This window comes from Astyanax mexicanus, chromosome 8 (assembly GCF_023375975.1).
Source record: "Astyanax mexicanus isolate ESR-SI-001 chromosome 8, AstMex3_surface, whole genome shotgun sequence".
NCBI lineage: Eukaryota > Metazoa > Chordata > Actinopteri > Characiformes > Acestrorhamphidae > Astyanax > Astyanax mexicanus.
The window spans coordinates 51,362,140-51,418,331 of record NC_064415.1 but is presented as its reverse complement, the minus strand read 5'-3'; the positions used below and the strand labels follow the sequence as shown (position 1 = coordinate 51,418,331).

At 37.4% G+C, this 56,192-nt stretch overlaps 1 protein-coding gene across 1 annotated transcript; it reads left to right on the top strand.

Annotated features, from left to right (window-relative positions):
* Positions 1-4,354: 4,354 nt before the first annotated feature.
* Positions 4,355-55,411, top strand: slc7a8b (solute carrier family 7 member 8b). Its single transcript, XM_007258054.4, has 11 exons — positions 4,355-5,288; positions 16,095-16,299; positions 17,372-17,523; positions 36,102-36,227; positions 37,177-37,330; positions 39,484-39,607; positions 39,861-39,964; positions 42,411-42,507; positions 42,604-42,753; positions 49,735-49,912; positions 53,003-55,411. Exons 1-11 carry the CDS (start codon positions 5,159-5,161, stop codon positions 53,113-53,115), a joined length of 1,533 nt encoding a protein of 510 aa, XP_007258116.3. The 5' UTR covers positions 4,355-5,158; the 3' UTR covers positions 53,116-55,411.
* The last annotated feature ends 781 nt before the right edge of the window (positions 55,412-56,192 follow it).

Genomic DNA, 56,192 nt, shown 5'->3' with positions numbered 1-56,192 from the left:
ATTGTGAAGATGATTTTATTGTGAGGATGATTTTGAGTGTCATTAAAATGTATTAAAATGTAAAAAAAAAAAAGTTAATTTCCCAGTACTTCGTGTACACAACATGTACACGTCTTGTCTTGTAATCGGTAATTTATTAGTGGGTTTGGTTTGCACACTATGTGACTATTCAGCAGCATTAGGTTACAAATTTCACAATCTTTCACCAGGAGGAATCTGCATCATGTCAGTGTGTGCATGTCTGTTAGAAAGAAGTGATGTATATTAGCTGATTTGCAGCAAAAACAGAAGAAAATGTTTAAAAATGTAGATGAAAATTTGACAAATGACATGCTGATGTTGATGTTGAGACGTGTCCCTGTACCTACCAAAAATGCTCTACGAAAAGAACCTGTTGGCACCATCTAGAATGATGGAGCTCCATCCATTACTTGGATGGTGGTGATAATCCATCAGCCTCATTAAACTAATTCTCTTGTTATACTCTTACAGTTGCCTCAACAAAATCTGAATAAACTCTTTTAATAGCTTTGATTTTAGCATAAATAGTGAACAAGCACGTGTCCCAATATTTTTCATTTTTACAAACGGACAACTGCCATTTTGAAATGACAAAAAAATGGAGATAGAAGGTTTTTGTGATTGCATATTTCTTCTAGAATCAGAGTATTCCTGCTGTAAGTTATATTTAGGCAACTGCACTTATAAGCACATGCTGAGGGAGATATTGACAAAGCAGCAATACCTAAACAAAGCCAACGGAAGGGCAAGGCCAACAAAGAGGAGTAGAGTATATACACTAAACATAAACAAGAAACACCTGGGGGCAATGACAAGAGGGCGTGGCTTCAGCCTGCACACAGGAAAGGACAAAACTGTAAATTTGGGACAAGAGTACAGTAAAAACTAAACCAAACACAGGAGCATATATAGAGTACTTTATCCTGCTTGGTTGAAAAGGCACTCTAAAGTACCCTCTACAATGGCAAAAAAGAGCCAAGTGGTATATATCATAGCTGTCCAATGAAAAACAAGTATCTCCATTTTTGTCGATTTCTAGATTACTACATAATTTCAACAAACCAACTGTCCCTTATACTGTGTCAAATGTTTTTGATGAATTTCATTGAAATTTAAGAAGGTTTTATCTCTCTTCTGCTGTTTTGGAGATACTTGTTTTTCATTGGACAGCAATGATATTCTAATCTTCACCATCATGTCTGACTGTCTCTTAGGTTGTTCTCTAGAGCAAGTTAATTTGAGAATGTTTTGCAATGAGTGGAATTATTAGTCTGATGCTCCACAAATTTGGCTTTTATGGAAAAGTGGCAAGAAAAAAAAACATTTTTAAAAGCAAGCCATGAGAAATCCATCCACAGCAGACATGGGGTAGAAGTTTACTGTGGTCAGTTGAGAAAAGTTGATCTTTTTGGTCTAAATGCAAAACGTTAAGCATGGCAGAAAACTAACACTTCACATCAGCAGGAATACACCACCAACCTACTGTGAAACATGGTGGTGGAAGCATCATGCTGTGTGGGGATGCATTCTGCAAAATGTCTGGTCATTATTGTAGAGGAGATGGATGGAGCTAAATAAGGGCAATCCTGAAGGATTCATTGCATACAATTTTGATTAAATCCCTTTTTTTGGTTTGTTGGTTTAACGAAACATTTAAGAGGTATAAATGATTTTAAGACACTCTAAATGACTATAGCTTTGCAAACTGATTTGTCTAAAACATCCTCCACAGAATAGCCCCATGGACACAGAAGACACTTTGGGAAATGTAAACAAGAAGAACACACACGAGGGTAAAACTGGGCTGAATATTACAGATGGCGAGACATGGCAGTATGTATTATCCATAAGGTAAAGCTGTGAACCCTCTGCCTGCATCACAAACAGTGCGTAATCTGGCCTTGATGGTTATGGATTTTTAAACAGTTTGATGTACAGCTTTTAATGTATATTTAATGCTTTTTAATTACGACGTCTGAAGTTGGAATAAATTTAACAGAGAGACCCATTCCTCTCAAAACAGCCCAAGACAGAAATGCAAAGCAGATTAGATAATAGAAGTATTAAAAGGCACAACTTGTCTTAAATGTCTTTAAATGTTCCCCTAAGATTCACTATAGAGTTGTTTGTGTCCTGTCAGTTTTTACAATACAATTTAGCATTCAATTTATATTAAAATGATCCAGGCACTTCTTTTGCATAATGTGGGCCAATTAAATAAAGTTGGCCTGCTTTAGTTACATTAAAACCTGTTTATACTTAATGTAATGCCTTCTGAACAATTTGGCATATAGTTATGCTGAAGCAGATACAGGTTCATTAAAAATCTATAGAATATCATTGAAAAGTTACTTTATTTTAGTAATTCAACAGTTCAAAATGTGAAACTCGTATTTTACATAGATATGGTATGATGGCTTAGAGCTAATAAAAACACATCAATCAGTATCTCAGACAATTAAAGTATTATGAGTGAATAGAATTTAAGAGAATATAAGTGTTTTAGTGTTATTGACCCCTTTTTGCACACACACACACATACACACACACTTTGTTGACGATATTTTGGCCTAATTATTGAAAACTCTGACTCAAAATAGTGTATGTAAGGGTTCTTTTTTTGTTGTTGGACCATGACGGTGACTTTACATAGCAGTGGCAGTGCCTTCCAGCTCTTCTTGAGGTTGTATTGTTAATAGCTAGAAACCAAAGTCACAGGAAGATATTTAGAGTGTTTTTTTTTTTTTTTATAACCCTGGCCCTGGAGACACCCTGATCTGCACAATTAGTGGATTTCTGCTGCTACTAAAGGCTTTGTTAATTACTTTAATCAGGTGTATTGTAAGCAGGACAAGGTGACAATAGGATCTAATTGGAGAAACACTGGTGAAAATTAGTCTCAGCTTCCTCCCAGCAAGCAATTTTTGGTTGGTAGATTGTGAACGTTCTTAAAATGTTTCATCTGTCAAGTTTTATGGATGTTCTTAGAACATTTTTATGTAATGTTTTTAAACTTTCTGGTAACATCGATGCAACATCACTTGTGTCAGTTTTTGCATTTTTAGTTTTGGGAATGTTACCTTTTATGTAATTAAATTTATTTCCATTTTTTCCCCGCCAATTTACAAGACCAATTACCCAGCCCACTGATTAGGACTCCCCCATCACTAGTAATGCTCCAACACCAGGAAGATGAAGACTAGTACATGCCTCCTCTCATACATGTGAAGTCAGCCACCATCTCTTTTTAAATTGATGCTGATGCAGCATTACTGAGTAGCATCCAGTAGCATGCCTACTCGGAGGAAAGCGCAGTTCCGATACATCAGCAGCTGGTGGCAATGTTAGTATTCACCTATCTTGGAACGCTATTTGATAAACATTCTAATAATGCTGTAATGCAAGAAAACCATTATTTTGTCATTTTTACGTCATTATTAAATCTGTACACTGTTCTAAACTACACTGATTTGCGTGTTTGAAACTGGGAAAAAAGAAGATCTAAATGTTTGGCTGAGTTCTGTGGGTGATGTTTTGGGTTGTGCCTCTTTAGAGATAAGACTGGTGACAGTCCAAGCTCAGTGTTAGACTAATCTGTGTGGATCTTCTGTTCTAAACTAAAAATGACTTGTCAAACATATGGAACTCAACTGACTAAATTTGATATATGCACTTATTTTACTATACATTATTGCTTTTATTTAGTGCTTATTTTTTTCTCCAGTAGTTTTTTCGTAAATATTTGTACCAATAATTACTTCAGAAAGTTATTTCAGTTACTTTGGATTAAGTGTTTTACAAAGTGTTTTTTCATTATTATTACAAATAATTTAAATATTTATTTTAAAATAAAATATGTGTTTGTTTAATCATACATTGTTTTTGTTATTGTTTATTCAGTATTAATAAATATTTCAGATAATTAATGAGGGTTTAATTACAATCAATCTTGTGTTCTACATGTTTTAATTTGTTTAACAAATCCTGCTTTGAGCATTAATTTGCTCATTAATGTGTCAAATATGCTAAAAATAAATGACAATAATTATTATTAGTAGTAAATACAATAATTATTAAAACATTAAACTATTGATCAGATAGTCAAATAAACACTTCAGTGTTAAACAATTCGAACATTTTTGGGGGGAATTATTAAATGCTTTAGGCTTTTAAAATGTTTTTTTAAAGATAATTATTTATATAGGTCGTCTCGTATAATTTACTCTTTTTTTAACCCCCGCCCTCCTACGCTACGATTGGTTCACACACGAGGCGGAGGCGGGCCAATACCTGTTGACTGGTTCTGCCTTTGATAAAAGCGCGAGAGCCTGACAGTTTGTCAGTCTGCTTCTCAGAGCGGGCGGAGTCCAGCCACAGTCAGCCCGGCTACTGATCACTAAACCATCGATTACAGGGGGATAGAGCGGAGAGAGGAGGATGATTTTAAGGGTGTGAACTCTAGGGTAGAGGTGGGTAATCACTGTAGTGTTACTTTAATGATATTTAAGCAAAATTAAGTGTAAAACTAGTTAAAGAAGTCGGTGTTTAACTGGCTTTAGTGACTTTTTTTCTGAATAGCTAACCTATGATCCTATGAGGCTAGTTAGGTTAAACCTATTTATTTAGCTAGGTTAAATTAGTGTGTTTGTGTTTATTTTAACATTACTTTAACATTTTTAAAAGTAACTCAGACAGTAAAAAAAGGAAAAGTACTTAAAAATATAGGTGAATCTAAATATTTTACAATTTTACCAACATAATATAATTTAATTTGGCATTCATATAAGGTAATTTATCTACCTCAGCTCTATCCAACTGTAACAGTACCTTAGGCTATACTTAGGCGTTTAAAAACGTATAAAAATGCTAATTCCCCAGAAAAACGTTGTACATTAGCTATTCATGTAGCTATCTACTGTTTTTCTGGCCAAACCACAATGTCGTGTGTAAATGTAAGCCCCTCAAAAAATGCTGCTAGTTGGTGTGGCCCACTGTTTCCCAGGTCTGTTAAAGAGCACTCCTGGGTGAGGGGATAAAGGGGATAAAACGCTGGGCACATTTTTCTGCACTATTTTTTTTTTAGTAAAGCCCACAGTTTCAGTTTTAAAAGCAGTTTTGTAGCTTCTGTTTTTGAGAGATGGATGATGGACCTCGGCAGAGAGGTTCCTCAGGATCCAGCACTGCAACTAACAGCAAACAGCCTGAGAGCTCAGGAGTAGCCCTGAAGAAGGAGATTGGGCTGCTCAGCGCCTGTGGTATTATTGTGGGTGAGTTGGAGTAACTTTAATTTAGTTTATATCTACCAGTCTAAAGGTTGGACACACCTCTTCTCATTCAATATTTTTTCTTCTTTATTACTTTTACATTGTAAATTAAGTATTAAGGATTTTATTAAAGCTATACAGTAGGGGTGTGCCATATCATATCGTACGCGATAATATCGCCATCATTTTTGAATATCGTGAATGATATTATACTCTAAAAATATCGTGCAATATCACATACCCCCACTTATTACATCAAGGTACTACTTTTTCACACTGTTTTCATTTTCCATTATATATCTACTAGAGACAGATTATGTCTGTCCAGTATTATTATTTTACTTTAATCCTGGTTACATGGAGATATTTAGAGTGCATTAAAAGTCATCATGATATTCTGGATCAATGACTTCTGTTACAAATCTGATCAAATTCTTGTATTTTTTTATATCTCAGGTAGGGGTATGACATAAATCGAATGCAATAATAAAATTACATTTTCATTTTTTTGCAGTAGTGTATTCTTGAAAAAAAAAAAGGATATCGCCAAGAGTATAGTTATCGCGATAATACCATAAAATATCGTGATAAAATTTTAGTGCCATATCTCCCACCCCTACTATACAGGAACACAAGCAGAATTATTCTTAAACTAACCGGAATATGTTTTATACATTCGATTCTTCTAAGTAGCACATTTATCTTTAAGAACAGATCTGCACCTTTCTGATATTTTAATCTCAGTGTCTTCATGAGGTAGCCTTAAAGGAGTTTCTGGAGGTGCTGAACTATCTCAGTTGGAATTTCATCGTTGAATCAAAGTAGATGTTTTGGTTGAACCAACATTGGATTTGGTGTTGATTTTGAAAATTGTTGATATGGCAACAATGTTTCATCGTTATATGTTCAACCTTTAAAAAAACATAGCTCACTAAAATTAGAAAATTCTATGGTTAACAGAGTTTTAAAGTAGCTGAGTATAAAGAATGTTTCCCACCACTGCCAATCTGATTCAACATCTGATCTCAAAAACACAACAGTAAAACAAATAGAACATGAACATTCCCCCAGGTATGGTGAAGAATTGGTGCCAAATTAAAAAGCAGTTACTGCAAATGGAATAAAACCACTTTTTAATCCCTCCATCCAACCATATTTTGAAATCGCATGATGATGAAATGTAAAATGCTATTTCAAAAGGCAGAAGGTTGAGGACATTATGTTGATTCAACTTTAATTTTTTTAACGTTTGCACAACCATTTAAAATTAAATGTTGTTTTAACGTTGTTTTAATGTGAAACAACAACAAACATTCCTTCAATCATATTTCAACTACATTTCAACATTGAAGGTCGGCTGTTTTGCCATAATTTGGGATTATTGAAAATATTAATTGTAATTGTAAAATATTTAACAAAATTGAAATCTGCCAATTGTCAAAAAATACGAATAAATGAATAAAATAATGAATACAAATCAGACACTTGACAATTTCCTGAACTTTATTTTAAAAGTCAATATTTTCTCAGTACATATCAAACATTTCATGTCCTCCAAACCTTTAGTTTCATTGCAGTTGTTTAGTTTTTATGTCTATTTTTAAACATGCAGAATGTGGGGTTGATTCCTGTTACTAATCTAAAATCTAATCTGGTTATCTGGTATTTAATAGTGAAGTAGAAAACAAACGGGCAGCTTCTCTTAGTGTACTGTAGAACTTCAAAAGTTTTCAGAAAGTAAAATTACTTATTTTACTGCAGAGACAAGGAGTTTTGTATCAACTACACTTTTAGCCCATACACGAGTCAAGGCCTGTTAAAGGGTTCATTTAGTTTATCTGTACCAGTCAAAAATTTTGGACACACCTGTTCTCCTTCAATGTGTTTTATATTTACTTCATTATTTTTTAATTGTACATTAAATATTGAAGACTATATTAAAGCTATACAGGAACACTTGCAGGATTATTCTTAAATTAACCAGAATTTGTTTTATACCTTAGATTCTTTTAAGTAGCACATTTATCTTTGAGGACAGATCTGCACACGTTAGTATATTAATCTCAGTGTCTTCATGAGGGAGAGTCACCTAAAATAGTTTTCTCAGCGTCTTGAAGGAGTTCCTGGAGGTGCTGAACAAAAGAGGTGCTGAACAATAGTTGCTGCTTTTCCTTCATGATGTGAAGCTCCAGCTCATCCCAATTAAATCACCTCAAATCATCATCTCAGTTCATCAGGTTTAGATCAGAGGATTGTGGAGGAAGAACACTTTTTTACTCTTTACTACATAATTCCATATGTGTCCCTTAAATGTTTTAATGTCTTTACAATTAATCTACAATGTAGAAAATAAAAATTAAATAGAGAAATAAAGTAAGAATTACATGAGAAGGTGTGTCCAAACTTTTGACCTCGATTAATCCTACTTTTTACTTCTTTCAAAGACTAAGTTTTAAATTATGGTTACAGTTATTTAAATGTAAATAAATGTAAAGGTCAGGATAAAATTGAATTGTATTTCTATTAACGGTGTCATAAATTAAATTGTATTAATCAAAACAATATTTTATGATAAATCATGCTTCAAATCTTAATTAAAAATGTAAATGCTGGTATTTGCCTGTATTTTTGTGATGTAAACAAAATTGTGTAGTGTGCTTAAAGCCTGGCAGACTAGAGCTTTTTTTTTACTTTATTATAGGGGTGTGCAATATCATATCGTACCGAATAATAACATTTTTGAATATCGTGAACGTTATTATACCATCAAATATCGTCATATTACCTACCCCTACTTATCATACTGTGCTCATTCCCTATTATATTATCTATATCTAGAGACTATATCTGTAAAGTATCATTTATTTTACTTTAATACTGGATATATAGAGAAATTTGAAGTATATTATTAGGATCATTAGTGACATGACATTCTGAATCTTGAATTCTGTAATAAATCATCTATAAAATGATTGTATTTTTAATGTCTATATATGCAATAATAGAATTTAATTTTAATTTAGTTGTAGTTAGGGCTGCCACGATTAGTCGACTAGTCACGATTATGTCGACTATTAAAATAGTCGACGACTAATTTAATAGTCGATTAGTCGTTTTTTTTTTTTCTTTTCTTTGTTTTTCTCTCCAAACTGCTGCGACTGCCTTTCTGTCCTGGACGCACATGCGCAGTAGTGGAAACCGGGGTAGGTAGTGGACGACATCTCAGGACATTATACAGACAGGCTCTGGTTTCATGGCTACCCCGCTACAGAACTCAAAAGTGTGGGATCACCAAGAAAATAAAAGTGAAACGCGTGCAATGCAATATCTGCAATGAAGAACTTGCCTTCCTCGGCAGCACAACCGCGATGCACGAGCACCTGAAAAGGAGGCATGTTGTGGCTGATTAAATGACGAAGAAGCTAAATTGCTATTTAGCTGCTAAAATTAGCGTAAACAGAGCGTTAACTTAGTACTTAACTTACTCATCTTGATAGCTTTAAAACAGAGGTCACTAATAGGCGGACCGCGATCCGGATCCGGACCCAGACGTTGTCACAAATGCCGTCCCAAACCGATAAACTACAGAGAAGGATTTCATTCTGACAGTGGCTTCTGTTTTCAGTGCTTTTCGGTGCAGTAAACTCACAGATCAGTCATGTGTGGTGTAAAATCACCAAACGCTCTCCTCTGCCAATCAGATCTGTGCAGACCGCTGCCCTGTGTACGGTAATGTACACAATATCTGGACAGAGAGGCATTTTTTATTAATAGTTCAAACAACCTCACGGTTGAGATTTTTCATAAATGCCAGTGCCTTATCCTTATTTTACACAGTTGTTTACACTTTATGCTAAACAGTAAAATAATTGTCTGTTACAACAAGCTGCATATTTCATTAAAGGTTTAATGAACTATGATTTTAATTGTTTTTATTTTTAGATAGCATATAGCTGAAATCTAATGTTGGTTGTATAATAGCAGCTGCATTCTATTGTGATAAACTGTGTTTTATATTCAATTAACGTATGATCCGATTAGTCGACTAATCATAAAAAATAATCGGTGATTAGTCGACTATAAAAATAATCGTTTGTGGCAGCCCTAGTTGTAGTAGTATATTCTGAAAATATATTTTTTTTATTCAGTGTTTTGTCATATCGCCAAGAGTATCGTTATCGCGAAAATACCATGAATTTTTCAGTGTAATTCTGCTACCTTTGTAAATGATTATACTTAAGGACGAGTATAAGGACGAGTATACTTAAATGAACGCTAGTGTAACTGCATGTTTCACATTCCACAAATTGAATAGAGAAAACTACTGCCACACTCTACATGGGGTAAAAAGGCCCATGCATGAAGTGCTGTAAGATTTTGTGGAAAAACACTGCACTGACTTTAGGCTTGATAAAACAACACAGTGGACCAACACCAGCAGATTGAAGAAACTTCACACTAGTAGGCCTGTCACAATAACAACATTACCGACTTCTCGTTCAATAAATGGACATGACCTCAATCGTTTTAATAATCGTGATATCGTCCATTTTGTTTGTACTTACAAAATGCACGTACATATATTGTGACTGTGGGTGTGGCTGCAGTGGTCCTGTAAGCACAGAGAGACACATACACAGGGAGCGAATTCACTTAAAATGTACCTTTATTAGGAAAAGTGCCATCCATCAACACCCAAAACAACTTAAAGAAACATAGTAACGGCCCAGTGCGGCTCTAGTGACTTAAATTTTGAGTCTTAGGTTCATGTTGCCTCCCAACACAGCCTTCCATTTACAGGGTCTTTATTCTGGTTTAACGCGTGTCAGCTGGGACAGACCAGGGCTGCACGTCATGGTGTGGGGCAGACCCATGGTTTTCCTGCCTCCAAACTTCGTAATGTGTATATATACACTGAAGAACCTACTATAACCTACTGTAGTTCAAGCTAGGAACTTTTCAGATTCCAAAATTAGGTGTGTGAACAGGAATGGAAAGTTATTTTTATCTTTAAAAAGGTCAATCCCTTTGATATGATAGTTATTTTATTAGTGGCAAATTAGTGGTCTAAAAATGTCAACAATATCATGTATCGCAATAATTTCTGTGAAAAAAATATTGTTCTCAAAAAATTGTTATCGTGACAGGCCTACACACTAGACCTCAAGCAGTTTGGAACGTGTGTCTCTCCACTCTTCCTCCAGACTCTGCTCCCTTGATTTACAAATAAAATGCTAAATTTACTGATGATCAGTGATGGTTTGGAGAGCCATGTCATCTGCTGGTATATGTGCAGAAATATTGCTGATAGAATGGGACTTTCTGAAACAGATAACATGAACATATTAACTCCATGTGTTACAAATGCCAGGCGTGAGCCCCCAAGCACTGACCTGTGGAGCAGTAAAACTGTGACTAGAATGCAATCCAATCCTCACAGCACCAGCCAGAATTTAGTAGAAAGCCTTTCCTGGACAGTTACTCCAACAAAAGCAGGATAAACTCTTTTTTAATACCCTTGATTTTGGATATTCACATATATACACACATACTAAAGATAAATATTTATGTTTCCTGCCTGCTAATCTCTACTCATACACCTATAATGACAGTGCTGATGGAAATGGATGGAAATTAATTTCCTGTGATATGCTTTTCACAGTGACATAGATTTATCATAGCCACTATTCTGGGTTCCAGACCTACAGCAGAGTCGGTACGGATTATGAGGCATAGGTGGATTTGCCGGATGGAAAGGATAGAGAGGGAGTCAGGCCAGCTGTAATACGGTAACGACAGCAAATACACTGCACACAAAGTAGGTCACCAAACAAGAACTGTGGGGCTTAGATCCAAGAGGCATATCTTCTCCACTTTATACAGCTTCTGATGCTCTCTCTCTCTCTCTCTCTCTCTCTCTCTCTCTCTCACACACACACACACACACCTAAACAAAACCAAAGTAGACCTCAGTGCAGCTCAACGCCAGACAATATGAGCATCTCCACACCCACGTCCAGACCTTAAAACAGAAACGAGACACTCATTAAAAGGATTAACGACATCGTAGTTCTAATGGAGATCCAGGATTAGTGCGTTAATCCCTCCGACAGCTTGCACTCGCTCTTCCCTGTGACTGTGTGTAGTATACAGCCATGCAAACATTTAGGTCCCCCTATATTAATGGCAAGTATTGGTCATTCTATACCTGAACTGCAGTGCACAAACTTTTACAAATGGTTCTACGTTGAATTCCAGTTTATTATGTAAACTTCTCCATTCGCTCCACCATTGGCTACCTTTGGACACCTACTCTAAAGGTGACTGTAGTGTAGTAGTAAAGCATTTCATTGGCAACCTGTGACGCTCTGGTAAACTGCATGCCCAGGAGAGTTAAGGCAGTTCTGGAAAATAATGTTGACACTTCTGGAACATTCACTAAGGGGTGTACTCACTTTTGTTGCTGGTGATTTGGACATTAATGGCTGTATATTGAGTTATTTTGAGGGAAGAATACATTTACACTGTTATATAAGTTGCACACAGACTTTTCTTTTACATTTCATTGTGTCAAAGTGTCATTTTTTCAGTGTTGTCCCATAAAAAGATGCTTTTAAATATCTGCAAAAATGTGATGGTGAACTCACGTTTGTGATTCACTGTAAATAGCAACAGAGCTTGAGATTACATCTGTGCCCTGATGGGCGTTGTGCTCAGGAAATGAGTAGGGCTGGCCCGAATAGCGTTTTTTGAGCTCCGGATATTCTGCACTGATTCGAAGCGAATATTCGAATATTCGTTTTTAAAAAAAGAAGTAAAAAAATAAAATAAAAAAAAGCAAATCACGGCCCCTTTAATCCACTGAAAAATGTTCAATTTGCTCTGACCGACGAGACATATTCACCCCGGATTTTTGGTGTTTTTATCCCCCATATTTTTGTGTTTTCACCCCATATTTTTTCTGTGTTTTTAGCCCAGATTTCTTTGTGTTTTCATCCCGGAATTTCTGCTGCGAACGTTCAAGTAGCTGCACCCCTGAAATAGCAATCCTTCAAAATCAGATGTATCTGGTTCTTAAAGGGAATGGGAAGTAACACACTGATTGCGCCCTCAAATATGGGTATTTTTAATTTAAACGTGCAGTACGCTCTCTAACCTTCCTAAGACTTACTAAAGTTGGGTGATTCTCACGAAATCAGACTAATGAGGTGGCATTAAGGAGTGTGATGAACAGGTAAATGCTATCAATTTGGGAAACACTGGTTTATAAACATCTCATCAAAGGCTATATTGGAAGTGATTAAAAGTAGACATTGTGATATTTTAAATTATGTATTTTTTATAATTTAGTGTGAAATTCTCAGTACCGCAACGCGTCCATTGCTGAATCTCGGCTCTTCAATTACACAATTTTAATATTTAAAATAAATAAATAATAAAAAACTTAAATGTATCTCATAAAGTAAATTGTTACAGTCAATAAAAATGTATTACTTGGAATTCATTGGTAAAAGAAAAGAAAATATTTAGAAAAATAACTTTGGTCAGAACCAATGTTCTCAGCCTCCGCAACAATTTTCAAGCACCATTTAAGACCACAAGGAACAGAAAAAAAACAGCCATTTTGAGAGGGGGGACACCTTTTAGTATGACACCCAAGATGGCTACCAGGTAAGCACCTAATTTTATACCTCTCCAGATAAATGTTAAAAACTTGGTTGTCAGCGAGCATACACAACTTTTTGTTTCTCATTACCGAAACAGCTAGTTTTTAATGTTTAAAAAAATGAAAATGTTATTGTGTTTTGGGAATTTTTAAGGTTTTTAAAGTCTAAATACAAAAAGCTAGCAAAAGTTTAGCCAGGCATCATGGTGGCCCCACAGAGATCAAAGAAGGTTAAGGTCCCTCATACTCCGCAACAGCCTTCTCATACACCGCAACAATTTAAGGCCTGTTGCGGTAGAGAGATTCACTGTTGCGGTAAAGAGAAATTAATGTTTTAAGTGACATGAACTTATATATATATATATATATATATATATATATTGTTTTATAAAAAAGCCTTTATTTACTTATAATAAACAATATATAAAACAATACATGATGCAATTTCAGATAAAAAACAGATTTATGTAGCAGGGCAGTGACACCCATATAACTTCCGCATAAGATATAAAAATAATATATAAAAATAATAATAATAATATATATATATATATATATAATATATATAATTTCATGAAACAACTTTTATTGTTATAAACTGTTAATAAAGGTTGTTTCATGAAATTTATTTTTATAAACTTTTATTGTTATAAACTGTTTATATGTATATATATATATATATATGAATATATATATATATATATATATATATGAATATATATGAAATTTATATATATACACACATATATACATTTCATTAAACAACTTTCTTTAATTTTATCTTTAATTTTAATTTAGTTGCACATTGATGTTTACATTTTTCATGAGATTAATGCTTAATACAAAGATGTTTAATGAGATGTTGAATTGCTTGTTTCATACTTAAATATTTAATTTCAATTTAGTTGTACATTGATGTTTATATCTGTCATGAAATTAATACTTAATAAAAAAGTTGTTTTATGAGATGTTGAATTACTTATTTTGTATTTAAACATTCCATTTCAATTTAGTTATACAGTGATGTTTAAAGTTTTAAGGAATTTATGTCTAATGAGGTATGTTGAAATTTGTTTTATTAAAATACACAGTTCAAAATAGGATATTTTCACAGCTTGAGTCTTACTGAGAATAATTTTCAACAGCAAATACCACATTTTGTTCAATATTACTACTCCATACAAAACTCAAGAAGTACATCATTAGAATTTGTTATTTATTCACAGCATTCACACTCTGTGTTTGTTGTGTAAAGTGTTATTGTTAATTAAGTAGGAATCCTTGTAATGACTCTCTTTACCGAAACATTGACTCTCTTTACCGAAACACCATTCTCTTTACCGCAACACATATTTATTTACTAATTATTTTACTGTTATAAAACAAATTCTAGTTTATAATGGTATTTGGATAAATTGTATTTCTTCATAGGTCATCTGTACTAAATAAGAAATTATACATGTAATTTTTCAGTTAAATATCCTGAAAAGACAGGACATGAATCATGAAATCTGTTGCGGTAATGAGACAAATCATAAAATTAAAAAAAATGGGAAACTTATAAATATAATATTTTCTGGGTTATATACACATATGAGCACAACTGTTAATAATATCTATTTAAAAAGTAACAAATGTGTAACTTTTAAACCATATCTGTTCTGTGTTATCATGTTGCGGTACTGAGAATGTGTGTGCTCTGACTGACTAAAATGGTGCAAAATATACAGAAAAAAATTATAAAATTAAAAAAAAAAAGTATTTCTAAAAAGTTCAGACCCTAGTCTTGCATAACAAAAAGAAATTTTATATTTAAATGCCTTTTGAAATTTTTCAAGTGTGAACCCTTTTAAATCTGTTTTTCGTGAGAATCACCCAGTTACTGCTTCATTACGGTACTCCACATGGTGGCAAAAATTACATGAATAGGGTAAACCATCAATGAAGAATATTGGTTGTGAAATTCTGCGAAACTAACACCAATGTTTTGGATGAATTGGAGTGTCACTGCTTCTCATCCAACATCAGTACCTGATTTTATGTATTCACTATTTTTATTGTGGCTTAAAAGCAATTCAATGTCTCAAATTTAGTTTGAAGCCTTTCCCGAGAAGAATAGAGTTTGTTAGTTAATGTACCAAAGCGGTTCAGGATTTTGTAATAACTAAAATAAAGCAACATTAATGGCCATATTTGTAAACTTGTGAAGTATGGAAAAAAGCTTTATTGCAACTAGGGGTGGGCGATATAACCCTAAAATCATATCACAATATTTCATGGTATTTTTGCCATAACGATACTCTTGGCGACATGACAAAACATTTTTTAAATATTTCAAAAATACACTACTGCAACAAAATGAAAATTGCATTTTATTATTGCATACAATATGATATGGCACACCCATAACTGAGATATTAAAAGATACAAAAATGTTATCAGATTTGTAATAGAAGTCAACGACCCAGAATGTCATGATACTAATAATGCACTCTAAATATCTCCATGTATCCAGGACTGAAGTAAAATAAATGATACTTGAAAGATATGATCTGTTTTTAGTAGATATATAATAGGATAAATAAATGAGAACAGTGTGAATTGTTTTTTTTTGTTGCTAAAAACAGCAAAACGTAGTACCCTAATGTGATAATCAGAGGTGGGTGATATAGCACGATATTTCAGGGTATAATATTGTTCCTGATATTCAGAAATGTTAGGCCATATTATAGTGTACGATATGATATGGCACACCCCTAATGCTTTTTTTTTTTTTTTTTTACTGCAACTCACAGTCGCCAGTAAGCATCAGTGCTGATCTTGGTAAAAGATCTGGACAATCATAGATAATCAATGATATATTTGTGTGAGAGGGTGGAGGTTAAATAATGATATGGAACATGCAGAAAAGAAAAGAGGGTGTTTCTTATTTTTACTTAGACTTTTTTTGATTGCAGACAGTATGAACCCAAGCTGTTTTATCTGTTTAACTTCATTTAATGTATTAATATAGTACATTTATTCCTGCATTTCAGAAAATAACTGAATATTATTTAGTTTCTAAGCACAGGGCTACTGTTAGCTGAATGAATTCTTATTTTAGTCCTTGCACTGGCGTGTTTTGTTCTGTCCCCTTCTCCCAGGTAACATCATTGGATCTGGGATCTTTGTAAGTCCAAAGGGAGTCCTGGAGAATGCCAGTTCAGTGGGCCTGGCTTTGATTATATGGATATCTACGGGGGTCATCACTGCCATCGGAGCGCTGTGCTATGCCGAGCTGGGAGTCACCATCCCCAAGTCAGGGGGAGACTACTCTTACGTTAAGGACATCTTTGGGGGCTTAGCTGGGTAATGTTTATTGTTTCTTTATCTAGCAGTAAATCTAAAGTTAGTGTCTGTATTTTATTGTTGTAGTCGATTTATCTCGAGGTTAGACATGTTCATTGCATTTTACTGCTGCCAAACATATGGATAATTGGATAAGTATATAAATTGTATGATAAGACTGCTAACATGGGCTGGGGTGACACAGATGATTGATTTGAAATCCCGGATTATGCTACTTCACCATCAGCAGCCAGAGTCAGAGAGAGAGCCTACACAGGTAATTTGCCAGTGTTAAATCAACACTGTTAGTGTTAAATCAACACTTATTAGTGTTAAACTTTACACTCTCAGTGTTAATTTAACACTAATAGTGTTGATTTAACACTAACAGTGTTGATTTAACACTGGCAAATGTCCTGTGTAATCAGCCATGCCTTCTCTGGGTGGATAGATGGCGTTCTCTCCCCTTATGACTTCTAGTTTTATGCTAACTGGCACCGGCATCTGCTGGCTTTTAACATTTTCTCAGTCAACTTCATGAGGTAGTGATCTGGGATGGCTTTCAGTTAACAGCTGTGCTGCACTTGTTAAAAGTTAATTACTTGAATTTCTTGCCTCTTAATGTGTTTTAGAGTATCAGTTAAAGTAAAGTAGTGAAGAGGTAGAGTTACAGGTATACAGTGAACAGCTCTATTTGAATAATGTTCTAATCTATATTATGGCAAGAACTACTCGACTACGTAAAGAAAACAAATACTTTAAGAAATGAAGGTCAGTCAATCTAAAACCTTTAAAGAACTTTGAAATTATCCTCAACTGCAGACACAAAGACCATCACAAATTTTAGGATGAAACTAGAGCTGCAGCTATCGATTATTTAAGTAATCAAGTACTCTACTGCAAAATCAATTTGATTAATCAAGTAATCAGAAAAAAAACAGATTTGCTTGCTTAAAGAGCAATTAAATTTTTAATTACTCCTTAACACAAGAGAAAACAAAACATTTCGCTTAATAATGAATGACCAGTGAATAAGAATAAGAAATGATTCAGTGTGCTTCTGTAGTGCTGACAGTATGATTGTGTTGAACAGGTTCCTGAGGCTGTGGATAGCATTGTTGGTCATCTACCCCACCAACCAGGCTGTCATCTCCCTCACCTTCTCCAACTACGTTCTTCAGCCTCTGTTCCCCACCTGCTTCGCCACAGAAAGTGGGCTGCGTCTGCTCGCTGCTGTTTGCCTCTGTGAGTGAAAATTAATGTCATAATTTAACAGTAAAGGCCCATTTTTACTTCCCAAAAGGTTTTTAGCACTAAGATGATTCTTAGATGGTTGAGCGAGCTTTACACTGAGTACTCTCTTCTTGTTAAGATGTTGGAAGGTATTGCAGCAAGAAGGATGTGAGGTGGATGTAAAGGCAGGGTAATTTATTAACAAGGAAACAAACAATAAACCGAAACTAAACTTAAAATGAGATACATGAACAGACAGGTCTATTAGAATAAATACTATGGGTGTCACGATTTTCTAAATCCTCGATTCGATTTTATTTCCGATTTTAGGGTCACAATTCGATTCGATTCTCGATTTTCTTTGTTATTTTTTATACAGCAGAAAGGCCTATGCCAGTTTTAGATTAGTCTATGGTCAGTCATTGGTTTGATTCATCAAATTTACAATATCTTATTTCAAAAGGTGGGCTTGATATAAGTGATACAAGTGATACAAGTGATCTGTAATACACCATATTAAAATAATTTAATTAAGATATATATGTAATGCCATGTAGTGGCTTTTTTTTGTAGCAGCATTGTGCACTATTAAAACAGCAAATTGCAACATAACATAATTAATAATAAAAAAATACAGGAACAGTCATGTACAAAATAATAGAACAATTAGAGCCTTAAAAACTTAGAAACTTTTTTTCTTTAACTAAGATATATTATTAACTTTTTTCTGAGAGAAAGATGCTCCTTAAGGTACCAAAACTATTAACATATTTGAGGCTAGACAAAACAACTGTTATTTTTATATTTTCATGTGTTTCTTTAAGAAGATAAAGAGAAAGGGCTGCTCTTTGAGCAGTCACAATGTCTTCGGGATTGGCTACAGTGTGCTGCGCTATTTGCGTAGCTTAGAGGGAGGGATCGTCAATCCTCTTTTTGACTTCGAGGCTCGAGACTATGACATAATTTCGATCGATTTAAATTAAATGTCCCCTAATAAATACAGAATAAGACACAGACAGAAAACAAAGAAATAGCAACATAGAGAAAAAGGCACAAGACCACACAACAAGCTAAAACGCAGACGCTTTAAATACATAGATGGGGAATGGAAAACAACTGGGATCCCTGATGAGGGGGCGTGGTTACAGATTAGTACAGGTGGGAGCACTAAGGACAGAGGCGGAGGAAAGGAGAGACAGGGGCAGCCATGTGCTATTGAGCACATGGCTAGGAAAACAAACAAAGGATGGGAAAAAACATGGAAGGTGACAAGAGACAGGGCAAGAACGTGACAGATGTTCTTAATGCTTAGATGCTTTTGGGAAAGTAGGCCCTCTGTTTCTACAAGCTTTAAGAGAACATGTCCAGACATCAGTATTTAACATTGAGCATAAATTAAATGATACAGATTCATCAGCAGCTATAAAATAAATTTGGACAATTGAGTGATTAGAGCTTTACACAACTATCAGAGTCATCTGTGGGATCATTTTGATATGGTCCATTTTGGACCATTTTTGTCATGGTGTGCACAGAATACAGACACTCGCAGATGCAGTAAAACGGGTTGTTTATTAAAATAGCAGGCAGAAAAAAGGGTAGTCGTACAAACAGAGTTAGAGCACCGAAAAACAGAAGCAACGTAGGAATAACCATACCATGAGTGAGAGACAGTCCAGAGTTCAAACACAAGCAGGCCAACATCAGAGGTAATCCAAAATCGAACAAACGTGAAACAGTCCAGGTCATACACAAAAAAATCCACAATCAGAGATAATCCAAAAATCGGCGTCGAGAAAAAACAAAACAAGGTCATACACGAAGATAACAGAGACAACAGATAGTAATGCTTAGTAATGAGGAAAATCCAACAATACCCGGCACAGAAGTGTGTGAGAGGTGTCCTTAAATAGTGCCAGACTAATATTCGGGGCTTCCTGGTTGGAGCAGGTGAGGTGACGTGTGACTAGGTGTGTGCGTGTCAGCGGGTGGTGCGTTCTGGGTAATGTAGTTGTTAGACTGAGAACCTCTGTCAGAGCTGGGTGCGTGAGAAACAGAGGAGCTAACAGCACCAGATGTGACAGTACCTCTCCCCGAGGGAGTCGGAACGGGAACGGAACGAGGACGACCACGACGACGCCCACCCGACGGACAGGGAGTACCGGTGGGAGGAACAGGAGTAGCCACAGAGGTGCCGGACAGGCGGGGGTTGCGGAGCTGGGAACCCCGACGAACCGGAACCGACGAGGAAAGTGAGCGCTTGGGACGCCCACGGGGTCTAGGAGCAGGTTTGCCCGGATGACGAGCATGAAATTCAGCCAAAAGAGCCGGATCCAGCACATCACTGGCAGCAACCCAAGAGCGCTCCTCGGGGCCGTAGCCCTCCCACTCAATGAGATACTGGAGCCCACCGCCGCGCCTGCGAGAATCCAGCACCTCTTTCACCGCGTAGGTGGATGAAGCCTCCCCCTCCACAGCCGCGGGCGGTACGTCATCCGGAAGACCCTCTGCGAGTGGACCTGGGACAAGAGGTTTCAGGAGAGAAACATGGAATGAATTATGGACTCTATACTGGGCTGGAAGTTCAATCTTATAAGTAACTTCGTTAATTTGAGACAAAACCTTGAAAGGCCCAATATACTTAGGCAGGAGTTTCCTGCACTCCCCCTCGAACCTCAAGTCCCGGGTGGACAACCATACTCGATCCCCGGGCTGATACTGGGGGGTACTGCCTCGGTGTCTGTCGGACTGCTCCTTGTATTTGCGTAACGCCTCCGAAACCTGCTGGTGAGTTTCCTCCCACACCTGCTCGCTCCGCTTCATCCAGTCGTCCACCGCAGGAACCTCAGAGGACACGGCTGTCCACGGAGCTAACGGAGGTTGGTAACCCAGAACGCACTGAAACGGTGTGAGACCAGAAGTGGAGTTAGTGAGAGAATTCTGCGCAATCTCAGCCCATATAAGGAACTGGGACCAGTCAGAGGGGTGTTTATAACAGTACAGACGGAGAAACTTGCCCAATTCTTGATTAACACGTTCACATTGACCGTTACTAGTGGGATGGAACCCTGAGGTTAAACTAACATGAACACCCAAATGTTCAAAAAATGCTTTCCAAACCCTGGAAGTAAACTGAGGACCCCGATCAGAGAGAATATCCTCTGGAATAACATAATGTCTTAACATGTATGTGTAAATGGCTTGTGCAGTTTGAAGTGCAGTGGGCAAGTCAGAGAAAGGAATAAACTTAACCCCCCTGGAAAATCTATCCACAACAGTGAGTACTGTGGTGTAACCCTCGGAGACAGGTAAATCGGTGACGAAATCTACAGCTATGTGAGACCAGGGTCTCTCTGGTACAGGTAGAGGAACAAGCTTACCGGCTGGAAGGGTTTTTGGGGTTTTGCATTGAGCACAAACGGAACAGGAGGAGACGAAAGCGTGTATGTCAGCTCGCATGGTTTCCCACCAATAGCGAGCTGATACTAGCTGCAGAGTGCGCGTAACGCCGGGATGGCCCGAGGTGAGAGCAGAGTGAGCCCAGCTAATAAGACGATCTCTAAATTGTTCAGGAACGAAAGTTTTGTGAGAGGGACACCCCTCAGGAGGCGGTGAGTGCGCTACACTCTGTTGAATGAGATCATCTAATTCCCAGCGAATAGCTGCAATTTTGACGGCCGGAGGAAGAATGCGTTCAGGTTCGGAAGACTGAGATGCGCTATCCGGAGCAGTATAGACTCGGGATAGTGCGTCTGCCTTAGTGTTACGGTTGCCAGGGCGGAACGAAATAGAGAAATCGAATCTAGAGAAAAATAATGACCAACGAGCTTGGCGAGGATTAAGACGTTTGGCAGAGCGTAAATACTCGAGATTCTTGTGATCAGTGATAACAGTAAATGGGTGCGCGGCCCCCTCCAGCCAGTGACGCCATTCTTCGAGAGCCAGTTTGACAGCAAGAAGCTCTCTATCCCCTATGCCGTAGTTGCGCTCCGCAGGAGACATTTTTCGTGAAAAGAAGGCTATGGGATGCATTTTAGGCGGAGACCCACTACGCTGTGACAAAACAGCCCCTACCCCAGTATCAGAAGCGTCGACCTCAACAACGAACGGGAGTTCGGGCTTAGGGTGTGCTAGTATAGGCGCGGACACAAATGCAGTTTTAAGCTTATTAAAAGCTTGCTCAGCTTCGGGGGACCAATTCAGGATCTTAGTGGCTTTCTTGGTCAGAGCAGTAAGAGGGGCAGCTATACCACTGAAATTGCGGATAAATCGCCTATAGAAATTTGCAAAACCTAAAAAGCGCTGGAGATCCTTAATAGACTGCGGAACGGGCCAGTCAGTGACAGCTGAAACTTTTGTGTCGTCCATCAGGACGCCTTGGGAGCTAATAACATAGCCGAGAAAGGAGACTTGCTGACGGTGAAATTCGCATTTCTCCGCTTTGGCATAAAGGCTATTCTCCAGTAAGCGTTGGAGAACGGAACGTACGTGGATCACGTGAGACTCAAAATCAGCCGAATAAATCAAAATGTCGTCTATAAATAGGACGACGTACTTCCCAATCATATCCCTAAATATGTCATTCATGAATGACTGGAAGACTGCCGGGGCGTTAGCGAGACCGAAACTCATCGCCAAATATTCGTAGTGCCCATTAGTAGTGGTAAAGGCAGTCTTCCACTCATCACCCTCACGGATACGAATTAAATTATACGCGCTGCGCAAGTCTAATTTCGTAAAAAAGGAAGCTTCACGAAGTTGCTCGAGAGCGCTGGGTATGAGGGGTAACGGATACGCAAATTTCTTAGTTATGTCATTAAGCCCACGGTAGTCTATACAGGGTCTCAACCCCCCGTCTTTCTTCTTGACAAAGAAGAACCCTGAACCAACCGGAGATTTAGACGGGCGGATGAAACCCTGAGCGAGTGCCTCCTCAACATAGTCTGCCATAGCCTTCTCTTCATCGAGGGTGAGGGGATAGACTCTAGCTTTGGGCAGCGTAGCTCCCTCCACTAGATCTATAGCACAGTCATAAGGACGGTGTGGAGGCAATTTAGTGGCATTGGTTTTGCTAAAGACATCAAGAAAATCAGAGTATTCAGAGGGGATAACAGGAGTATCTACTGCGTCAGGACTTTCTACCGAGGTAGACTGTAAAGCTAACTCATTAAGAGCTAAACAATGTTCATAACAAGAGGGAGACCAAACCGTAATATCACCATCAGTCCAGGAAACCACAGGATCATGAAATTTGAGCCATGGCATGCCCAAAATCACCGGGTGTTCAGAGCAGGGAAGCACAAACAGGGGCAGTTCCTCGTGATGCAGAGCACTGGCTTGAAGAGCGACGGGAAGTGTCTGACGAGTGATAGCCTTGGAGCGTACAGTTTTCCCATCCACAGCGTGTATAGAAATGGGACGGCGCAGGTCACGGGTAGGGATGCCATGTTCCTTGACCAGGTCCCAGCTGATGAAGTTCCCCTCCGACCCGGAATCTACAAGCGCTGGGACACAGAACATACCAGTGGGTGAAGAAATAATAACAGGTAACGTAAAACATTTAGCTTTGTGATTAGAGATAGAATTACGTACCACGTACCACGAGAGCACCCCACGCGCTTTCCCAGGGCTGGAGCCTTCACGGATCGGGTCAGGAGACCACATGCAGCTTTGCGATGCCCAGCCTCTCCACAGTAGAGGCAAAGATGGAACCGAATGCGGCGTTGGCGTTCCGCTGGAGATAATCTGGACTTTTGAACATCCATGGGTTCCACTGTGGAGTCTGATGAAGCGTGAGGTAGCTCTGCTGGAGTGGGTTGTACGTGGAGGTTGGTCTTGGTTTGGCGAGAGAGCAGCTGGTCTAACCGAATGGAGAGGGAAATCAGTTGATCCAAGGTAAGGGATTCATCCTTGCATGCTAACTCCTTCAAAACTTCAGGGTTAAGTCCATTCTTGAACACAGAGATAAGTGCAGCGTTGTTCCAGCCACTGCCAGCTGCCAGAGTGCGAAACTCCATGGCATATGAAGCAACAGTTTTCTGACCTTGTTTTAACGCCAGTAGAAGCTCTCCAGAGGATTGTCCGTAGCGTGAGTGATCAAAAACTGCTCGAAACAAAGTCAAAAACTCCGAATAGCTGGTTTCAGAAATGGTGTCCCAAACCGCCGTAGCCCAGTCGAGTGCTTTACCAGACAGCCTTGAAATAATAAAGCCGATCTTAGCTTTGTCTGTGGCGGGAGAAGCGTTACTAAAAAATACGGAGCATTGTAAGAGAAATCCGCTGCATTTCTCCGGGGAACCATCAAAATACTCCGGTTTGCACACCTGAAAGCCGGAGACAGGAGAGCTAATGGTGCTAGTGTTAGCTACAGGGCTAGCGTTAGCTACAGCTAAGCCCTTAAGGTGCTCGAGAATGCTAGAGAGCTGCTGCTGCTGGTTAGCTTGCTGGCTAGCTAACTCAGTAACGGCGTGGGTCACACCGGCGAGTGTTTGCTGGTGCTGACCGAGCAATCTGCCTTGATTAAACAACCCTGATCTTATCATATCCGCATCTGCTGTCTGATCGAGAGAGGCCGGGTATTCTGTCATGGTGTGCACAGAATACAGACACTCGCAGATGCAGTAAAACGGGTTGTTTATTAAAATAGCAGGCAGAAAAAAGGGTAGTCGTACAAACAGAGTTAGAGCACCGAAAAACAGAAGCAACGTAGGAATAACCATACCATGAGTGAGAGACAGTCCAGAGTTCAAACACAAGCAGGCCAACATCAGAGGTAATCCAAAATCGAACAAACGTGAAACAGTCCAGGTCATACACAAAAAAATCCACAATCAGAGATAATCCAAAAATCGGCGTCGAGAAAAAACAAAACAAGGTCATACACGAAGATAACAGAGACAACAGATAGTAACGCTTAGTAATGAGGAAAATCCAACAATACCCGGCACAGAAGTGTGTGAGAGGTGTCCTTAAATAGTGCCAGACTAATATTCGGGGCTTCCTGGTTGGAGCAGGTGAGGTGACGTGTGACTAGGTGTGTGCGTGTCAGCGGGTGGTGCGTTCTGGGTAATGTAGTTGTTAGACTGAGAACCTCTGTCAGAGCTGGGTGCGTGAGAAACAGAGGAGCTAACAGCACCAGATGTGACAATTTTCTACTTCTCTCCACCCAAAAACCTCCCAAATACGTTTAATGATCAGACCATTGTTCATCACCAAAGTTTTATGTGTTTGGTACATTATACACATTTAGTCTTGTTAGTTTGGGTTACACACTGCAGTTTAGTGAGCAGCAAATTGAGTGTAACAGAAATCTCCTCTGATTCTTTTATTTTTATGTATAAATAAGGAGTAATCTACAGTTACAGTACATACAGGAATTACCACCTGTTATCAGTGATGTCAGTAACGCGTTACTTAGTAACGCGTTACTCTAATCTGACCCTTTTTTTCAGTAACGAGTAATCTAACGCGTTACTATTTCCAATCCAGTAATCAGATTAAAGTTACTTATTTAAATCACTGTGCGTTACTCTCTCTCTCTCTCCACCTCATCTCCTCCACACACACACACACACACACACTCACACACACACACACATACACCGCTCCCTTACCCATTCCCCCTCCGCTCTTCCCCAATCACACGCGTCTCGCTTTCTCCCCTGTCTCTCTCTCTCGCGCTCGGCGTGTCTTTAGTTTCCGCCCGTTTTCGTTTTTCGCCAGTTCTCGGGCTCCTTTATAAAGGCGTTTTTTTTGCGGCCGCGTCCCAATTCACTAGCCAGGGAAGCGGTCTGCCACAAATTTGATTGGCAGAGGAGAGCATTTAAAGATTTTACACCACACGTGATTGTAAGTTCACTGTGGCGCAGAGCGCACAATACCGTAAAGACAAGAAAAGTTCCGGTGCTTTAAATGAACACTGTCAGAATTAAATCCTTCTCAGTAGTTGGGTCCGGTATGGGTCCGTATTGGACAACGTCTGGGTCCGGACCCGGACCGCAGTCTGCAAATATGTGATCCCTGGTCTAGACCATATACACGGTTCTGTTTTTTAAACCACTCCTTGCTGCCCTGCAGAGAACAACAAGTTCAATGTTCAGTTTTACAGTGTTAAATATGTCAGGTCAAGAAATACTTTCTTTATTTTATATATTTTTTATAAAAACAAGTATTTATGTTTAGTAAAATCAAGAAAGAACATATTTTATTTTTTATAAAAAAAAATATTTATGTTAAGTTAATTTTTTTATTTTTATAAAAAAAAAACTTATTTTTTTAGGAAATAGTTCAACTTAATAGAGATAAATTGTTGCTGTTAAAAGGCATTTTCCAATAAAGGGAGTATTGGCAAAACTTGTTATAATGTTTATGTTAAGGCGGCGGGAGGTGGTGTCTGCAGCTGCTGAAAGTAACTAATAAAGTAACTTGTAAAGTAACTTAGTTACTTTTAAAATCAAGTAATCCATAAAGTAACTAAGTTACTAAAGGAGTAATCAGTAATCAGTAATTGGATTACTTTTTCAAAGTAACTATACCATCACTGCCTGTTATTATCTGTTGTACCCATACTCCTGTATAATGCACCTGCATATCAAGATGAGTTGGATTTCAGCACGACACTGATTCAGCTTCCTGTAATCAGTCCAAAAGTTTAAATCATCTAGAAAGCTGCTTTTACAATGCAGATAAACCGTAGATATGACTAAGAACACCTCTTTTGGCCAGACCAAATTTTGTTCCATTGGTCCTTTTGCATCTTTCAAACCAGAAAACTTTAAATTACAAAAGTGTGGACCAATCCAGGTAGGTGTTAAATCACAATTAGAGTAGCTTATTGCACAAGGTTTTACCCAGCTTAATAAGAACCCTTCACATTGTGCACAGAAGTAAGATGGGCCCTTGTATTATAGAAAGCCATGCATCAATCATTTCTCCCCTTTGGGAGAAATCAATTGTTCTTCATTGTAAGATATTTTATTTTAAGTGTCTTCATGAATAAAGAAATATATGTAAAAAAAGAATATCTGATTTATACCAAAAATGCAAATGGTTGGGTACCACTTTAAAATACAACTACCTTTTTAAAGGGTTTATAAATAGTTTACAATTAGTTTATTAATTAGGTTGTAAATGCCCTAAAAAGTATTTTTAATAATCAGTTGTAAGACATATGTAGAAAGGGCAACAATGACCTGTTGTTTGCCAAATAGTGAACCCGCAGCCATGTATACTGTTGCCCTTTCTACGTATGTGTTATAACTGATTATTAATGATTTTTAAGGCATTCACAACCTAATTAGTAACCATTAATAAACTAATTGTAAACCATTTATAAACCCTTTACAAAGGTAGTCTTATTTTAAAGTGGTACCAATGGTTGATATGTGGTTATTTATTAGAATGGCTCATGTATTCTGGCATCTGTCCAGCATGAGCCTTTTAAGCTATTTTAATTCCGCCTTATGTTACTGACCTGCATACATTCCTATATATTTTTTTAATTGGAATGCAAGTAAGATTAAATGCTACTGTGATGGGTCTGCTGTGCAGCATCCTAAATAGCTTCTTTATCAGCTCCAAATCCTTTCAGACCTACAGAAGTTTGTCATCTTTTTACAGTGGAAGGACAGATACAAAGAAATAATTTTGTCAGATCTCTAAAGCTTTAGAGATTTAGTTTTTAAAGTAATGGAGGTAGTTTTGGTTGGTTTTTATGATTTTTTATGTTTCATTTAATCTCTTTTATTTGGCCTTTCATGAAATATTATAAATATGATGAAATAATTATAAAGCTATTTTATAGGTGCAATAATATTTGTAATTTTAAGACTATTTTTTGCCATAATAATCGGTATAATAGCATAATTACACATTACTTTCAAAGTGCGGTACAATTGTATATCCTAAGTAAAAAATCTATAATGATACCTTAAAAAAAACAAAGTTTGCATAGTGGCTTATTTGAGTTAATGGAATGCTCATATGTTGTAGGATTGGATGCTAATGTAATTAATGTAGACATAACTGCAACCAATAGTTTTAGAATCTCAATTTTTAGATAAAAGTAGATGTTTCCATCTTTTCTCATCAGGAATATCCTAAAAGGGACATAATACCTCTTTTTACACGTTTAGAATAAGTCTATTGGCTATACAAAACATAATAATGAAGTTCTTTGCATAAAATCACTTTCTAATGAAGATATCTCACCAGCTCTATTCTTACCAGTTTCAGTCCCTGTCAAAATAAGCCATTTAAGGGTTCTGTCACTTTTCTGCAAATAAGCTGTTGCTGGCCACTCCATGTTTAGGCTGAATGTTTACAACATGTTAGTGTAAGCTTGTGCTAACTGGGAAAACATGAACAACATGTTAGTGTAAGCTTGTGCTAACTGGGAAAACATGAACAAACTAGTATAGACTTAACTGCGATAGAAGCACAAAACACATCATTTAAAAGTACATACATCTCACTTTGCCACAGTCAGTAGGTACAGATCCCTCCTTCAGACGAAGTCTGCTGGCTAATCCTGCTATGTACTGTCTGAGGTTCTTAATTGAAATGACCAAAATAGAGTTTGTTCAACTGATCTAGTGGGTGGGGCTCTAGTGGGGGCTGATGATTCGGATTTCTGACCTGTAGGAGAATGCTATACACCGCTAAACAGCACCTTTTTCTGCCGGAGAGACAGAAGGTTACTTATAGATGGGTACTCAATAAATACACATTATCAGGATTTTGCAACAGTTGGGGCATGATGATTTGTTGCCCCCTTGCCCCCCTTAAGTTTGCCAGTGTTAACACAGAAAAGAACAGGCAGAACAAGCGGCAATAGATAAATAGCTGGGTTATAAGACTAAGGTAGTGATTCTTTTTATTTCCCACTGAACAGCTCTGGAGAGTACATTTAACCACTTCACTGCTAACACATTTCCTCTCCTTCTGTGTCTGTCAGCGCTTTCATAAGAACTCTGGTTCTTGAACCAGTTCCATTCGGGCTTATAAGAATCGAGGTGCTTTTCAGTGAACCAGCACACTATCCACCAGTTTTAGTGGAACCATCAAAACGTCATCAACAGAGAGCGTTGCACAGATGTCGTCATGGTTCGCGCTGAAGAACCTAATATTCTTCCGTTCCCGGTGAGAACGTATGTTACTTAAGTTGGTGGAAACATGGCGAACAGTTTAAAATTAAGTTTGCGAACCAAAACTGTGCCGGTTCCATGTTGGTGGAAAAGCGTTATGTGAGTGTGTGTGTGTGTGTGTGTGCGCATCACCCATAATTAGTCCCCCCTGGTAAGTCAGTAAATCGGAACAAATATCAAAGTTTTGAAATTGAACTTCTCATCCATTATTTTAACAGATTGACAAGGAATATACATCACCTCACATTTTAAACTATACACCTATACATACCATTGTTTTAATTAAAATGAAAAATGTATTTAAATAACCTTAAGGGACACCTCAGATGCATTCTTTCTTTTTTACTGCATTGCCAAAGTATCAGATTGTAACTTGGTATTGGTATTAAATTGTGGACGTCCCCAAGTCCGCAACATTTGATACTGATACAGAGTTCTGAGTTCAAGGTTTTTTTAAATAAGTTGGATTGGAACTAAGTACCAGAATCAAATCACTCAGACTCGGGGCAAAAAAAGTGTGACCGGGACATCCCTGGTTACGACATAATATATAAAAATATATTGCGATACTGTAAGCAAGGCAATGTACTGTGATTGCTTAAATCTCATTTTTAGTAAACATATTAAAGTGTAATATTACACAATCATATTTGGGTAAAAGAAAACTTTATTTTTTTCCATTTAGAACAAAAGGATCTAATGACACTTCTATCTAGTGAGCAGGGTTTAAACTAAGCACAAAATGAATCACTGTCTCACACCAACTAAACAAAAAAATATTTCTTTTGAAAGTCAATGCAGTATTGCATAAAATATCACAATTTTGCCTGGTTTTTAAGTAAACTTTTTTAATCACACTCACACGGATACAGACTGGGCTTTAATTTTATTACTGGTAGTAAGGAGTAATTGAGACACAAGAAATGTGTGCATTGTGACAGACATTATCAAACAGCACTATTTGCATTTACCCAAAATGGAGTCCACAACACAGACAATCTAATCTTGTTTTAAAATAAACAACTTTTTGCTGTTTTTAGCAAAAGAAACATCCACACTGTTATTGTTTCCCATTATACAGTATATCTACTAGAGACAGAATAAATCTGTTTAATCTTTTATTTTACTTTATATATCGAGTGCATTATTAGTATCATGACATTCTGGATCATTGATTCTGTTTATTCAGTGTTTTGTCACATCGCCAAGAGTATTGTTATCGTGAAAATACCATGAAATATTGTGATATTATTTTAGGGCCTTATCGCCCACCCCTTGTGGGAGGGTCCACACTGTACACTGAGGTGCTTATTATCAGATGCTTACTGTCTTTTATGTCCTTTATTGGAGTAATTACATGATTTAACAAGAAGCTGTTTTAGTTTATGTTTTAATCTTTCTGTCAATTACTTGTTCATTTGAATCCCCCTATGGGATTGTAGTAATATGTTGGCATTAAGCTAATGGCAGTGTACCATACTCAATTTACAATGGGTTTGGATTAATCAGACATTTGAGTCTTGTAACTTAGTGGTTTAACAGTGTCTCTTTCAACTTCAGCAGTTTCACTCCTAATGTGTTAATTAGTGAAAGCTCGCTTGGCTTGACATGTTTACCTAACTACCATAAAGAAACCAAATTCTTATTGGATCATGTGCCTTTTGGCATTTCAAGAATTTAACCCTTACATTGCAAACCAGGCTTTAACAATGGAATAAGACTTTTATTGATTGTAATTGTAATGAATTAACTAAATTTAACTAAAAATACAAACATGTATTGTGTTTTTCCCAAAAAATCATTAGGTCACTTAATGCGTCTTCAGTATCTGAAGGATATCTGGATAAGGCCCACTCACATAAAAATACAAGTGTAAACAGACCCGAGACTGATTTAAAAAGGATACAGATCTGATCACTCAGTGCACTTCAGGAGGGGGTCTGAGATGCATCCATCTCTCAATGCATATTTAACAACCTCTGAACCCCTTCAAATACACCCAAAACCATCCCAGTATGACCTAAACACCAGTAATATTTGCTGCATAACAAGCAACGATCCCACAAAGCACTAACATTTCAGTCTGACTACCAGCAAAAGCATTTTGACCGTCGAGGGTAAATACATTTAGCTTAATATCTGATCAGGATACAATTCAAAGACTAGTCGCATGAAGGGATCAGGGGTAAATAGGGTCATAGTGTGACATAGTGTTACAAGCAGAGCCATTGTTTTTTTTTTTACTGTACTAGAATCTACATATTTGTGTAGCATTTAATATAAACCTTCACTTTTCTAGTTTTTTGACATTTTTTAAATGCAAGTATTTTTTTTATACTTAAGTGTTTATTTATATGTTTCCACAAAATTCATTAATACACAAAAAATTACAAGCAGAACAGTATTATACACTACTAATAGATCTCACAATAATGCAAATCTCAGTGATATCTACAATACAAAATCGTGAGTAGGAGAAAAAAAAAATTCAGTATTATTATTTGACTGGTGTGGTGTCATATATTTTCAATGTTTTCCAATTATTAGAAAATGCTTTTCCCCTCAATCAGAGCTTGAAAGTCATTCTAGTACATAGGTTTGTTTAACGGTCTTGTCCTTCTCCTGTTCTGTGTCTCTCCTGCCTGTCTCTGTGTTTTTTTCTGCCCTCCTGTTTGTTTATTTACCTTTCCCCTGCAAATCGCCCTGTGTATTCCTCCCGTGTCTCTGCCCCTGTCTTTAGTGTGCTCACCTGGGTTTGTCTGTAGCTCCGCCTCCTTGTTACCTGGTTCAAGTGTTTTCTGTTTCCTGTTTTCCTGCCCATTCTTTGTGTATATATAGTCCCTTTGTTTCAGTGTCTTGTGCTTTTTTATCTAGTCTCTTCTTTTTTCAGTCTCTTTGTGCTCTGTGACTCTTTGTTGCTTCGTTTACTGTTTGTTTATTTTGTTTTCTTGTGGTTTTTAAATAAATTCTCGCAATTTTGTATCGCCACATCTGCATTGTTCCCCACCGGACTCTTAACAGTTTCTATCTATTGTTCAAAAGTGGAAGGGTTGGTCTTTCAACAATGTCATGTTATTATAGCTATCAGTAGGATCGTTTATATATCATTAAATATCATCACTATCTAGAACATAGTTATTTATATCACCAAGGTACATAACTTTACATGTTTTAAGAATCAAGTACTCCAAAATGTCTTCGATAATTGTAGGAGCCAAAACCCACATTTGAGTTTTTTCTGATATCTCTTTTCTTTTTCTTTTGTGTTGTGCAAGCCCATTTCTGTCTCCCTCTTGTGGCCAAAGGGGCCACTCATCTATCCTTTATCTACAGGTGATGTTACCTGAGAAGGTGTGGCCAGAGCAGGAAGTGATGGTCTTTGACCTAACAACCGAGCCATACTACCAAGCCAAAGAATCTTTATTTATCTTAGCAATCCTGCTTTATATGGACTTTATATAACTTCAGAGTTTTGTATCATATTTTACTTTCATTAAATCTCTCAATATTTTTGGACAACATTTATCTGGACCCTATTTACTTGGATGTTTGAGTCAACCTCTCCAGCTTGGCCACCAGTGGTTATCAATAGGAAAACAATAGGATCACAAAATAGCCATTACAATAATATTATTCCTTTTCTCCCAAAAAGACTGTATTTTTTTACATTTACAAAAAATATGTGTATGATTAGCCACCATATTTGCACACATCCTCCAACATGATTGGTGTTGCCCAATTTGTTTGCTATTTATTTCAGATCAGGGGTGTCAAACTCATTTTGGCCGAGGGCCACATTAGCACATGGCTGTCCTCTGAGGGCCAGATGTAACTTATAAATGTAATAAAATGTAACCAAATGTAATATAAAATGAATGTAATTACTCCTTAATGTTAAATAACTATATTCAATCAAATATTACAGTTGCATGGAAAAAAATGTTTGCTTGTTGCTCTATTAACATAAATCCTTTTAATTTGTCATGGTATGAAATCCAAAAACTCCATCAATCAAGAACCAAACTATTCAAGTGAATAGAAATGACATCAAATACAAGTTATATTAACTTTGATCAAAACGTTTGATACTGAAAAGAGGCTTAATAAACATAAAATCAAAAATTGTGAGCTGTTAAGAACATGTGACAGATTTAGCATTTCCTCAGATTTAGCAGTTCCTCATCCAACCACTAGTCGGAGCTGCAGCTGCAGCAGCACAAGCCCGCAGTCTTTACTTAGTCAGAGCTACAGCCCAGCCACGGGCTACAGGGCTCAGCTCAGCCAGTCTGGAGCGTTTTTAAAATTTTTAAGTTCTTCTGTATAGGAAATAAAGGTTTTAACCCCACTAAACGGATAATACAGCTCTCTACAGTTCATCTTTCAGCCCAAGCAGCTAACAGCAGCAGTTTAGAGCAGCCGTCCCGGAGTCACTGCTCGGATTACATTATAAACAGGTCAGTTAGCGCGCTGCTAACCTCAGGATGTTTATAACTACGGAGTTTAGTGGACACAGCACGGCTGTAAGGTTAGACTGTTGAAGGCTACTGAAGACTATTAAAGGCTATTGGAGGTTATTGAAAGGGTTATTGGGGGCAGAAATCAGTAAAGGCTGGTTAGATAAGTGATTCACGTCCTCGTCCTTTGCTGCGGTGAAAGTGTGACTATTTACACACAACTTATATCTCTCATAAAAAGCATTTATTTTGGTCAGTAACACTCTTCGTAACACAAAAAGCATACCGGTCTTTCGCCTTGAAGCACAGCCGTCCGTCTGCATCAACTTTTCTTTTTCTGGACATTATGGGATAAACATTTGTATGTCTCAATTCCACCCGCGAAGTTACGCCTTCCCTCCGGCAGGGTTTCCACATCAATGACTACACTGCCCTGTAGTGGCAGTAAGCCGTAACTTCGCGGGTAACACAATCGACAAGCATTGTGGGAAATGTAGTTTTTGGTCAAAGCACGCTTCTGACCTATTTATTATAGACACTAAGATTTTACAAGCTCTCGCGGGCCACATAAAAGGACGTGGCGGGCCACATTTGGCCCGCGGGCCTTGTGTTTGACACATGTGTTTCAGATGTTATGAAATAGGAAGTCAGATTTTTCCACCCATATTCTTTCATTAATCTTGAATTAGTAGTAGTGTGTTGCGCTACGCACATTTTAGTCCATTCTTCCTTTGTAGTGTTGATGTTAAGCTCCTTTCCCACTTAGCTTTAATGTACATTGTGGAGAAAGCACTACATTCTCTTATTAAAATGTTATAAAGTGTTTTTAAGGATGCAACAAAACGTTTCATCAAGAATGGCAACTAGTAAATAAATAAAGATTTTTTTCCAGGTCATTTTGGAGCGTTTGGAACATTTTGACAATGTGTAAAAAAAACAGTTGCTCGGTTTAGATTATGCCAGACAGGCACACAAAGCACTTATCATACATAGAAATGGTTTTCAGTGTCTTTCACTAAAAATTACAAAAAATCCACCTCAGTCTGGAAAAAAGAGCACAGTGTGAACTCGTGGACCTGGAAAACTGGTTCCTTATCTACACTTTAAAAAAGCTAAATCCTGTTTACATCTAGTATTTACATGTGTTTTTTAACCAGGTATTATCTGGATTTACGTTGAGCAGGTTTTTGTTTACACCTGTCACTAAAATGCATGACTAGATCAGATAAAAAAATAAAAATTTTTTTTTAACTTTTTATAAAAAAAAAAAAAACTATTTCTAATCAAAAGGGAGGAACTGTGAGGTTATACAATGTTGTGAAACAATAAATAATTTTCAAATTCCTGTAATGGCTCTGTCAGAAAACATGACAGAGAGATTAAATCTAAAGGGAACAAACTGTACAAACACACGCAAGCAAACACACCTACACACACGCACATACACACACACTCACACACACACACACGTCACGATCCACAGTTGTACACAGTTGTGACAGGTGTTCACTACTGGGCAAAAGTTTTAGAAAAAAACAGAAATGATACAAGATCCATTGTACGATACATAATTTTGCAGTAAACTACCAGGGCCTTTAAGGAAAACAAATGAGGTAAACACAAAAAAAGTCATTTTAGTATTGTACAATTTAAAAAAAAATGTATATTGTAAAATAAACCTGAATAAAAACTATTTCCCAAGCATTTGTCTGTAGATAAGCAGTACTAGAACAGATAGTGTTACTGTACTCTCTTGTGCAGCATTTACACACTTACACACAGTACATTAACACTTTCATCATCATAATAACTAGAAAAAGACACAAAAATACAGATATCTCTGTGTAAAAACTGTAAAAGTTAAAAGTAAAAGTTTTTTTTGTATGATGAATCCACAGAGCTGTCCAGAGTACTGCTTCCTACACCTTTAAAAGACTCTTTGTTTAACTGGAGAAAATTGGTACAGGAAGAGTCACATCTGGCTGACCCACATGGCAACAGCTTATCATTAGACTCATTAAGTCTCAGTTTCAACAGCAAAGATAAGAATTAAAGGTCTTGCAGGTGAATTGCAGTAACAAATTCATTACTAAGATGAGAAAATAATAAGCAGCTTGTCTGGGCCATATAGTAGTGCTACTAGACTAAAAAACTAAAAAAATAGGGGTTTTCTAAAACTTTTTACTTTTTTGTCTGACGAAATTCGATTACAGATAGATAGATAGAGAGATAGAGAGATAGAGATAGATAGATAGATAGACAGACAGACAGACAGACAGACAGATAGATAGATAGATAGATACTTTATTGATCCCCAAGGGGAAATTCTAGACATCCAGCAGCAGACACAAACTTACAAATTGAATACACAAAGTTACAAAGTAAAATATATAAAATATAAAGATAAAGATACATATAAATACAATCAAATAGAATGGAGGTAGTGCAGTTGAACAATAGACAGTGATCACCAGTTGATGTGCATAAAGTAAGCATAACTGATGTCAGCCAAATAGAAAGTGCAAATACACAGTTATATAATTATTTAAATTCAGCAGTGCAAAAGATACGTAAACAGTAGATGGATGAACTAGTGAATGAACTACTAGTGCAAAATAGGGTAGAACTATAAAAATAGTGTTATAGGCATCAGCAAGTCTGAGAGTGTGTCCATAGCTGAGGGTGTGTCCATGGTGTGGCCAGAGTTGCCAGGGTGAAAAAGTGTCACAGAGTCTTTAGTTTGCTGTGCTGAGATGAGTTGAAAAGTCTTATGGCCTGAGGGACAAAAGACTTTCGGAGTCTGTCGGATGAGTTCCATCTCTGGCCATCTCTGAATGTGGTTTGAGTGATCCAATTAAAATCCAATTACAGTGTGTCTTATGGGTGTTTACACCTGACTTTAAATACAGAAAAGTGAAATTCAAACGTCATCCGATCACCATATGACTTAAAATGAAATAAAGAACTGAATTACTTCCTCTGTGTCCCACAGTGCTGCTGACATGGGTGAACTGCTTCAGTGTGCGCTGGGCAACACGAGTACAAGACATCTTTACTGCTGGGAAGCTGCTGGCCTTGGGCCTCATCATCATCATGGGCATCGTGCAGATATGCAAAGGTATCTCTCACCTTCAGAGCTGTATTTACACATCCACAGCCTGAGTACACACACACTTACTTTATTACCAACCTCCCTGTACCAACACTCCTTTCCCTTTTATCAGAAACACTTACCTTAGAGGTGAAGTTTGTGTTTTTTTTACAGCTACCGACTGTAGCCATGCTGGGACTGTAGAGTTTAATAGCCCTCTGCATCAATAAAGTGGAACTGGTGTAGGACTACTGCAGAGCAGTAGGTTAAAGTGGTTTATGTTGCATCTTCTCTGAAGAGTGCCAACATGGGAGCCTCAAAACAACTCTCAAATGACCTGAAAACAAAGATTGTTCAACATTATGGTTTAGAGGAAGGATACAAAAACCTCAGATCTCTGAGATTTCAGCGGTTAGTTTCCACTGTGAGGAAATAGAAGAACACAGGAACAGTTCTAGTTAAGACCTGAAGTGGCAGAACAAGAAAAATCTCAGATAAGCAGAGGAAAAGGATGGTAAGAACAGTTATTGACTCTCAAACAGAACCTGGAATTGTTGCTAAAGATGATACAATTCTAGTCCATAGCAGTCAAGACTTCCCCCATAAAGATGGGGGCTACCTGACAACCTAGATGATGAACAATTCTTCTCTCAGTCCAGTGATGTGCCCCCTCTAAATATCTGTTATCAGGGCAAAATCTCTTCAAGTGTATTGTAGAGGCATATCTCTCACCAAGAGGTACACTACCCAAATGTAGCCTCTGAGCCTCTATTTATAGGGCAGCAAGGAAAATCAGACCACGCAGTAAATCTACAAACTCTTTTTATAAGATGGAGAAGATTCATGTGATAAAACACCCAGTGGTCCCCAAGCATATGATTTAGATGATTGTTGATTTTCGGTAGTTTTTGTATCTTTTTTTGCACTGTGAAATATAATTTTACAAGCCAACAGAATTGTCTATATTTGGTTCTAGGGAATTATTACTGGCTGGAACCAGCTCATGCATTCGAGCCTTTCCAAGATTATGACGTGGGCCGCATTGCTCTGGCCTTCCTGCAGGGATCCTTCGCATATGGAGGATGGAACTTTCTCAACTACGTCACAGAGGAGCTGATTGATCCATACAGGTGAAGTTTATTCATTTATTTGACCAAAGTCATGTATAAAATCAGTCTGTAAGCAGCCACTAATTTGACCTTAAAACAAAGTGTGGCATGCAAGGGTTAGTGTATTAAGTTTTACAGTTTTCAAATTTGAATGGTTTGTACCAGACCTTAACTAGCTTGTTAGAGATATGACTTATTGACAGTCATTGTTATATGTGAAGTTGAAACTTTTAAAAATACTCAGATACTTGAAACTTTGTCCCAACGATCAGCAGACAAGAACTCCCCTAGGCACTAAAATAACTGTGAAAAAGGAGAAGACTTGACTGCAAATAACATTTTGGAAGATTCTGGATGGGTTTTGCACCTACAGTAATATGGTCTTTGTGGAAGGGTCATCGGAAGAAAAACTTATTTGCATCCTCACCACACAATTCAGCATCTGAAGTTTTCAATGGATCATCTAAACAAGCGTAATGCCTTATGAAAATGGACTGATAAAGTTAAACACAGGTGGATTAATATTGCCTTGGTCTTGCGTTGCAGACAGCTACATTTTACTGGTAGTGAGGAAAAATGAATTTAATGAAATACTGGCAAATTCTGTAAGTGTGCATTACAAATAGGATGACTTCCACAGAAGGACAATGATCCTGAACATACCCCAATATCCACAAGAGGTCAAAATAAATGTATTTTGTAATGCTTGGGAACTATTTGAATGCCTTGCTTTTGTATCAATTCTATGTATACACATTATTTTTAAATTGGAAAATTCGCATAAATTGGATAAAGTCGCAAAATCAATCAAAAATGGTATGATGAAACTGGCTCTTATCAGGATAGTCACAGAAAATAAGTACATCATGTGCAAGGTGCAGTCAGTCACAGTGCAGTCTGAGATAAGCTAGTGTATATACAGTTCCTACACAAGCTTTGTACATACAGTCATATGAAAAAGTTTGGGCACCCCTATTAATCTTAATAATTTTTAGTTATAAATATTTGGGTGTTTGCAACAGCCATTTCAGTTTGATATATCTAATAACTGATGGACACAGTAATATTTCAGGATTGAAATGAGGTTTATTGTACAGAAAATGTGCAATATGCATAATTTGACCGGTGCAAAAGTATGGGCACCCTTATCATTTTATTGATTTGAATACTCCTAACTACTTTTTACTGACTTACTGAAGCACAAAATTGGATATGAACTTCATAGCCAGGTGTATCCAATCATGAGAAAAGGTATTTAAGGTGGCCAATTGCAAGTTGTTCTCCTATCTGAATCTCCTCTGAAGAGTGGCATCATGGGCTCATTGAAACAACTCTCAAATGATCTAAAAACAAAGATTGTTCAACATAGTTGTTCAGGGGAAGGATACAAAAAGTTGTCTCAGAGATTTAACCTGTCAGTTTCCACTGTGAGGAACATAGTAAGGAAATGGAAGACCACAGGGACAGTTCTTGTTAATGCCAGAAGTGGCAGGCCAAGAAAAATATCAGAAAGGCAGAGAAGAAGAATGGTGAGAACAGTCAAGGACAATCCACAGACCACCTCCAAAGAGCTGCAGCATCATCTTGCTGCAGATGGTGTCACTGTGCATCGGTCAACAATACAGCGCACTTTGCACAAGGAGAAGCTGTATGGGAGAGTGATGCGAAAGAAGCCATTTCTGCAAGCACGCCACAAACAGAGTCACCTGAGGTGTGCTTTTGCTTTTGCATACCTCAGGCGACTCTGTTTGTGGCGTGCTTGCAGAAACGGCTTTGAAGTTCAAAGCTCAATGAGGTTAACAAAGCAATTTTGTGCTTCAGTAAGTCAGTAAAAAGTAGTTTGGAGTATTTTAATCAATAAAATGATAAAGGTGCCCATACTTTTGCACCGGTCAAATTTTGGTTGAATTCATATTGCACATTTTCTGTTAGTACAATAAACCTAATTTCAATCCTGAAATATTACTGTGTCCATCAGTTATTAGATATATCAAACTGAAATGGCTGTTCCAAATATTTAGAACTAAAAATGTTTAAGATTAATAACGGTGCCCAAACTTTTTCATACGTACCTTATTAATATAATAAATCTGTAAAATAAAGAAACTGCTTATAAACCTGAAAAACCTTGTACTGTAGTTTTAAACTCCAATTTTTCCTACTCTGTCCTACAGGAACCTGCCTCGAGCAATCTTCATCTCCATACCGCTGGTGACTTTCGTCTACGTGTTTGCAAACGTGGCGTACATCACAGCCATGAGCCCCACTGAACTGCTGGCCTCCAACGCTGTTGCTGTGGTGAGTCGGCCTGTCCCATCCCTGTAACCGCCATGCACACAATAAGCAGCTTACTGAGTTCCTCATTCAGCAGGAGATTAGACACTCCATTCATGATGTTATTAGACATACCAACTCCTTCTTCCATTAACATCAGGTCCAAACTCACCTGTTCTAACTTGCGCTCTGCTATTCTTCCCTTGTGCTCGTTTAAGTATTAAATTTCTTCCACACAACTAATTGTTTCGGCACGCCCATCTCTCTGCTCTGGCAGACGTTTGGTGAGAAGCTGCTGGGCGTGATGTCATGGATCATGCCCATCTCTGTGGCCTTGTCCACCTTCGGGGGCATCAACGGCTCCCTCTTTACCTCTTCTAGGTGAGTTGAGTAGAGAGTAATGATTCTACATAAATTCTTTTATTTTATATTTAATATTTAATATCCATTCATAAAAATTTCAGTGTTAAGAGAGAGAGAGCAGGAAAAATGTGATCAATCAAGATTAATTGTATTTACGTATAATTAAAGCTGTGATTCCACAATTACATTTTATGTGAGCAAAGCAGCAGAACAGGAAATAACATATAAAACCTACTTCATCATATCATGCTTAATATTTTTAGCTTTTCTCTTTCCCAAACCCTCTCCTGTTTGATCTTGTTAGATATTTTCCGTTTGTTTATCAGTAAGCAGCTCGGTTTGCCCAGAGCACTGCGGTGTTGAGATTCTCATCTTTTGAAGATAATGTTCTATTTTTTTTTTGGAAAATGATTTATTCCCTTCGCTTTTTTTTTATTCCACATTACTAAAACGCAGAGATAGCATAGTTCATAAATGGGTGCCTTTAATACCAGAGCCCCAAATATTGATCAGTCAGCCAGTAACAGGCCACAGGAGATCATGCAGTGATTTTAGAACAGGTTATGAGTACTGTTCTTTCCTTTTTTAAATCTGACAGCAATAAATAAATAGATCTAACCATATATACATATTTTGCATAACAGGTACAGATTTTGTCCTCCTAGTACACTTGTATGGTTCCATGTTCTAAAGTATGCATAAATTTGAAGTTGATGTGAAGTCCACTGCTGAGCCACAGAGATCAGCATGTAAGCAAAGTAAATGTGGCCAATGAGAGTGCTTAATTTTCACCTTAAAACCCCGCCCCCTGCCAGGCTTCATGCTTCAGTCAGAGACGGTAATATTGATGGGAATGATGAGTTAGTCTATGTAAGTGTGTTTATGGCCACTCGCATTGTTGCACTGTTTATCACATGTCCGGTTAGCACAGACACTAATTCGCGCCATCTGCTACTTTCATCCACACTTCACTTTCCTCCAAACAGTTGAAACACTGTCACTGTGCTGAAGACTTTCAGACACTCTCTCTCTCTCTCTCTTTCACACACAGACACACACACTCACTCAGTTTATGGCACTACTCTACTCCAGTTAAGATTTCCTCCATTAAATCTTTGTTAAAAAAAACATAGACTGTGTATAGCTGGACAGAGCATCGTCTCTCAAAAGTGAAGCAACCACAGGTTGGGCGCCCCCTGCTACAGTAGAAATACTGTAATTCTACCTCCATTATTTAAATGTGGGGTTACACCTAGCCGGGGTGGGACCAATGACTATATGGGTGGGACCCACTGTGTGAGCTCTGTGGAGGCAGCCCTCAGGGGTGAGTTTATTCAAATGAGTAGGCTGTCTCTCCACAGTCTTTCTCCCTCCTCTGGTCTCTACTGAGCAGACTCAGGTTTCACGATCGCCAACATGGCGGAAGATTTTGGCTTCATTTTCATTGAATGAATTAAAACGGCGACACACGTCCATCTTTTTTACAGTCTTTGAAAAAAACAGACTAGAGGTTAAAACAGGCCCAAAAAATATAGCCCAAACCCAGCCTGAGCCTGTGCATGTTTTGCTCGAGCCTTACCAGACCTGCCTCATAAACTGTAATTATGAGCCAGAGTCCAATTTAAACCCCATATTTTTTAGTACCATAAGTAAATCTGATCAAAATGATATTAATTAAAGCTGATCTCTGTAAGTTATGGGATTTAGGGCCCTGTCTGTTGAGAATAGGTTATTGCACTGAGCATGCGGAAGAATCATTTTAAACTTGGCGGGTGTGATGCGGTCTCCTTTCAGAGTGGATGAATCCGATCCCAGGTTATGTTAAATCAGGGAGAGAGATAGAGCGCTTAGTCAGAAACTTCACTCCTTCGTTTTTTTGGTTTTACTATGGATGAATGAGCTACTGAGATCAGAGATTTTCCCTTCTGAAGTCTCCATTGCTCCACCAGCCACTTGCATTCAGTAAAACTGAGCCGGATCCTCTTTTAGAGGCTGTACGTGTGACGTAAGTACGTAAAGATGCGTGACGTGGCCAGAAGCACTCCCGCGAAAAGAAACTTGATACTCCAGTTTTTAGAAGTTATATATTAGGCTTAGCAGGGATGGTCATTTTAGCACACTGCTACCATTAAACACAATATTTTATCCCTTCTCCACTCAGAAATGCTTCTGCTTTCAGTTTGGAAACAAAATAATACGGACTGCCACTTTATCATTGCAACACTGAAAAAGCATGGACCTATTATTTATGAAAAAGTTTATTAAGAACAGATTACAAACAATGTGAACAATTATCCACAGGCCTAAGTTATCGGTAAATAAGGCTACAAGAATGATGCCTGAATGCCTTTCGTCTAATCTAATTAGACGTCAAATTTATCATGGTTTAACAACATCCCATCACAATAATATTCTGATATGTGTGTTTTACTTATGCTGTCTCTGATCTCTCTTTCTATGTTAGGATGTTCTTCGCTGGAGCAAGAGAAGGCCATCTTCCTCGTCTGCTGGCAATGATCCACGTGAACCGTTTCACCCCAATCCCAGCGCTGCTTTTCACTGTGAGCTGTTGATCATTTCCTCGTTCTGCATGGGGAATTGCCCCACACAAATATTTACTCTTGCTCCGTCTCTGACTTTGTCTGTCTGTCTTTCAGTGTATATCCACCCTGCTGATGCTCTGCACCAGCGACATGTACACCCTCATCAACTACGTGGGCTTCATAAACTACCTGTTTTATGGGGTCACTGTCGCCGGGCAGATTGTGCTGCGTATCAGACAGCCAGACCTGTCTCGACCAATCAAGGTGAGGCACCACACAGCTCCTGTCTTTTTTTTCTTTTCTTTTCTTTTTTTTTTTACATTGAAGGTACTGGAGCTGAATGACAATTAAGTGTCAACACTTTTAGTCACACTTAGATTGACTGTGTTCTGCATTCACTAATCGTCTTTAATGTACAGTTGTGGTCAAAAGTTTACATACACTTGTAAAAAAACATAATGTTATGGCTGTCTTGAGTTTTCAATAAGTTCTACAACTCTTATTTTTCTGTGATAGAGTGATCGGAACACATACATGTTTGTCACAAAAAACAGTCATAAAATTTGGTTCTTTCATAAATTTATTATGGGTCTGCTGAAAATGTCACCAAATCTGCTGGGTCAAAAATATACATACAGCAACATTAGTATTTGGTTACATGTCCCTTGGCCATTTTCACGGCAACTAGGCGCTTTTGGTAGCCATCCACAAGCTACTGGCAAGCTTCAGGTCGAATGTTTGACCACTCTTCTTGACAGAATTGGTGCAGTTCAGCTAAATGTGATGGTTTTCTTGCATGAACCCGCTTCTTTAGCACTGTCCACATGTTCTCAATGGGGTTTAAGTCAGGACTTTGGGAAGGCCATTCTAAAACCTTAATTCTAGCCTGGTTTAGCCATTCCTTTACCACTTTTGATGTGTGTTTTGGGTCATTGTCTTGTTGGAACACCCAACTGCGCCCAAGACCCAACCTTCGGGCTGATGGTTTTAAGTTTTCCTGCAGAATTTGGAGGTAAGCCTCCTTCTTCATTATCCCATTTACTTTCTGCAAAGAACCAGTTCCACTGGCAGCAAAACATCCCCAGAGCATAATACTACCACCACCATGCTTGACAGTAGGCATGGTGTTCCTGGGATTAAAGGCCTCACCTTTTCTCCTCCAAACATATTGCTGGGTGTTGTGGCCAAACAGCTCAATTTTTGTTTCGTCTGACCAGAGAACTTTCCTCCAGAAGGTTTTATCTTTGTCCATGTGATCAGCAGCAAACTTCAGCCGAGTCTTAAGGTGCCTTTTCTGGAGCAAGGGCTTCTTTCTTGCACGGCAGCCTCTCAGTCCATGGCGATGTAAAACACGCTTGACTGTGGAGACTGACACCTGTGTTCCATCAGCTTCCAAATCCTTGCAGACCTGCTTCTTGGTGATTCTTGGTTGACTCTTGACCATCCTGACCAATCTCCTCTCGGCAGCATGTGATAGCTTGCGTTTTCTTCCTGATCGTGGCAGTGACACAACTGTTCCATGCACTTTATACTTGCGTATAATTGTCTGCACAGTTGCTCTTGGGACCTGTAGCTGCTTTGAAATGGCTCCAAGTGACTTCCCTGACTTGTTCAAGTCAATAATTCGCTTTTTCAGATCCACACTGAGTTCCTTTGACTTTCCCATTGTAGCTTTTGTAGCTGAGTCTAATCACTGGGTCAAATGAGCCCTATTTAAATGGGCTCATGAGAAGTCAACAGCTGTAGTCAATCAGAATCACTTACAAGAAGTGAAGAGGCCATGACATGAAGCTAATTTGATTGACACAACTCGCTACATCACCAAAATTGACAAATTTTGTTGCTGTATGTATATTTTTGACCCAGCAGATTTGGTGACATTTTCAGCAGACCCATAATAAATTTATGAAAGAACCAAATTTTATGACTGTTTTTTGTGACAAACATGTATGTGTTCTGATCACTCTATCACAGAAAAATAAGAGTTGTAGAACTTATTGAAAACTCAAGACAGCCATAACATTATGTTTTTTTACAAGTGTATGTAAACTTTTGACCACAACTGTATATACTAATGGAATATTCAGAACATTTCCATTAGGACTAAATTTTTTATACATATAATAATTATATGAATCATCGTAATAATAACATTTACTTATATAGAATATGTCCAAATACAGTCAGCTACTTTAAATCATATTGAGCTGGGGAGCAGTGGAACTGTGTTCTCTGAATTAAAGATGCTCATTCCAGTAGTTTTGGGATGAGTTCAATGCTCCAAAATCTAATCGAAAGCATTTTCTGGACATTAGAGAGAGTTAATCCAACAAAAGCAGGATAAACTCTATTTGATTTCATTGATTTTAGAAAAAAATGATCAGGTGTCCCATTACTTTTGTCCATTTAGTGTATTTAAAAGGCCAAACTAAACCTTCTCAAATGTATAAATACCCAACACAGCTTGGTGGATATTTACATAATCATCTACAAATAAAGGCCACTCAGTATATATAGTGTCTCTATCGCACAAAAACGTCCTCCAAGTGTCCCCAAAAAGCAACATTTTCTTAGGAGAAGGTAAACAAACGTCCTCACTTTTTAAACTTGTTTTTATTTTCTCCCCAATTAACAGTCAATTACCCAGCCCAAACATAATTTCAAGCCTACATCAGTTCAGTCCTACATAATTTTAACTATATACAAATTTAACCCTATACAATTTCAGCTCAATACAAGTTCAAGCCTACATAATATAAATCCTACATGCAAGTATTTAAAGCTTCACAGGGAAGTAAAATATTTGTTTTAAAGTTTGAGTTTAATGTTAATTAGATGTCAATGTTGAATTTATTAATAGCATTAATATCATTCTCAATTGTTTAGGGGTCACAATGCTAACTACACTTTCAATTTTGAAATATGCAAATTTTAAAAAAATACTGGGGCGCTATTAAAGCATATATACATATATACAGTATATTCAATATCAGATTCAGATAATACATTCAGACATATAATTATTAACAGTTAGTTTAAGTAAGGAAAAGTATGATATCTGCATGAAATCAGTGCTGCAGGTGCTCGAAGTTGAAGTATTGGTATCAGACATAAAAAATTCTAGTGTCACCCCTATTTTAAGTCTTTTTTCATCAGTTTAACATACAATGTACTAATTCATAAACCACCACTGCTGAATTAGCTATGCCAAAAAATAGAAAAAGGCAAAATTGGAGATTTCTGCATGACAGCAACAATTTAAAGTAGGGTTGTACTCACTTTTGTCTCCAGTGGTTTAGAAATTAATGGCTGTACATTGAGTTATTTTGAGGGAAGAATGAATTTACACTGTTATATACAGGGGTTGGACAATGAAACTGAGACACCTGTAATTTTAGTGCTGTAGGTTTCATGGCTAAATTGGAGCAGCCTGCTAGCCAGTCTTCATTAATCGCACATTGCACTAATTTAAGCAGAGTGTGAAGGTTCAATTAGCAGAGTAAGAGCAAAGTTTTGCTCAAAATATTGCAATGCACACAACATTATGGGTGACATACCAGAGTTCAAAAGAGGACAAATTGTTGGTGCACGTCTTGCCGGCACATCTGTGACCAAGACAGCAAGTCTTTGTGATGTATCAAGAGCCACGGTATCCAGGGTAATGTCAGCATACCACCAAGAAGGACCAACCACATCCAACAGGATTAACTGTGGACGCTGTAAGAGGAAGCTGTCTGAAAGGGATGTTCGGGTGCTAACCCGGATTGTATCCAAAAAACATAAAACCACGGCTGCTCAAATCACGGCAGAATTCAATGTGCACCTCAACTCTCCTGTTTCCACCAGAACTGTCCGTCAGGACGATAAATTACTGTGGTCTAAAACCAGATGTTTCAGTTTCATTGCCCAACTCCTGTAAGCTGCACACAGACTACTTTTCTTTGGGTCAAAGTGTCAAAGTGTCAGTGTCAGTGTTGTCCCACAAAAAGATATACATAAATAGAAATGTGAGGACTGTACTACTTTTGTGATACACTGTACACTGCACAAAACATATAGCACATATATTACTTATAATCCAATAAACTTGAATGTACCCTTGAAAATGTGGAAATACCATTGTAAAAGAATCATCATAAAGTCTGTAGTTACATAAAACCCTCAAATCTATATTAAATAATAATATCATTTATATTTTATATAACATTTCCAATTAAATAATTTTATTACATTCATTCATTACACTTCCAGCATTAATGAACCCTCAGCCATTCCATCTCTGCACTCTGCACATCTCTTATATGAACAGGTAACCTGTGCAGAATCAATACTCCTGCATTTTGTACAAGTCTGCAGAGGACGTATTGTTTTCTTAGGAAACCCATTAAAAAGAGTATTACAATAATCAATTCTACTATAACTAATGAATGGGCAGGGCTCTCTGCATTGCTCTGGGACAGAAATGCCCTAATGTTTCTTAAATGACACAAAATTACTTTACTAACTACATTAACATCAGGAATAAAACTGAGCTCAGTCTCCTAACTCTCCTCTCAGTACCCTTAGGTTTTAGATTGTTTAGATCTGATCGTTTATACAAAGCAAACGGGTCCAAAGTATGTCCATATGTTTGTGAAGGACATACACCCTCCCTTTCTAATGAATGCTTTCAGCTTCTCACACCTACCTTCTTTGGTTCAGAACGTTAGACTTCTTATTTTGGTCTGAAACAAAAGAGAAGCATTGAACCAAATATTTACCAAAATATACCAAAAATACCAAAAACCGAAAGTGATGGTATTGGTCATGAGCGACTGGAAAGTACTAATGCTAAACACACACTAGACGACTTCAAAAAGACTTTTATTAGACTAAAGTCTGACAACCTCTCAAATCTAAAGACAAGTCACAATTTTTTTGTCCCAGGCTACGATTTTGCAAAGACTGCAACTAGATTCTTTCTGAAATTATTTATAAATAAAAATGTAGTTATTTATAAAAGATTAATATCTAGAGACACTCTTGCTCACTCCACAGCTCCACCAGTTTCTCCTCCTTATGTACACTCCAGGAGAACCGTGGTTTCCGAGCCATCACCAGAGTCTCATCCATGTCCAGTTCCACAAACATTCCCGCGCTTGCCTTGCAGCTTCCTGTAGCTCTCCTATTGGTTGTTGACATTGTTCACTTCCCTGTTTGCATGAGCCAAATCTCAATAAACGATACAATCAAAAAGCTTGGCTTAAACCTTAAATCCTAACTACCTTACACTGAACAATTGAGATGAAGCAACCGCAACTTGACTGCAACTCGACTCTTGCAAGACTCTTTAAGACTCTTTAAGATTTTATCCTGACACTGGAAATTTGTCTGCAATAGTTTGGAGTAAAGTCGTCATAAGAAGGCTCAGATAATAGGAACAATTAAAGAGATTTAAGGTAGGCTATTGTCATGCATTAAAACTATATATATACAAAGAAAAGGAAATGGTGTTGTCTTTTTACAAACCAATCTTTATTAAGTAAGATAGTGAGATATAGCCCACATAAGTGGTAATGACAGGATATAGGGGAGAGCGGGGTAATGTGAGACATCGGGTAATGTGAGACACCCCTTGTATCTTGGCAACTGAACACAATTGTGGTCATGTGACCATTATGTTGTCAAGTCCCTCCCATTTCCCACTACTAGGAAGAGGAAGTTGTTGCTGGTGCTGTAAAGGTTTGGGTTTTCTGCATGTAAAAGTAAATTTTCTTGATTTGAACTTAATCAACTATTTTATCAAAGTAAATTGATTCAGGTATAAAAACTAATATCATACATGCTTATGAACTTTCAACATATCAAACCATGTGATTGATGGTAGTTGAAGATTAGCCTGATTTGCTAGAGATTATGTTTTTTCTAAAATGGTAGCTGTGGGGTAAAGTGAGACAAATGATGTGGGGTAAAGTGAAACACCGTCCCAGCCAATTGGACTGAGAAACATTGTGCAGGTGGGCTAGAGTGTGATTACATAGATTATATGATTATATGATAAGAGATTACATGTCTATATGATTCTGTAGGTTAAGTTTCCAAAAGCAAAATCTATACTAATGAATACTGTACTTTTTAGGAAAAGAGTGGTTTGGCAGATTCCTAGCACTTCAACATCTCTCTGTATGAACTCCTGAGGCACCACCCCTGCAAAGGGCTACAACTTTTAATAAAACAACAGTGAGGGAGTTCTTCGAAAATCTCGCTGTAGTAATGGACAGGTGACAGAATCAATTCTTTAGTTGTATAAGTTTTATGGAGACTTTACCTGTAATTTTTGGCTTTGATTTCAATAAGGTTCTTCCCTTGTCTCTCATCTTTAATAGACACGCATTCCCTCCACACATGATTTACAATGTGGATGAAACAGGTGTCTTTACAGTTCAAAAACCACGGCAGGTGCGCTATACATGATATAACAGACTAATAGTGAGTGGGTTGTGATAATGACAAAATATTAATGGACTGAATTTCCATGATTCTAACACTAGTCCGATATTAGTTATGGAATGTGTGGTTGTCAATCTAGCTGTAAGGATTGTAATTGTTACAACATGTAATGTTAATGGTAGTTTAAAAGTGGAAAACATAAGTACACCCCCAACTGGTTCACTTTACCCCCTTAATTTCTCTGGTCTGCCTTAGTTTACCCCTGAGTTGGGGTAAAGTGAGACACAAGACCACTTTTTTTAAAACAAACATATTTTCATTGTCCTTTGTCTTGAAGACATTCTGATAACTTTAATAGTTAGGAAACATCCTGAATTAATTGGAAAAATGTAAATTTTACTTATATATCATTGTAGCTCAGCTAGCAAGGGGCAAATGTAAAAAATGGCTCACATTACCCCGCTCTCCCCTAATATAAAGTGTTTTAACTGTAGTGACTAAATGTATCAGAATATGAACCTTGGTTCAGAACTTCAGGTGTAAAAATGTGGTTATTTTCCATATTGTATATAAGATTATATGGCCTGAAATGAATGCTATGTTTTGGAGATAATGCTGCGTACACACTACATCAGATTAATGTATCTAATCTGATCATCTTAATCTGATATAAGCATATGGGCGCTGTAAAATGTTTACATTACGCTAAAGTATTGTTTGTATTGTTTGTCTGTATGTGTGTGTACCTTAATGATGTTTTTGTTTATGGTTGTATTCATACTGATTGTACTGCTGTCTGTCTGCCTGACTGAACAGGTTAGTCTTGTATGGCCGGTGATCTACCTGCTCTTCTGGGCGTTCCTGCTGGTTTTCTCACTCTATTCACAGCCCATGGTGTGTTGCATCGGATTGGCCATCATGCTGACAGGTGTCCCTGTCTACTACCTCGGCGTCTACTGGGAAAACAAACCCCAGAAGTTCACTCACTTTGTTGGTATGGCAACATTTTAAATACACTGGTTATTTGGTGCATGCAAAGGCATGAAAAATGGGACTAATGGGAAGTAAAGGGACTGCATTGGTTATCTGGTTGCAGTGATGTGTCAAGGGATAGGCTCTACTTATAAACAGGAAGTGAACAGTCAGTTCTGTCAGAACACTCCAGAGGCAAGCAATAGAAATATGAGCTTTTAATGTAGACAAATTTTTTATAGTTTAAATGGAAGCAATATCTGAAGTAGAAGTTGTGTGCAGAAGACCAGGGTGAAAACAACCCCCCTGGGCATCAGGACAGGAAGAACCTGGTGGGTAGGATGAAGGGGAAAACATGGATCTTACACTTCTAAAAGCAGAAAAACAGGTTTGATTAGAGGTCTGTTAGAGACAGGTGGAAGCCAGCGATTGGTTAAAGTAAGGTAACGTAGCATTAGAGTCTCTAGGAGTTGGTGTGTTAAAACAGGAAAAATGGGATGGTCAGAAAATGTACTGAGCTTTTTTGTGAAAAACATTTTTATTACAGTTTTTGGGAGGGGAATGGGGAAAACAGAAGAAGGGAGGGAGGGACTAGGGCGGGCAGCAACAAAAGTTACTTACATAAATAAGAATTCAATAGAAATATACAGAAACACACAGGCAAAAAGAAAGGGCAGTTATGCAACATTCACTCTTATATTTAGAATATTTTTTAATTTCATTATAGACAAAATAAACTATATATATAAAAAGAAGAAAAAAACTACAAACTACAAATCACAAATAAAATGAAAGGCAGCAGAAAGAAGAAAAAAATCTTATATCTGCCCCTTTTATCTGAAAATAATTTAAAACAATAGTAATTCTTTCAGCCCTTTTAAGTAAAACAAAAATAGAATTTGTAATTGTTTTGCAAGCTTTTCCCCAGACTTCCATACAGTAGATCAAGTGTGGAACAATTGTTGCATTATACAACATATACAAAGCTTTATCACTGAATAACTCCCTTACTTTGTACAGCAATGCAATAGATTTAGCGATTTTTGTTCTGATTTATGTGAGGTTTCCATGTCAGCTTTTCATCAATGATGACACCCAGAAACTTCACCTCACTGACTCTACAAATCTCAACACCATCAACTTGTGTACATTTTCTGTACCAAGCAACCTGAATAAATGGCATGTTTCAACAGTTTTAGGTTTGCCATTCTGAAGTAAGAATGCAGTATATTCGAGGTATGTGAAGCAGATTGGTTAGACAAGTAAGCTCTAGATTCAGACCCGGTGTAATCCAGTTTGATTGGATGGTCTTTTTTGCAGCAGTGAATCCAGTGAAGAGTTGCTTGCTTTGAGTCAGGCTGAGATCCATATGAGAGTCATCATTCAGTAGGCATAAACACAGATTGGAAACAGATTCTATCTCTACAAATTCTGACTATTGTAAATTAACATAACGGCAAAAGATTTCCATTAGAGGACATTCCCAAAGCATGTGTTAAAAAAAGTACTAGGAGTATTTGTTTTGCAAATGTGGTGTATATTTATATGGTATAAGGTATGCCCTATGTATATCTATATATGACTTAAAAGGAATGAGTTGGTGGTCTAGATTTTTCTATGTCAAATTGAGATTTTCCCAAATTGTATTCCAATCTGGGGATAATCATAACATTTCTAATTCTTTATTCCATCTAGTTATTACAGATGAGACAAAATGTACTAAACTTCAGGCAGGTCCTGGTATACAGTGATCAGCACCCACCAGAATTCCTCTCTACAGACAGTCCTACCTACATAGCTGCTCCACCTTGTAGATAAAGTAAAGTCAGAGACAGAAGCTCTGAATCTGTTACTGCACAGTTTGTGTTGGTCATTACCTAGTCCCTCTAGTATGCTGATTGTTGACTGCATGTTTCTGGTTGGTGGACAGTTCTCAGTTTAGCAGTGACACGAAGGTGTTTAAAACTCCAGCAGCACTGCTGTATCTGATACACTTGTACCAGCACAACACACACTAACACCTCATACACCACCACCGGCATGCTAATCAGTGCTAAATAGTGCAGTGCTGAGAATAAATGACCCACCACACAAATAATGCAAAGCTGCTCTGTGGTGGTTTTCTCTCCTTTTGGGTTCTAAATATTGAAGAACAGGGTGAAAAGAGGATAATAATAATAGTGTAAACAGAGAAACAGACACAGGACTACAGTGTGTAATACTATATTATAGTACTAGAAATTGTCCTACATGCTCAGTCGAGCCTATACTGTATGATGGACAGTGATTGTATATATACAGAGAAGATATCTCTGATATTCTGATATGCCCGATATGTATTTAGGCTGGCAGTTTTAATGTTTTGGCCTATCTGTGTAGTTCCCATTATAATAGATTCATTAATATTAAACCAATAAGATGTCAAAATAGTGTATGTTTAAACTTCTTATCCAATCACAATCAGATTCACTATTAATCTCTGGGAGATATATCTGGATAGGATGTTTTGAATAATGAGAACCCAGAATGAAAACAAGCTGAAATGAAATAGGATTAACGAGGCAATTTTAGAATTTACAGATTATTGTGTGAAAATGTAGGGAGTAGATGTAAAAAGTCGTCTAAAAAATACTCCAGTAAAATATAGATAACCAACATTTCTACTTAAATAAGATAATGAAATTTTTGTACTTTGTTTCTTGACACCTCTTTTTAATCCCAGAACCTAGTTGGCAGTTATTTTGCTTATATGTTTGAATCTGTGCATTCAAATTCTCTCTCACACACTCACACACACACACACACACACTTGTTCCTTCATCATTGCTTTAAATTATTTTTAGCATTATTAAGAGCTTTGAGCTGCTCTACTCTGCTCTATTTGATCTCAAACCTATTTTTACCCCACTGTGTTTAATTCAGCTGCTTTTATGCTATTATGTTGTTTTAAGCAATTGGAGCTATATGTTTTGTTCTGAATTAATTAAATAATATATTGTACAGTTAGAACAGTTCATTTATTTTTTGCTGTTGTTATTATTTGATTATATTTTTGTCTATTTCATTTTTAATCATTATCAATCCATTCTCTCATCCTGCCTCTAAATGACAGGTAAAATGACAGGCTTGGGGCAGAAGTTGTGCCTGGTGGTGTACCCCGCAGAAGACGAGCGGAGAACTGACGCAGCTGAGGAGCAGAGAGACGAGGTGGAGGAGGAACTCTGAGGGATCTGAAGCAGAACACGAGCTTGTTTTCTTGAGCTAAGGCATGATTTGAGGTTTAGGTAGTGTGGAAACACTGGACACAAAACACAATCATCCATGAAGTATTTATGAGTCTATCAAATTCACTCTGGCCTTAACCATTTATACTGCAATACTGCCACCAACTGGCCAGACTGTGAACTGTTAGGAGAAAATGTTACACGCAGAATAGAAAGGTCCTTATAGGACTTCTGGTGTGTTTTGTTTTTGCTCTGTTAAGTCTGGGATAGTTCAGTTTTGATTGATGTAGCCACATTTGCAAATATGTGGATATGTATTTTTGATTGTATATCTTGTGTCATTTTTGGGGTTTCGTTTTTGTTTAAGGGAGTGACGGTTAATAAATAGTCAATATTGTAAAATTGCTGGCTGGTCCAGACTCTGAATGGTGCATGAAGTGTGGTGGATATAATATAACTGGATTTTTGTTTCAGCTGTGGTGTTCTATTTGTTAGTTTGTCAGTGTTAATTCTGGATTCAAGCTCACATTTTTCCAGCATGAAGCATTTAAAATATAAAAAACATGCATACAGTCATATGAAAAAGTTTGGGCACCCCTATTAATCTTAATCATTTTTAGTTCTAAATATTTGGGTGTTTGCAACAGCCATTTCAGTTTGATATATCTAATAACTGATGGAGACAGTAATATTTCAGGATTGAAATGAGGTTTATTGTACTAACAGAAAATGTGCAATATGCATTAAACCAAAATTTGACCGGTGCAAAAGTATGAGCACCCTTATCATTTTATTGATTTGAATACTCCTAACTACTTTTTACTGACTTACTGAAGCACAAAATTGGTTTGGTAACCTCATTGAGCTTTGAACTTCATAGCCAGGTGTATCCAATCATGAGAAAAGGTATTTAAGGTGGCCAATTGCAAGTTGTTCTCCTATCTGAATCTCCTCTGAAGAGTGGCATCATGGGCTCATCAAAACAACTCTCAAATGATCTAAAAACAAAGATTGTTCAACATAGTTGTTCAGGGGAAGGATACAAAAAGTTTCAGAGATTAAACCTGTCAGTTTCCACTGTGAGGAACATAGTAAGGAAATGGAAGACCACAGGGACAGTTCTTGTTAAGCCCAGAAGTGGCAGGCCAAGAAAAATATCAGAAAGGCAGAGAAGAAGAATGGTGAGAACAGTCAAGGACAATCCACAGACCACCTCCAAAGAGCTGCAGCATCATCTTGCTGCAGATGGTGTCACTGTGCATCGGTCAACAATACAGCGCACTTTGCACAAGGAGAAGCTGTATGGGAGAGTGATGCGAAAGAAGCCATTTCTGCAAGCACGCCACAAACAGAGTCGCCTGAGGTATGCAAAAGCACACCTCAGAGATGCAAAATCACACCTCAGGCGACTCTGTTTGTGGCGTGCTTGCAGAAATGGCTTCTTTCGCATCACTCTCCCATGATTCTTGATTAATGGGGTGCCCAAACTTTTTCATATGACTGTAAGAGACTTTCAGATAACTGTTGGGAGAATACAGTACTGGTCAAAAGTTTTGACATGTCTATTCTCATTCAGTGTGTTTTTTAACATTGTAAATTTAATATTAAAGGCATAATAAAGCTACACAGGAACACATGCAGAATTATTTTATAAAGAGAAATTGTTAAACAAACCAGAATATGTTTAATACTTTAAATTCTTCTGAGTAGCTACATTCAGCTTTTAGGAAAGATCTGCACACAGATCTGTAGTGTCACATAGAAAAAAATTCTCAGCCTATTGAAGGAAGGAGTTCCTGGAGGTGCTGAACAGTAATAGTTGCTGTTTTCCTTCACGCTGTGAGGCTCAAGCTAATCCCAAATCACCTCAAATCACCATCTCAGGTTTAGGTGAGGGGATTCCCATAATTCTATATGTGTCCCTTAATTGTTTTCATGTATTTAATATTAGAATAAAATTAATTAAATAAAGTAATAAAGATAAACACTGAATTAGAACGTGTGTGCACACATTTGACTGGTGCTGTAAACTGTGTCATCTCAGTGTGTTGTCAGTGCATTTATAGTAAAAACAAAAAACTAAACAAATTACCAAATCAAGTGTTATTTGTCACTTAGGTTTTAATATGGGATTTTAGGTTTAAAAAATATTTTCAAAAAAATAAATTTTTAAATTATTTTTTTCTGTATTGAAAATTGAAAGAAAAGTGTTGTAAATAATGTGTAATAAAAAAACAAAGTTTGTTTTGTGTTTTGTTCTGTGTAATTTCTGATATTAAATGCTCTGTATCACTTTTCATTGGGATCACTTGACTTTTTAATTTCACTAGAGATCTTTTAAAGACACTGTGGGATTTTGGTCAAATATATATAGCAACATGTACATTAGCCTAAGTATGTCTTTGACAATGTCAGTGATGGAAACAATGTCTCAAGCCAATAAAAGTGCATATCTATTCTAAAAGTCAGTATTATATAATACTATTTATTTTTATATAATACATTAAATGTCAATCCTATAAATATGTATATATGACTGACATTTAATGTATTATATTCAATAAGATTATTAACTATTTTACTCTAGATCAAAAAAGTTGTTTTCCTAAGGAGTGTCAGGAAGTGCAGGCAGGAAGACGTGGAGGCGGACGACATCGTAGGTAAGAAGAATATAATTTATTAAATAAATAACAGACAAATAAACAAAGAAACAAAACAAGGAAATAAACGAGGAACTAGAAAATAACAAAGGGGAACCGAGAAATAAACAAGATAAAGACGAGGGGAAACTAAAAAACTAGGAATAAACAAGAAGATAAACACTAAACTAGAAATAAAACAGAACAAGAAACTAGGGCAATGAGAAACAGAGAAACGCTGAGAGACAAAGGACAGTAGTTGGTGCAAAGACCGACAGCAAACACTGACACAGGAGGACTATTTAACACACACACGGGAAGTGGACACACCTAGGGCTAGGGGGCGGAGCTACAAATTCAGGTCAGGTGGGGAACACACAAGCACAAGGACAGACAGAAAACAGGGCCAGGACATGACAAAGAGAGAGTTACTTGCCTA

Excerpts from the sequence above, each read along its gene's own strand:
- slc7a8b (XM_007258054.4), top strand. The coding sequence starts at position 5,159 with ATGGATGATGGACCTCGGCAGAGAGGTTCCTCAGGATCCAGCACTGCA. Across the intron at positions 39,965-42,410 it reads TCCCTCTTTACCTCTTCTAG|GATGTTCTTCGCTGGAGCAA; the intron begins GTGAGTTGAGTA and ends TTTCTATGTTAG. Across the intron at positions 42,754-49,734 it reads ACCTGTCTCGACCAATCAAG|GTTAGTCTTGTATGGCCGGT; the intron begins GTGAGGCACCAC and ends CTGACTGAACAG.